General features: G+C 49.4%; 3 protein-coding genes across 3 annotated transcripts in view; all 3 read left to right on the top strand.

The window, feature by feature from the left end:
- Bpifb6 (BPI fold containing family B member 6) overlaps positions 1–4,560 on the top strand; it is an 11,083-nt gene extending 6,523 nt beyond the window's left edge. Inside the window, exons 9-15 of the mRNA XM_057781862.1 lie at positions 46–96; positions 442–615; positions 1,095–1,162; positions 2,701–2,746; positions 3,454–3,517; positions 3,859–3,935; positions 4,528–4,560. Of these exons, the coding sequence (XP_057637845.1) occupies positions 46–96; positions 442–615; positions 1,095–1,162; positions 2,701–2,746; positions 3,454–3,517; positions 3,859–3,935; positions 4,528–4,560 (513 nt within the window). The remainder of the gene's footprint in view (positions 1–45; positions 97–441; positions 616–1,094; positions 1,163–2,700; positions 2,747–3,453; positions 3,518–3,858; positions 3,936–4,527) is intronic.
- Positions 4,561–11,741: 7,181 nt separating this feature from the next.
- Positions 11,742–26,737, top strand: Bpifb3 (BPI fold containing family B member 3). The gene is made up of 15 exons (XM_057781890.1): positions 11,742–11,853; positions 12,616–12,772; positions 14,286–14,390; positions 14,706–14,846; positions 15,968–16,031; positions 17,750–17,810; positions 18,653–18,744; positions 18,868–19,047; positions 21,417–21,470; positions 22,857–23,027; positions 23,518–23,585; positions 24,701–24,743; positions 25,512–25,575; positions 25,949–26,025; positions 26,708–26,737. The coding sequence occupies exons 1-15, from the start codon at positions 11,742–11,744 to the stop codon at positions 26,735–26,737; spliced, it is 1,419 nt and encodes a 472-aa protein (XP_057637873.1).
- A 12,636-nt stretch (positions 26,738–39,373) lies between these two features.
- On the top strand, positions 39,374–64,949 carry Bpifb4 (BPI fold containing family B member 4). Its single transcript, XM_057781813.1, has 16 exons — positions 39,374–39,479; positions 40,189–40,251; positions 40,795–41,308; positions 42,200–42,304; positions 42,956–43,099; positions 45,356–45,419; positions 45,764–45,824; positions 46,652–46,743; positions 48,230–48,433; positions 50,286–50,339; positions 52,596–52,766; positions 54,509–54,576; positions 56,357–56,399; positions 58,291–58,354; positions 62,324–62,400; positions 64,926–64,949. The coding sequence occupies exons 1-16, from the start codon at positions 39,374–39,376 to the stop codon at positions 64,947–64,949; spliced, it is 1,854 nt and encodes a 617-aa protein (XP_057637796.1).
- Positions 64,950–69,072: the final 4,123 nt, after the last annotated feature.

The following is a 69,072-nucleotide window of genomic DNA, read 5'->3' as shown; positions in this document are numbered from 1 at the left end:
CGGATAATGACTTTACACAGTGCCCACTTTGACTTTGATTTGTAGGTTGGTAAGCTGTCACACACCACTAGGACACTGGCTGGCTTCATCCCGAAGGTGAGTATCCCAGTTACCTGTGACCATTGCTCTCGTTTTGTCCTCCAGGCAAAGGAGACTGGCTTGGGAGGCAGCCGCTCAATGTGCCTGCCCTTTGCCCAATGTGGAGACATCCCAACCTTTCCACAGAGCACTCTCTGGGCTCAGCCACAGACAGCTCAGCTCTTGTGAGTCCTGTGTTCATCATGGAAATAGTTAAAATGTCATGTTTTGCCTCTTTCCTTTCCTAAGAGGCACAGCCAGGCCTTTTCATACTGAGCTTCCAGCAGAAACCAGCTACTTCCTGAGACACCCTTGGGCTGAAGTCCAAGGGCTGGCTTTGAGAATATGCCTTGGACTTTGCAGGTGGCCAAGACCTATCACAAACCAAAGCCCTTGCTGATCAAAGTCAAGATAAACAAAGCCCCCAAGGTCACCATGAAGGCTGGAAAGAGCCTGATGCACCTTCATGGCAGCCTGGAGATGTTTGTAGCACGGCGACATGGCAAGCACCCGAAATCCCTCTTTCTCCTGGAGACTGTAAGTGGGGCCCTCTCACCTTGGGGAAGCTCCCAGGCTGAGGGGTGCTTGGATTTTAGTTAAGAGTCAAGGCACAGATGGACTGACCTGATCTTAGGCATTACAGCAAGCTATATGGTGGTTTAGTGTCTCCTCTCTCCCTCCAACGCTCCTCAACCCCCAAGGATAGTAAAGCCTGCTCCAGAACTGTGGAAGACTAAAGAAACCCCACACCCAGTGCTTGCTGAGAGATGTTTGAAGGGTTGAGCAGGAGCTATGCAGGGGAGCGGATGATGTTGAGAAGCATCTGTTACTACCATGTGCAGACATTAGCCATGGGTCAGGTGCTTAAGAACGTTCATGCTGATCCAGGATAAGGAGAGATAAGGATCCCGGGAGAGGGGTGTGGAGAGGCTTCTGGGTTCAGTTCCAGGACAGGACAGGAAGCAGAGGTGCCAATGGAGGACCCATTGCCTTCTCTGCTCCCTCCCCCATGCCAGCACCTTGGTCTGGAAACGCACTACTCAGTGCGTGAGAACCAGCTGCAGATGGCCACCTCTCTGGACAGGTAGGAGCTCTGGTACCATGGTGACATCCCTGTAGGAGCCCTGGCTCTATTCCCCACCTCACTCCCTTCTATCTCACCATCACCATTACCACCACAGACTGGGGCACAAGTGCATCGCTGTGCCACTGTCACCACATGCTTCTGGCCATTGTCTACTCTTGCTCTTGTCCATTGGCTTTCAACTCCAGGTTCTCCCCCACTCACCCAGACCCATCCACCATAACCCACACTACCAGGATACTCTAGTCATTCAGCCTGCTTTAGAACCCTCGCTAAGCTCCGCACTGCCTATGTGGTCTTATCTTAAATCTTAGCTCGCCACTCCAAGGCTTTCTAAAATCTCCTTCCGCCCTTATTCATCCACTTTGCTCTTCCGTAGTGAGTTTGGATTTGGTCTTTAGCCCCCTTCATTCATAGGCCTTTGCCATTTCTTCCAAATGAACCAGGGCCTCAACTGCTACTTCCCCCAGGGCATCTTTAGCTCTGTGCTTTCCTCTAGTGAAGCACGGGCCACACACCCTACTTCCACTATCTTGCTTGATTCTTACACTCTCAGGGAAAGGATCCTTACACCAGGGTTTACACTCAGCCACTCACTGACTCCTCTGCTCGCCGCAGCAGTTCATCTGAATTGAATTGTGTCAGGACTCTTTCAGTCAGAGTCCAGCTGGAGCTGCTTTGCGGCCTGATAGGGAATCTTTTGACTCATGTGTCATTGGGATCCAGGCACTCAAAGTTCTCAAGAATCTGGCTCCCTCTTTCCCATCCTCTGCTGAGCTCTTTGTTGCCTAAATTCTCAGGCAGCCTCTCCCCACCAGCAGGTAGTAAAGGGACCCCAACAGAAAGAGGTGACCCCAACAGAAAGAGGTGACCCCAACAGAAAGAGGTGACCCCAACAGAAAGAGGTGACCCCAACAGAAAGAGGTGACCCCAACAGAAAGAGGTGCCCTGGTCTAGTACTACTCTTCTCATAGTCACCAAGGCCTGGGGTCTTGTTTGGGTCACATGGGCAAGGCTAGACCAATCATAGTTACCAAGAGATGGAGTGCTCGTGGGTGGCCTGGTCCCAGGCTGCGTCTCGGCTGCGGATTGTTTGCCCACACGGTTGGCTGTAGAGATGTAGGGTATTTTGCTAAGATGGGGCATGGCCAGGCAGAATCCAGATGCCTACCCAGTGTCCTGTCCTGATGCTGGTATGTTTTAGTGTCTCCTGGGAGCTATGCTGGGGAGGGGAAAGGAAGGACTTCCCTTGTGTCCTTCAAGGATCTGGGTCTGGCCTGCTGGATTGTAAATGGAGCTGCATACATGATCAAGGACCCAGAGTTTGGAAGAGCAGGGTTCATGAGAGGCCATTCAGGAGGGCTGGGAGCCATGAGGACAGAATGGGAGGGGACGAGTGGTGGTCACCCTCCCATCACGGATCACATGCAAGCAGGTGGCAGAGAGAACACCTGTAGGGGGCTGTGACACTGAAGAGCCCCTCTCTCAGTGAGTCGCTCTGACCATGCTTTCTCCATATCCTTCCCTCTGCTTTGTAGTTTACTGAGCCTGTCCCGAGTGTCTTCTTCAATTGGCAACTTCAATGTAAGTGTCCCACGTGCTTTCGCCTGGCCATCTGAAGGAAGCATGAGTTTACAGGGGATAGGCCCTACCATGGAATCAGAGTAAAGAGAGCAAGGCCACTCACATTCTTTGGGGCTCCTGACACTATCTGACCTTGATGAAGGCCCATAACCCTTCTGAGTCCTTGTTCCCTTTCCCATATAGAACTTGGACAACGCTATGGATTCATCCATTCTAAAAGCATTACCATGGTAGTGGCTTTGACTGGCCTTCATTGGCCAGGCTGTTATTTCAACTAGTCTCTAGCCACAGGGCTGCTTGCACAGCACCCAATCAAGTAGGCACTAATATGACATCAGCCACTATCCTTGTGGACATGTGAGCCTTCCTGGGAACCAGGGAGTAGGCATGGCCATAACTCACACTCATTGGCCCAAGGAGCTGGTGGACACATGGCCAATATGAGCTCTGAATTTTCTGTTAGATCAGGAGTGCAGGCCATGAACCCCTCCTTCCTCCTGAGTGTCCCCATTCCTGCACCGAGACCCATCGCCCCACACATCACCTTAACAGGGATTAGGAGCAGAGCAGGGCTTAGCCCCCAGGCCTGAGGCTGCTTAGACAAGCTGTTTGCTGTCTCTAATGTCCTCTTTTGTGTTTCCCAGTGAGGGCAGGCTGAGGAGGGATGCTGAGCTGCCTTGGGGGGTTTCCCTGTCTTTCCCTTCCAGGAGACGAAGTTAACTGACTTCCTCACTGATTATCTCCAGAAGGCCTACATCCCTGTGGTGAACGGTGAGGCTTCTCCGAGAATCAGAATGCATGCCACCAAAGGGAGCTTTCACCTGTGTGGTCTCAAAGTTTTGGGAGTAAATGACCAATGCCCAAACATTGAGGTCAAAGTAGGCTTATTGGCACCTTCTGGAGGCAAAAGCCCACTTCACAATTTCGGCTCTGACCTTTGACCTCCTATCATGAATGTGATTTTGGCCTGTGATATAAAGGCAAGGCAGATAGGTGCTCTCTGCCCGTGTGGCCAGCAGACCTCAGGAACCCATCATGACACTAACCCTGCCATGCAGCTCCAGGCAGTGTCTTATTAATTGCCAAGCATTTTTCCTGTGTTTGTTTCTCAGATGTCCTCCATGTTGGGCTTCCACTCCCAGACCTTCTGGCTATCAATTACAACCTGGCTGAGTTGGACATAGTAGAGGTGAGGGAAGGGCTGGGGGAGACCATGCCAATGAACACTTTGGCCAATGGGAGATCAGTAAGAGCTAGCCTCTGTAGGGGCAGAGTGGGGGAAGGGGAAGGCCATCGATGTAATCTCTCCAGTTCCAGAACAAGGGCCTTGGCCAGGGCTGCACAGAAGGATTCTCCATCTTACCACTCTCTTGCTCTGTCATCTCAATCTCTCTATGTCCCTCCCCATTTCTGGGTTGAAATGTGGACATCAACCTCAGAGAGCTGTCCTGATTTTCTAAGACAATGAACCTGAAGGCCCATAGTAAATGCTCAATAAATACAAGCTTCTCATTGCATGTTGGGCTTTGAGCCTTGAGTGTTAAGTGGACATTTCTCTCATGCTGTCTCTCTACTCTAGGAGGTAACAAGGTATATTCCTATTTGACAGTTGAAAAAGTGAAGGCTCAGAGGGGCAAAGGTACCTTCCAGGTCACAAGGCCTTTGCTTATAAGTGTTGCTTTTCATCTCCTGGCCATGGCTGGTTCCATCTGTTCCTGAGCCTGGGTGTCTCTTTTCATCACTCCCAATCCCCTTGTCACTCAGCTCTTTTCTCCCACCAGGGTGCCCTGGTGTTGGACTTGAAGATGGAATGACCATGGCAAGACTCTGACAACTGCCTTCAACCGCCATGGTTCTGCACCAGCAAAGGAACCCAAATGGGAGCCAGATGTGCCTGGCCCCGACACCACTGGTTACTTCCTGTGACAGGAGAAAGTTAGAGGCCTGGTGGGCCTCGGAAATAAACAGGAAGAAGACTCTCACACAATTCAGTGTTTCTGTCTCTTTTTGTAGCCAACAAACATGTGTGGTTTTTTTGTTTTTGTTTTTGTTTTTGTCCCCTTTGATGGGTTTAGGGTCTAAAACCAGCCTGGGATCTGAAGGAAAGCTGTCCCAGATTTCAGGTGGGTTAGTTATGTGTCAAGCATCTGCTAATAGTTACTCTTCATTCTTTCCCTGCCTCTGATTATCCAGAACTCACGGGAAAGACAAGTGGGGTCACCCCTATTCACTGAGTAGATGGTGGAAGCCCGGAGTGGCTCACTCTCTGTCCAGGGTCTTCCTGCTTCAACTCTGTGCCCCAAGTCTTGGTAATCTGAAGATGTCTCTGTTCACATGGAGTCATGTGGCTGAGGAGGTGATTGTCAACATTTCCCAGACAGGAAAGTTGAAGCTCAGAGTGGCCTGACTGGCACCTAGGGCACATCAGGGCACATAGGGGCACATCAGGGCACATAGAGCACATCAGGGCACAGGGCTGGGATTGGAACTTGGGCTCTGCAGCTAGCCAGCCTTGGCTTAACTCAACCCTGCCTCTTTCTCTGCTGTGTGTTTTGGGTGAATTATGGTACTAATGGGAGCCTCATTTTTCCTTACCTGTACCAGTGCCAATCCCAGCAGGGCTGTGTAAAGTTTATACGACTGGCATCGTAGGTAGTGCTCAGACAGAGACGGGGTTCTGAGGCCTCAAGTGAGCAGGTGTCTCTGAGCCAGGGTGTGGCTGAGCACCACGGAGTGTATGAGCATCTGGCCATGTATAGCAGGTTTGGGATCTGGGGCCACCATAAGCACTAGAAGGTCATGTGTAAGAGAGGTCTGAGTGTCTGCAGTATTTGCCTGTGTCTGAACATGCCCCTCCATTTACACATAACCTGGCCAGAATGCTCCTGTGCCTCCCATCTGCCTCTGCCCTTTTCTTGGGATTCCTAATATATATATATATATATATATATATATATACACACACACACACACACACATTCTTAATATATATTACATATATATTACATATATATTAAGAATATATATATTCCAGCTAGGGCTGGAACCCAGGACCTCACCTAAGCTGGGCAAGTGTTCTACCATTGAACAAATTCCTAGTTTCATGGTTTTTAAATTGACTCTCTTTTTTTTTTTTTTTGAGACAGGGTTTCTGTGTTACAGTCTTAGCTATCCTGGAGCTAGCTCTTATAGACTAGGTTGGCCTCTAACTCACAGAAATCTGTGTGCCTCTGCCTCCTGAGTGCTGGGATTAAAGGCATGAGCCACCACTGCCCGGCTTTAAATTGACTCTTTTTAATCTACATGTACATTTACACCTAGCGAAGTTAAATGTGTATGTTTTAAGTCAATGCTGAAAATGAGTATGACCTGCTAGAATGTAAAATTCATACAAAACCAGCCATGTGTATTGGACTCTTCCTGTGATCAGCCCTGGAGAGCACCAGGGTGGTGGCTGAGCGCCTGTGCATCCATACTCGGGTGTGTATGTGTGTCACAACACTGTGTCTGCATGTGGCAAGACTCTGGTGTAGGAGTTGGGACTGATGTGAATGCGAGGAGTCTAAGTCTGGCACCTGCCCAGAGACTGGCTAGGATACCAGTGTTCCTCAAGCCCGTGGAGCCTGGCAGCTGGCTCTCTTCCAACCTGGCATAGATCCATACCACAGAGGAGGAAGGTCCGGATGCCAGGGCCATGCCCTTGTCCCTCACTGTCACCTAATCCCATCAGCCATCATCCCCTGGACTGTGGAACAATAGCAACCTTGAAGCAGTACTGGCAGGTCCCGATGTCTAGTTAATCTATGGGCGGTGACACTTGACACGGTGTTAGAGATTTCTCTGTCCCTGCGTGTTCAGGAACATACTCACGGCCGCTTACCAACTTATAGTCACCTTCCCAGGTCCAGTGTGCAGCTGGGAAACCAAAGCACAGCATGTTAGAGGGAAGTCCTGGGTCTACTGGGACCCCAGGCACAGCGTAGCTTCTCACACATGGCAGCTCCTGCCCAAGTCTCTGTTTCTTTGGGCAAGGTTTGTATGCTTGCTGTGTGTTCAGACCCTTTCAGATTGGCTCTGGGAAGGACAAGACCAGGCAAGGGAGCTTGGTGCCCTCACTTGGCTCCATAACTGATGTCCTCTGCCCCTGGACTCTCTCACCTTTCAAGACTCTGCCAACTCCAACAGATGAAAGCGAGGCTCAGAGGAATGAGGAAACTTCCCTGATGGCCCACACATGTATATGAGGCTGGCCTTGAACTCATCTGCCCTGAGTCCCAGCCAGTCTCCTTCCCGCTCCTTTCTGAGCACTGAGCACTGTATAGATCACGTAAAGAAGCTGAGATGCAAGGCCCCAGAGCAGGCAGGGAGCTGAGCTAGGTCTTCAGTGCAGATCCACGACTACCAGTCCCCAGAGACACGCCGGGGTAGCCTACCTGGAAAGGACATGGTGATGCTCCTCAAAGCAGTGTCCCCCGTACCCTGCTTCTCCATCCTCTGTCCACTGTTTGCTCAGGTACCTCCCAGGATGTTACCATCATCAGAGCCTCTCTAGCACCCTTGTCCCCCATTCTCAATGTCCTTGTTGGGCGTCATTCTGCAGTAGGAGCAATCACAGGAGATGAGCCCATTGCAGATGTGAAAATGGCTCTACAAGGCCTAGGACCTAGGACTGCAGAGGGTGTCTTTTGCCTCCTCTGCCCTGATCCCTTCCATGGTTCCTATACCCACCACCAGGCCTGCATACCACCTTCTTAAACATGCAGGCTACAGCCCTCTGCCCTTAGTCTGGTGGGTGGGGTCTGTGAAAAGTAGGACCCCGGGATAGCAAGATAGCATTTTCCTGAGTCTCCTCCACCGACAGAATCCACTCCTTGATTCTACATGAGGTGGCGGGGGATGCCTGGGCTGCAAGTAGGGATGTAGACCTTGGGAGGGGGATGTAGACCTGGAGGAAAAAGAGAAAGCAAGCAAGGAACCAGTAGCATTCCTGCCTTCCAAGAGGCTGAGCCAGGCAGGTGAGCAGGGTCAGTGTGGAGTGAGAGAACTCGAGTGTGTTGCTATTGTTTCCTCCCAGGATTTTTGTTTGTTTGTTTGTTTTTGAGACAAGGTCTCTCTAGACAGCCTAGGTTGGCCTCAGGTTCACAGCAATTATTGTGACATGGTGAATGAGGGCCCTACAAGGCAATAGTACCTGCATCCTTCTCCGAGGCTGCCTGGACCCTCACATCCCCTGTTGTCTATGTAGTTCATCGAGTGGCCAATAACTTGGAGGCTGAGGCTGCATTGTGATGGCCTTGGGCCAGCTGCTTCCCTTCAGCCTGCCCAGGGCTCCTGGGGGCGTAGGAGATGATATAGAATGAAGGTCCCTGGGCCAGGATGGCACCAGACGCAGTTACACATGCAGAGGCAGTGTGCACAGTCAACACTGAGTAGACGAGGGAGGTGCCGTTCCTTCTTCCTCCTCCAGAGTGTCTTCAATGCATTGTGGCTACCTGGTGCTGGTGGGCATGGAGCGGCAGCAATGGTGGCACCCACACGCCTGGCTGGAAGTGAGGGACCTCTTAGCATAACCACTCAGGAGAGGCCTAGCTGGTGCAGGCATGCCAAGTGGTCCCTCGCTCCCACCGCTTGTGAGTGGACTTGTGGACTCTGCTCCTGACTGTTCACCCAAGAAATGGAAACTATAAGTACATGTCCACAAAAAGATGTGACAAAAATGTACAGTGTCGCTTCATTCATAATAGCCAACAGCCAGAAGGCCACAATGCTTCTAGATGGAAGATGGCAAAAGCAACTGAACCATGGAGCATCTGTGTGTGGAGTAGCCCTCAGATGGAGAAACACTGCGCCTCTCATGACCACGTGAAACAGTTATGTGGACATGGAGTGTCAGAAGGAGGGAGCTCACAGGACACAGACACCATTGTATGCTATCCCTATCCACTGTGTCAGGACAGTGGTCAGCTTTGGTGGGCCGTGATTTGGAGGGCCACCAGGGGACTTTGGGAGCGCCCAGTTTAAAAGTTCAACAAGCTACACACTTGAAACCCAGGGTCCCTTTCTGCTTGGGTTCCATATTTCAAGATGCTTGCTGTTCAGAGAACTGTGGTGGAGAAATGGACCAGGCCTGCATCAGGAAGAAGGTGGGTCCCGGCTTCAGCATTGCTGTGGGCAGCCAGGTTAGGGCTGTTGCTCTTGCTCATCTCCCTGGAGGGCCCTCAAGAAGACACCACAGACACATGGTGGTCACCTGGGCTGTCACAAGCTCTCAGGAAGATCTGGGGGACAGAGCTGGACTCAGAGGTGGTGCCTCTTTCAGTATAGAGTTCCAGAATACTTCTTGGAGGAGGTGATGTTAGGACAGACCCCTGCAGAACTAAGTCCCTAGTGTCCCCTCCAAATCATGGCCCACCAAAGTTTTATTTCTGTCCGTGGTTGTTGACTGGTATGTGTGTGTGTGTTCCCTTCAGAACTGTGTGCCCACAGACTGCCTGCCATTGCTTAAAAAGGAGGAAAAGCTGTTCATCCCAGTGTTCTGAGAACACATTAAATGGGAACATGCTGGCTATCTGTGTGTGGTTAAATGAATCATACTATGAAGATTAATTTTATCAACCTCTGTCATTTTTAATTCATGACTGCTGAAATGCCAAAGGGTGTGGCAGCCCTGGGGATCAAGGCTGCTCTTCTGTTCACAGGGATACCCCACATCAGGTAAACAGTAGGCACCCTACAATGGACCTGCTGTAGAAGGACTGACTGACTGACTGACTAACTGAATGTCTCTGCACCATTTTCTTGAAACTGCCTGCTCTGGAGTCCTGGACACCCCAAGCCTTGGGGATGGTTGAAGTTGGCAACCCTTTCCCCAAGTAGCCCCAGTCCCTTTCCCAAGGCCTGGATTTCTCCATGCTAGGCCTGCAGCTGGATTACAGGTCAAGAGGGTTCACTAGCTGGGGAGAGGGGCTCAGCCTAGCTGGGGAGAGGGGCTCAGCCTAGCTGGGGGGAGGGGTTCACCCCAGCTGGGGGGAGGGGCTGGCCCTAGCTGGGGAGAGGGGCTGGCCCCTGTGGCTTCTATACATTTCTTCCTGCCCCTGGGCGCTGACCCTGGCTTTCTCTACAGAAGGAAGGCTTAGTTCAGGCCCTCGGGGAAAACCGCAATTTGCTCCTGACATGACATATTGACGGGTTTCTGGCGGCTGTGTCCCCTTTGTGTCCCCGAGCTGCTGTGGATATATAAGGGCTGCACCTGGGCTCAAGAGTGGAGGAGTTGACAGGAGGCTGGAAACCCACCTGCAGAGCAGGAGGAACAGGCTGGTAAGGCGGCCTCAGGTGGCCTGGCCCCATCCTAATCCCCTCCACAGACCCAGTGACTCTTGCTGTTCCATCTGAATAATGGGTATAGAATGAATCTCTCTCAGAGGGAAGAGGGACCTGGGAGCACCTGGAGGGCAGCAGGAGGGAACCCCCCAACTTACAGGTCTGGGGTCCTTGCTATATAAGGCCATGGCAGGGCTGAATGGACGAGGGCCTAAGTCGCCCATGTATAGAGTTCCAGGCTAGCCTTTCTTTCTCTAAATGGTGGGACCCAACTGGTCTCCTACAATCCTGGTGTTCCCTCCACGAGAGACCCTAGGGTGACAAGGCCACTCACTGAGGACCACGTCTTAGTATACAAGGTGTACAGTCAAGTTTGTTGTTGGGTCACACGGTGCCCATGGGACACCTTTGTGCCAGGGAGAAGGTGCCTGTGCTGGGTTGACTCAGTCTGTACTAGAGACTGCAGCTTGGTGAGTGACTAGCTACTGGATCCTGCCCTCACCCCATGACAGGCGCCCTTCCTGTGCACAGGCCAGCTACATTGAGGCACAAGACAGTCCCCTCCTGCCTGTAGCTTACAGAGCTGGCCAGCCAGGATATGGACACATTTGAATAAATGCAACTTGTGAGAATTTCCTCAAAATAAATATCCCAGTGATGGGTAGGATTCTCGAGACAAGGCAAGGGGAGGGGCCTCTCTCAAAAGGCGGCTAACAGGATGGACTAGGAATCGCTACAGAGACTTCCTAAGCGACTGGAATAACATGTGCAAAGGCCCTGGGGTGGGACCGGATTTAGTATATTTAAAACTAAGGTGGTAAAAGAGATTTGTGGGTAATGGTGAGGTGTCCTGGGCCTCACTCAGCCTTGGGTAGTAGGAGTCACTGAGGGTATCCAGAGGGAGGAATAGAAGGAGGTGTGCCTAAAGAAAAGTCAGCTCTGTGGATTTATAGTTACAACCAGATATTTTTTCTCTGCCTTCAGCCCATTTCCCATATCAGTGACAATCGGAATAGAGGTGGAGAGGAGGGATAGGTGAGGCGGAGTGCTGCGTGTCTCTGACCAGCCACTCCTGACATGGGATTGGCAGCCAGCAAGGAAGCAACCTGGAGCCACGGAGGATCTCACTGAAGCGTGTACCCTAGACCTTGCCAGGCTTACATCGTCACATGACAACTTTTTTTTGTTTTGTTTTTGTTTTCGAGACAGGGTTTCTCTGTAGCTTTGGAGCCAGTTCTGGAACTAGCTCCTGTAGACCAGGCTGGCCTCGAACTTGCAGAGATCTGCCTGCCTCTGCCTCTCCCAAGCACTGGGATTAAAGGTGTGCGCCACCACCGCCCGGCTCACATGATACCTTCTAAGCCACATGGATTCAGACTGGAATGTTGGACCTGTTGGTGGTTAGCTCTTGATTGAGTTCCCTCTAATTTCTGGGCCTCAATTTCCCCCCACCCCTGCAAAAAGGGATCCAATGCAGGCCTCAGAAGCTGTGCTGGGCAGTGCAATGCTTGCTCTATGTGCTGGCTGGATAGGGCAGGAATAAGGCCACACCTGGGTGTCTAGGAAGGAAAGAGGGCCACAGAGCAGCTGTGACAGTGATGTAGAGCAAGAGGGGACAAACTGGGTGTACGGAACTGGTCAAGTCTTTCTCCCCAATCCAGGAGTGCAGCTGACAATGCTGGGCGTGTCCACCCTGCTTCTGCTCTGGGGCCTGGCCACTCCGAGCCTGGGCTTGCTTGAGACAGTCGGCACACTTGCTCGGATTGACAAAGATGAACTGGGCAAAGGTGAGTCAGGGGCAGGTGGGCAGACTGGGAGGGACCCCTCTGCAATTGTCTACATCAGAGGCAGACATTGGAGCCGAGGCTCTCGGTGCTCAGCTGGCACTTTCTGCTATATTCTGTGGGGGCCCCGGAGGAGCCAGCAGCACACACTCTGACGTGGACTTGTTCTCCGGCTCCTCCAGTGGCCACTGTCGCCCTTTTCTCTGAGCAGAGAACTGGACTGTGTGGAGTTGCCTGGAGCTGGGGACAGGCATGGAGAAGGGCCTGACTGGGTCATCTCTCCACCTCGTGTCTTTGGGATGACCATCTCAGGGACGATGCAGGGTCACCCACGGTGGGGCTTTTCCATCCTTCCCTCCCATAGTCGCAGAGACAGGCTGTGGACCTCAAGGCTGGGTCCGCTCTCCAGTCCGGTCCCAGGGTAGCCCTGGGTCCACTCTCCAGTCCGGTTCCAGGGTAGCCCTGGGATCTGGAGCCGAGTTTAACTCAAGGCCCTCACATCGCATTTGCTCTGACACTGGGCAAGTGTCTGCTCCTTTTGGCCTTTTGTCTGTCTCAGATGAATGGATTGTCAGGGGGTGTGGTCATTTATTCCTGGCACTCCCTGGGTACCATAAGCAGGGCCAGTGGGAGGAGTTCCTACCCCTTGAAAGTGACATGTCACCTAGTGGAAACAGCTAAAAGGAAAAGGCAGCGGCCTCGGTCTTGGTCCTCAGTGTGGAAGAGGGGTTTATTGAATCTTCCTCCTTCCCTCCCTCTCTGCAGCCATCCAGAACTCGCTGGTTGGGGGCCCTATTCTACAAAACGTGCTGGGAACCGTGACATCAGTGAACCAGGGCCTCCTGGGCGCAGGCGGATTGCTTGGAGGAGGCGGTCTGCTGAGCTATGGGGGCATCTTCAGTCTTGTAGAGGAACTCTCGGGGTGAGGCGGCCGGGCTCTGCGGGGGTTCTGCAGGAAGGCTTGCCCCCGCTTGCTGCTGGGAGGAACTATGGTCGTTGGTGGGCAGTGAGGGTGGTGCAGGAAGGGGAATAATGACTGTGAGCCTGGCAGGGCACGGACAGCCTCTTGCCATTGGCACTCAGGGGCTGGAGACAATTGTAGTCACTTGCTGTGTGACCCCGGGAAGGTGGCTTGATTTCTCTGGGCTAAGCCAGGTGTCTGTCTGGCTCCTTCCCTCATCTCTTTTGGGAGTCTGCTCAGAAGACCCTGGGCGTGCTGAGCTCCTCCTCATCCCCTGTACACCTCAGGGTCTCTTGAGGACTCTCATTCTGTACACACCACACATTTTGTTGGTTTGTCTTTGTCACCATGGCAGATTATAAAACCAAGGAGGGGAAGAATTCTCCTCTGGGCTGTTCATTGGAATGCCCTCACCGTATAAACAGGGTGTCGTGATAATTTTAGGATGAAAGAAATGGCAGGTGGCTAATACATTTAGTAGGATAGTCACCAGCAGGGGTTTCTAGGTGACCCTAAGGACTGCCGGTAAGTTGGTCTACTAAATGCAGAGATGGGACAAGTGTCAACTCCCTCCACAGGTGAGCAGGTGGAAGCCCCACAGGGCAGGAAGGTCCTTGCTGTGCTCACTCAGGGATAGAGAGGACTCTGTGTGTGACTGCAGCCCACACTGCTTACCCATGGCTGGAGTGAGTCAGGGCAGCCAGTCAGTTGAAGAGCACGGGCTGTGACGGCAGAGGAGACGGGGGCCTGGTCCCCATGTAGCACCCACATCTACTAAGGGGACTGGTGATGGCTGATAGCGTTGAGCTTCATCGAATAACTCTGAGATAGACCTTGTCAATGCCCAGGTTTTACACACGCAGACACTGACCCACAATAGCAGAATGAAACTTCTGTACACAGGTAGCCACAGAGCACGGGTGTGAAGCGTTGGTTGGATACCATGATGTTAGGACAGCATTAATATGTATGCAACAGGCCAAATAGAACCATGTATTCAGTGAGCACTCAATAAATGCTATCACTATTATTAGGTTCCACATCTCTGCGGAGAATGAGTCTCACATTGTCCTTGCTTAAAGGAGCCGTAGAATGTGCCAAAGCCTGAAATGGCAGAGCTATAAGCCGCAGGCTGAGAACTAGGAAGGAGGACTTCCTAGAGGAAGGGATGTCTGACTGAAATCAGGAAACCCAGGAGGACTCAGCTGGAAGAGGATGCTAAGTTAAAGAGAGTCAGGAATGAGGGCTCCAGATAGGAATAGTGAGAATGAGCTGGAAGGATAATAAGAAATCCCATGTAGGGTGTTCTCTGTATGGGACCCCATGTCACAGGCTGTCAGATAGGATCCGGCCTCCAACTGTGATGCTGGGGTTACACTGCTGAGCATGAACCACACTTGGAATCTTCTGGTCAGGTTCTCCCTGGCCTGGTGGCATATGTAGGAGTGAGCAGCCCACTCCACCTCTTCTCCAGGCTGAAGATAGAGGAAATTACTCTGCCCAAAGTGTCACTCAAGCTGCTGCCGGGGTTTGGGGTGCAGCTGAGCCTGCACACCAAGGTTAGCCTGCATGGCTCTGGGTGAGTGTGCTTCTGGGAGCCCCTATCCACTACACCCCCCCCCATTTCCTCTACCTTACTTCCTCCCCAAGGGACTCCCACTCTGTTTCTCTTGGGCCCCACTCTATTCCCTTCCCCCAGAGAACCCCACCTCATTGATGATCCTCAGGCTTCCATGGCATTTCCCAGGCCCTCTTCCACTGCCTGAGGTGGGGCAAGGGGAGTGCTGATGTTTGGGTACCAGGCCCCTTGCCATTCAGACCCAAGGATGGAGCGGGCAGGGTGGGATGGGGAAGGTCTGGGTGGCAGGCCATATTCATTTTGGGAGCTTTGCAGTCCCCTGGTGGGCCTCCTGCAGCTGGCTGCAGAGGTGAATGTGTCCTCGAAGGTGGCACTGGGTATGAGCCCACGGGGGACACCCATCCTGGTCCTTAAGCGCTGCAACACTCTCCTGGGCCGCATCAGTCTGATGTCAGGGTGAGTCTTTGGCTTGTACGTATTCAGCATGGGATGCCTGTCTCCCAGCTCTGCCTGAGAATGTCATACTGCCCTGCAGTCCCGGGGTTTGTCCCAGACATGAGAACCAAGTTATAGCTCACAACACACCTAGTCCAGAGTGGTGTCCTCCTGTTTCTAGGGTCCCGCTCAGGGCTCCCTGTCCCCAAGAATCATCTCTGCTCACAGCATGTAAGAGCCTCAGCTGTGACTCTGACTTGTGTGATTCTGGATCTATTGCTCCATGTCAGGGTCTCAGTGTCTTCTGTGTGCCTCTGTAAACACCTTCATAGTTACCACTTTCTGTGGACACCCACTCACCTGCCTATACTCATGACCAGCCTCACTCCAGGGAGAGAGCAGAGCCCACATAGGGCAAGGGGCCTGCCCAAGCTCTCACGCACAGATGAGACAAACATGGAAGGTGGTCTCTGACCACTACACTGCCCTCCTCTGGCCCACTCCTCCTCTGCCTTCCGGGCACTGTCTTCATCCTAGGCCAAGTCCCAGCTTCCTGACCTTGCTGGCTTAGTTTTAGCTCCAACAAAGGATGGGGTTCCTCTGTAAAGGCTTTAACAAGGGTGGGGGCTTTGGACTCCTTAAATTCTAGCATGTGTTCTGATGCACTGGAGGTGGTAAGCCCAGGGTACTGCTGCTATCTTGGAATGTGTCTTTGTGGAGATATGACCCTGTACCTCCATAACCTCCAGACAGGCCTGAATCCAACCAGTATCACTTATTCTCAGGCCATCTCCCTGTCATTCATTCATTCATTCATTCATTCATTCATTCATGTTTATTGAGCCCCATGCTAAGCCAGACATTGCTGCCCATGCAAATGACCCTTGCCTACACCTGTTGGATGAAACCTGGGGTCAGACACTTCCAGAGCACTTGTGAGGGATCCTCAGAGTGGCATAGGATAGGGTGGGGCTGTCTAGCCAGGGAAGCTAAAGCCTTGGATGGACCACGGTAAGGCAGGGCCAAGGCTTAAACACAGGTCTCCAAAGCCCCAGCCAACCTCACAAAAGGAAGAGACAGGAGAAAGGCAGAGGCCCTGGTCCACCTGCCCTGACGCCCACCTTCATGTCTCCTCCATCCAGGCTGCTGCCCACACCGATCTTTGGACTCGTAGAACAGACACTCTGCAAAGTGCTGCCTGGCCTGGTGAGTGTGCTCCACCCCCTGCCCAGGATACCAAGAGCAGTTAGCTGGCATCTCTAAGATGCTTGAGGAGAACTGTGTAGGTGGGGTGGATAGATAGTCTACCCTGGACCGAAGGAAGCCGTGTATCCATGGGAGGGGAGAAGACATCTCGGGGGGACTCAAGGGTTCACCCTGGGCTCTGGGGCTGAGCATGGGCTCCTGGTGCTGTGTTCTGGCAACACTTTCTTTCTTTCTTTCTTTCTTTCTTTCTTTCTTTCTTTCTTTCTTTCTTTCTTTCTTTCTTCCTTCCTTCCTTCCTTCCTTCCTTCCTTCCTTCCTTTCTCTTTCTTTCTTTCTTTCTTTCTTTCTTTCTTTCTTTCCTTATTTCTCTTTCTTTCTTTCTTTCTTTCTTTCTTTCTTTCTTTTCTTTCTTCCTTTCTTTCTTCCTTTCTTTGTAACACATTTCAATTGTTTTTATTGAAATATATATTTTTATATTTATAAATAAATATATAATTATATATAATTTCTCTGAGCCCCTCCTTTCCTTCCTTTCCCCCTTCTACGCTCTCCCATGATCCCCACACTCCCAGTTTACTCAGAAGATCTTTTCCTAATTCCCATGTAGATTAGATCCATGCACGTCTCTCTTAGGGTCCTCTTTGTTGTCTAGGTTCTCTGGGGTTGTGGATTGTAGGCTGGTTATTCTTTGTTTTATGTCTAAAAGCCACTTATGTGTGAGTAGATGTTATATTTGTCTCTCTGGATCTGGGTTACCTCACTCAATATGATGTTTTCTAGATCAATCTTTTTGCCCGCAAATTTCAAGGTGTCGTTTTCCCTGCTGTCTAGTACTCCATTGTGTAAATGCACCACATTTTCCTTATCCATTCTTCGGTCAAGGGGCATTTAGGTTGTTTCTAGGTTCTGGCTATGACAAACAATGCTGCTATGAACATAATTGAACACATGTCCTTGTGATATGATTGAACATCCTTTGGGTATCTGACAGCCAGAGTCCTTGGTTGTTATTCTGGGTGGGATTGTGCTTTGAGGTCAGTGCTGCGAGGTCAGTGCTGCGAGGTCAGTGCTGCGCTATGGCTTCTCTGTCTCGTCCTCCTGGCTGCCCAGGGCTGCAAGTTACACCAACTGGCTGCCTGCAGCCATTCTCTTTCCAGTGCTGACCTGGAGCTAGTGCACCAATCTTGCCTCAACCCCATCTTAGGTGTCTGCCAGTAACTGTGACCTTGGCAGGCAGCTCTTTGTCTCTGACCCCAGCTGTAGACTGAGGTGCTGGGCTGGAGTCTCACGTGGATGTAAAGTGCCTGCTCAGTGCACTCACAGTACAGGACTCAGTGAGTGGAGAGCAGGGTGTGATGGGTTTTGTGGATGACAGAGAAGATGAGGTACCCTGGGACTTCTGACCACAGGCCTTCTCTCTCTGCACTGGGATGGCAGGATGGAGCTGCAATAGTAGAGGGAGCAGTAGCCACTGTGACATTGCTTCAATGGCCCCTGTAATCTCTACTGCACCCCCAGTAATCTTTAGCACTTTCTAATTGGGTTCATGTAACAAAGATGTGAGGCTGTGTGCCCATATGTCCCCTCCCCATCCCCTTCCTGTCTTCATACCCTGCTTTGCTTTGAGACTCAGCACCAGTTGGAGAAAGGCAGCTATCTCTTGCCCCAAGCAGGGTGCACCCTTATCTCTGTAATAACTTCTGTCTCCTCCTATACAGCTCTGCCCTGTGGTAGACAGCGTGCTAAGTGTGGTGAACGAACTCTTGGGGGCTACGCTGAGTAAGTTGGGGCCCTGCCCCGCCTCTGTGATTCTTTCTCTTGTCTGCCTTCCCTTATCATCGAACAGGTAACCATGGAGGGAAGTGGGGTAGAGGGGACACTTTCTCTTCAGACTGCCCACTCCACTTTGGGGAGATCTCTGGAGAAGGCTTAGGGTGGAGACTTAAGGAAGGGGTGCTAGTGAGGATGTCTAGGGAGAAGCCCAGATGCCACAGGGTGCAAAGCCTCATAGCAGCCACTTCTGAGAGCTCTGTATGCCAGATGCAGACAGACAGACAGACAGACAGACAGACAGACAGACACTCACTGAGCACCCAGGGTCTTCAGACAAACAGACACTCACTGAGCACCCAGAGTCTGCCACAGACAGGCACTCACTGAGCACCCAGAGTCTGCCACAGACAGGCACTCACTGAGCACTTGGGACTGAAACAGGTGGCAAAAGTTCTCTGGGGAGAAGGAAGCCTCAGCTCCAGAGGGCTTCAGCAAGGCATCCTCGGCCATGCAGTCCAGTGACTCTGTCCTCTTCTGTGGAGTCCTCTGTACTCGGGGAAGTATGAGAAAGAACAGGGCAGTATGGCGCTCTGGCCACACCTCCATCAGGGAGCCTGGGAAAGAGGCAGGACAGGCATACATCAGTCACAGTAGGCCTAAAAACAGGAACACAGGCTTTGTCACTTTGTGTGGTCTCGGGCTGTGGATATCCACCAGCTAGGTGGGGTGACAGCAGCACCCAAATGAGTTCCGGATTAAAGCTAAGTATGCCCAGGTGCTCAGTAGATGAAGGGGGACTGTTCCTGGTGGCTGGGTTGAGGTCGTACTGTCTGCCCTCTTTCCTGCAGGCCTGGTACCCCTTGGGCCTTTGGGGTCTGTGGAGTTCACCCTGGCTACGCTGCCCCTCATCTCCAACCAGTACATCGAACTGGATGTGAATGTGAGTGTCCGAGACCAAGGCAGCGGGGTCCATGAGGGAGCCCCCGAGGTGGATGGGGATCATGGGCCAGGCCAGGAGGCTGAGCAGTCACCCATCTTCCTGTCCCCATCTCCTGTCCCATAGCCCATCGTGAAGAGCATAGCTGGTGATGTCATTGATTTTCCCAAGCCACGCCTCCCAGTCAAGGTGCCTCCCAAGGAGGACCATACCTCCCAAGTGACTGTCCCACTCTACCTCTTCAGCACCGTGTTTGGGCTCCTGCAGACCAACGGTGCCCTTGACCTAGACATCACCGCCGCGATGGTGAGTGGGATATGGAGATGTTGGGTAGGGACACCTGCAGTCAGACAAACGCTAGAGTCATTGGTCAAGCATCTTTATTCATCAACCAATAAAAGCAACACACACAGAAGGGACCTCCCACATCAGACACCTGCTCCCCGGCCTTGGAAGAGCTGGTGTTGGGTTTTCCTGTGGTCACTCACAGCCTTGCTTAGCCTGTTCTCTGTAAGTGAGGGTTGGGCATGTTTAGAACATACACACTGTCGTCCATGCTATCCCAGAGGAGAATGTCAATCCTCCATGGCACGTCTGAAACCTTCTAAACTCAGCCCTCCAGAAAGCCACCCCCAGCAGCCTGAACTGGCACAGAGTCAACCTTCCTTCCAGCCTTGGGTCAGATGAACCTTTCCTGAGTGTCAGCTATTTTACGCTGAAGCAGGAATGGCTGGATCTCATCTGCTTTCTTAAGAGTAGGTTTGAGCTGGAGGAAAACAAACAGCTAGGGTTTGACTTTGCCGAAGGCCACTTGCACTTTTGTCCCGGAGCTTCTGGGACCTCCTTGATTTTATGCTGGCTCCATTGTCCCAGTGGCTTAGAAGGTCCAGCCTCTAGAAGCCCTGCCAGAGGATTTTTCTTGGTCTCAGCTCTACCTGGAGCCCTGAGCTCTGAGCTATGTGAAGGCCTCACATGGAGCTTACGTTTGAGGTAAGAGGTTTGGCCTCTTACTTCATACAGGGTAGGGAGGGGTCTTCAGGGGACAGAGATAGGGATCTTCAACTGGGGATAAGGCAGAGTATGAAGGAGGGAAATGTGTCTGTTGTGGAATATTTGTTCAGATTGTAAAGATGTGTCTTTGCCAAGGTGCCTTCTGATTGGTTTAATAGAGAGCCGAATGGCTAAGAGCTAGGCAGGAGGTATAGGTGGGACTTCCGGGAGGAGGGAGAGAGGAAGAGTAATTGAGAAGGCGCCAGGAGACACAAAACAAGTCGGAGGTACAGAATGAAAGAAAGGTAAAAAACCATGTGGTAGAATGTAGATTAAAAAATATGGTGCACACCTTTAATCCCCACACTCAGGAGGCAGAGGCAGGAGGATCTCTGTGAGTTCAAGTCCAGTCTGGTCTATAGAGAGAGTTCCAGGACATCCAGGGTTGTTACACAGAAAAACTCTGTCTCGAAAAACAAAACAAAACACAAAAGGGGTTAATTTAAGATAAGAACTCGTTAGAAACAAGTCTAAGCTATAGGCTGAGCTTTCACATTTAATAATAAGTCTCTGTGTCCTTATTTGGGGGGTGGCAGAATAAAGACAGACACTGGACACCATATGTAGCAAGTCTTTCTCTGTGCTGCCAGCTTCCAAATAGGGACACAGAGACTTATTATTAATTATGAAAACTTGGCCTTAGCTTAGGCTTGTTGCATTAGCTTTGATAACTTAAACTAAGACATTTATTTTAAGCTGCATTCTCTCACGTGGCTTGTTACCTCCGTTCACTGTACTGCTTGAGTTGCTTTCTCTGTGTCTGGCTGATAACCCTGCCTGTCTTCCTCTCTGAGTCCTCTGTGTCCCCGGAGTCCTGCCTAACCTCTTCCTGCCTTGCTGTTGGCCATTCAGCTCTTAAAAACCCATCACAGTGACACATCTTCACACGATGCAAAGGAATATTCTACAACATGTCAGTGAGCGACACAGCTGGGGCCATGAGCATTGTCATGAGAGGTCCTCCCAGAGCACGTCTTATGTTATCACCATCATGGTGTGTTGACTGAGCCTGAGAGTGCGTCGGGAGCCCTGGGGACAGAGTGTGGACAGATCTATTCTGATAGGTGGTTCATGTGGGGGTCACTGTTGCTTAGCAACCTATTGCTTAGTGGACCATGATTACCACTGCTTCCTAGCTACCTCAAGGGGAAGAGGCATGGGCCCAGTATGCTCACATTCCTAACATTTCCGCTAGAGCCGGTAAGCTTATGTTATGAAATGAAATGGCCATCTCATGAGTGATTGCTGGGGTGATGGACAAGAGCGCCTGGGGCCTAGCCTCTACTTTCTGATATTGTCTGGGAGCAACGAGAGGGGTCTGATAACAGTTGCACAACTTGGGCTGCTGTTAGTCAAGGATAGACCTTGGGCAGAGCTTTAGTATCCCTTGCATAAAATGAGGGCAGTCTTAGCTCAGCTGCGGGGCTGTTGTGTCGGTTGCGCAAGGGAAGCTGGGAGGAACTCTCTGCACGCATCTGGTGCCTGGTACAGGGTCAGGCTCAGTCATTGCTGAATAGGTGCGAGTGTCTGTAGTGAGCAGAGGTGGGGGGACGCACTCCCTGTCTTGCCCGTGTGCCCAGGGATCCCTTCCTTCTCCACTAACCTCTTGCTGCTCTCGTGTTCAGGTTCCCAGAAATATCCCGCTGACGACTACCGACCTGGCGGCTTTGGCCCCTGAGGTGAGTGGCCCTCCTAGGAGTTCCCTTAGCGTAACTCTTTCCCCATGAACCTGAATGGACTCCAAATCTTTCCCAGGGCATCTCTCTAGAAACCCAAGATTAATACTGAGTCCAAGTTTCTACTAAAGTGTGGAGTGCTAATGGCCATATTCTTTCCTGATAGCACAGCTGGCGTAGAAAGGGAAGGATCAGAGTGTCCCAGAGCCACCCGAGTTCACTGGCCACAGCTGTTCCAGCAGGCATAGAACAGGAGAGTCTCCCCAGGCCCCTAATTGCTGTGGTCCTTCCAGCTACTTCCTTCCAGTTACTCAGTGGATACCGAGCAGAAGGAAGCACACCATTAGAGTGTTCTGTGTGTCCCAACGTCACCTCTGCCTTTGAGAAGTGATGGAAATCAGGACAAGAGCAGTTTAGAACAGAGGCATACTGCCTCCCCACCCACCGCAGACACCAACATGCTGGAATCTGAAGGCCAGTGTCCCCAGCCCAGATTCCTGAGTTACTTAATTATCGGCACAGGGAATCATAAGGTCCACCCTCAAGGGTCCCCCAGACCTGAAGAGTGGGTCCCCCGCTCTTGCTTTTTGCTGTCCTGGAGAGACAAAGGAGAAGGGGCATGGAGGTGGAGATAGGGAACATTAGTACGTGATATTAGGGCCCAACTTCCCTGTTCCCTCCACACACAACTCAGTTGGGCCTGGGCCCACCGCTCTCCAGCCGGGGGAATCAGAATCATCCCGGTGTTGACAGGACTACCATCACTTTAGGGATCTTAGAGCAGCAGCAGAGTCCGAGGGGGTCAGACAGAGGGACAGAGGATGTGGTGGCTGCTGGGTTGGGTGTGGAGGACAAGGTCTGTGAGTCCATGGAGGGGATGGCTCCAGGAAATCTCAGGGAGCAAGGGGGGGACTTCACCCCTCAGAGTCTCAGGGCTGAAAGATAGAGGAGGCTTAGGGGCTTGAGGTTGGACACTCATGGGAACTTCTTGAGGGCAGGAGGAAGGGGACTAGGGATTTGTGGCAGAGACAACTGAAGGGGCCCTTGGGTTGTGTTGTTTTATTTTCGATCCTTGAGCTTGTTATTTAGCCAAGGTTAGCTTTAATTCTTGATCCTTTTGCTTCTGTCTCCCAAGTGCTGGGATTTTAGATGTGTGCCACCATGCCCAGCTTGTCTGTGCATGCAGTCTGATTCAGTGGCCCCATGGATTAGAGTCTTGCCACCTTGATGGGGCCAGGTGCCTGCTCTCCTAGGTCATGCTGTGACCTTAATGCCAAGCACGATGCTTCTTGCCTGGTGGATGGTCAATGTGCTTGCCTGACCAACTGTTTCCGATATTGGTTATCTAAGCTGCCTGGGTGCCCTCTGCCCTTTCCTTGTCTCTCCCAGGCCCTGGGGAAGCTGCCCCCTGGCCAGCCCCTCCTGCTCTCGCTGCGGGTGACAAAAGCACCCATGGTCGCGCTGCAGAGCAAGAAGGCCACGGTCTCCATCCCAGTGACCATCCGTGTGCTGTCTTCTGTCCCTCAAGGAAGTCCTGTAGCCCTCTTCCAGATGAATGGGGTAAGTGGTTGAGTGGAGAGTGGGGAGCCCCATGTGTCAAACAAGACCCCCCATGCCACCTCTGAACTGAACCTAACTGTTTAGCCAGCTTCCCACCTATCCCTAACCCTTCTCTGACCCAGCGGATCCATGCTGTTTCCTTGAGTCCTGGGAGTTGTTCCCTAATGACCTAACTTAGCTCAGCTGTCTCCTGGGGAATCTGCCGCCTGCTTCAGCCTGCTGGTCCCAGCATGCTTTGTGCTCTACCTGCCCCGCCTGTCTCCTCTGCTATCTTCCTAGGTTTGCTCAAGTGTGCTGGGGAACCTCTAGCTCTCCCATGGGTTAAACATTGGGTCTCCAAGGTCTGCGGCCCAGAATGCCTGCAGTTTCTGCCACCCAGTAGGACCAGAGTAACCTGTGGCAGGAATGGTCAGAGGTTCTCCTGGCATTCAGGTGACTGTCCCTATGCCTTGCAGAGTCAGGGAAAATAAATGCCCTCTCTTCTTCTCAGGTTATGACTCTAAATGCCCAGCTGGCTCCATCCACTACCAAGTTGCACATATCCCTGTCCCTGGAACGGTAATGTGGGGGTCTTAGGGTGACCTTATCCCCTCTAGACACAGGAATCAGGGACTGGCTAAAATAGGGGCCACCTGGTGTCAGTGGGCATCACTGAGCTGGGTGTTTAGTGGGTTTGTCTCGCCTCCTACAGGGAGGGGACTGGCGATCACTTCAGATCGAGCAGGTAGGGCTCAGAGTAGGTGGCCCTGACTGGCCCCTCCACTGCTCCCTATGTTCAGAGACTGCCCTGGTAGCGAGCCTGCACCAGGATACAGAGGCTGCACCCTGTGCCACCAGTCTGATGCTGATCACAGGGACAGGAGCCCCACACGGCTGGCAGAAGCTTCTGCTTCCTATAGACTCCTTCCTCGGATTCCTCCTCTCCTGCCCTGTGTCAACTGGGTATCCAGAGCATCCAAGTAGCCAAGATGAAGGCTAGACCATTCTCCTCACACTTTCATACACTTCCCAGCACAGTACTTTACAGTTTGTAAAGTGCGCTCTGGCTTGAGAAATAGACCTGTGTTCCGGGCCTCCCTCTCCTCCTGGCGCACTGGCTATGATGAAGTCGGTCTGGCCCCTGTCCCAGTAGTAATTTCCCAGATGTCTTTGAGATTCGCCTGTCCTGAGTCACAGCACCCAGTATGACATCTCTGCCTTTTGGCCTCTACAGCTTCCCTGTGGTCCCCATTGCAGTCTCCCTTAACCAGGCCTGCTGTCTGCTCCTCTCTGCCCCCTGGTGGCAGTTCATACCACAGCACTCCAGAGGTGAAGACCGAGGTCTAGGCTGATCCTGAACAGCACTAGGGTCACTGGTATACATGACCATTAGTGAGCACCTGCTGGATGGGGACTGGTCCATGTGCAGTATCATACACACAGACATCTGGGAGGCCCCTCGGAGGGGTTTGAAGCGCAGTCTCAAGAGGGAAGTGAGGGCCTCTCAGTCCATTTCACAGTGAGGAAAACAGAGACCCTGGGTCAAGGCTGGAGAGAGATGAACTAGGCCTGAGTCTTGTTTCCTGTCCCTGGAAGGCCATGATTGGGGTGGGCCAGGGTAAGCTAGGTGAACAGCCCTCAGTAGGAAGTGAGGAGAAGATAGGACCTCTCATCCTTTCTCTTCTCTCTGCCAGGTTGAGTGTCCAGCTGGCCTCCTCCTTTTCCCAACCTTTTGATGTAAGTACCTGGGAAGAAGGAACTTGGCTCAAGGTGGATCTTTTGGGTGGGGAGTGGTGGCTGAGGCAAGGTCAGGAATGCTTCTGTGTGGGCTCAGCTCCCTCTGGTCAGAGCAGAAAAAGAGATAAAGTGTGCTAGTGTTCATGCTTGTGTTTGCCTGTGCACCTGCATTTGTGTGTGCATGCATATGCATATGTGTGTGTTTATGTGTGTGTGTGTGTGCAAAGTGGCACTGATTACCCTAAGAAAACCAATCCATGTTCTTCCAAGATCTTGGATCGTCATACTTGTAAATATTCAAAGGCTCACAAGTTCCGAAGATCTGGGATGTCACACAAAGTTCTGAACCCAGAAAGTTCTAGCACTTCAGAGCCCCAAAGAGTCCCAAGGCTCTTTCCTGCTTCTTATAGATTTCTGAGGCTCTGAAATCTCAGGGACAGCCTCAAATTCTAGAATGTTCTGAGGGCTCAAAAACTGTCTAAATTCTAAGGTCAGACTTCACACAGTTCTACTGGATCTGGTCACATTCCCTTCTCCCTTTCTCAGGCGCACGCACCCTAACCCACAGAATCTTCTAGAATGGAATGTCTTCTAAGATCCCAAGCTAAGGGTGAAACCTGCATTAACCCGAGTCTCTTTTGGTGCTATTGGGTAGACAACCCAGTCCAGGGGACCCATTACCTGCCAGGAACTGTTTCTTTAGGCTTGCTGGAGGCTTCCAGGACTCTGGTGTCCCATGAAGTCCCTCCCATACACCCTGTGTTGCAGGCATCCCATCTAGAAGAATGGCTAAGCGATGTGGTCCGGGCAGCATACATGCAGAGGCTCAACGGTATGACTGAACTGAAGACTGATTTGCTCCTCACTCCCTTGCTTTGAGAATACTGAGGCCAGGGAGATGCCAGTGTTTCCCTTCATGCAGCAATAACCAGTACCACCTTGCTCTACTCTGGGCCTCCACAGTTATCCTCCCTAGGGCCCTGCTTAAATGCCCATATCAGCCAGAGATGACCCCTCTGGAGGTGTGGCTGAAGGGGGACCACATGTGATATAGAAAACACAGGTTTTGTCTTGTTTTGTTTGGGTTTTTTGGGGTAAGTAGGAGTTTGCCAATAAGAAGCTGAGTTCCCACAGGGAGAAATGTCTGCCCATCATCAGTGTCTTGGGACACCCTATCTTTGTCTTCACCCATTTTCTCTTCACAGAACACCTGGAGGTTGGGATACCCCTGCCTAAGATTCTCAATGTCAACTTTGCCAATTCAGCAGTAGAAATCATTGAGGTGAGCTTCTCTGTGGCTGTGTTCAGATGACTCCATCTTAGGCCCAGAGGGACATGCTTGACACCTCTGAGAGGCATGTTCTGCCTCACCTTCTGACCTGCCTCTGTATCATTTCTATATAGCCCAGAGAAATACAAACCATGTCTAAGAGAAATAGCTAATAAATAGCTCACGTATTTCTACCTTTGCCTTCCTTGCCCATGGCAGACATGTCAATCAATCACAGAATTCTGTTGAATTATGACATGTCTGGCCTGAAGAAGGCACCTCAGATAAACTCACAGAATCACAGTTCTTTGGTTCATGAATAGCAAATACTTGTGCTGGCCTTCCCTCATCTTATGCCCATGGCAGGCATGACTAATAGATTGTGACATCCACCAACACACTTTCTTTGGGCTACAAACCTGTTCAAGTCAGCACACTTCTGAGTCTTGGGACAGTTCCAGGAAGTGAGCAGAACAGGGGTTTCTCTACCAGTTTTTAAGCTGAGGATGAAGGCCGAGGGGTGTCAAGGTTATTCAGTATGTCTGAGCCAGAAATCTGAGTCACACCAGACACGTTCGGCTGCTTACCCCTGGTTTAATGATGGGTCTCAGAGCAGGAGGCAGGCACACAGTGAGGCAGATAGATGCACAGGCCTGGGGCTTGGAGACCTAACTGAGAATTCCTGTTCTTTCAGAATGCTGTTGTGCTGACCGTGGCACCGTGAGGCAGTGTGGCCACTGCTCTTCCTGTTCACTTCAGAGTCCTGTCTGTCTGCACTCAGTTTCCCTCCCAGTCTCTAGCCTGCATTGGTGACAGTATACGTGCCCCCGTCCACCCGGGCCCACCCTGCCCTCTGTCCCTGTGTTCTGCTTGTTTGGGGGTGGGGAACAGCTGCACAGCCCCAGGTCTGCTTCAGAAAGCACACAGCACCTTGGTTCAGTCCCAGCTTCAATAAACTGATCCTTGGTCTTGTGCCTGCCTGCTGGTTCATTCCCTGATGATGCAGAGGAGTGGTGTTGGCCTTGGCCTCCAATGACCTTTCTCTTTCTAAGCAGGAACCATTGAGAGATGCGGGAACCTGGAGTGTTGTGTCCCAGCCCACCTGGCTGGCCTGTGCAGCCTCTGGTCCTTGTCATGCCTCCCCGACTTTCCTCTCCCTTTGATCCATTCCCCACTCTCCCTCCTTCAGAACCTGCATCTCTGAGTTTTGGGCACTTCTCAGAAGGGTGTATGAGCTGAATTTTGAGGGGTGAATAGGAGTTTTCCAAGGAGAAAAGGAGCTGGAACTCCATGCAGCCAGGCTGAGACGCCCACTGACCAAGGAGAAGACAGGGATGCCCCTTGAACAAGAGAGCACTGCCAAATGCTCTTGACGCATGGCACGGTCAGCTTCACGCACCAGTGTGACAACTCTACAGGAGATACAGTTTAAAGGATTTTTTGGGCTCGTGGTTTTGGAGGTTTCAGTCTGTGGCAGGCTAGCTTCATTTCTATGGACAGTAGCTGGGGCAGACATCACGGTGCTGGGAGTGTGTCAGGAATTCCTTCCTCTTCCTTTCTGTCCTATTCCCTAGACCTCAAGCCTATGGAAGGTTGGCACTGCTCACATCTGGCGTGGGGCTCCTCTAGGGTTCATCACTCAAACAGATCCATCACTAAACAAACAAACAAACAAACAAACGATTAGTAAAGTAAGCTTTACTAATCTTCCAGGCATCACCAATGCACATGGTAGGAAGTCATCCAAGCTCCTACTCAGAGGTCCAGGCAGCCTCCTACTGTAACTAAAGGGGCTCGGATGCCTGACCTTGGGCTCTGTCTCAGTCCCATATCCCCATATGTGCTGATGGACGGCAACAGGATGTCTAAGACTGGCTGGTTTACGATGAGTAACAATTTACCAGCTCATTGCTCTAGAGGATAAGACATCCAAGATGGAGGAACTGATGTCTGCTGGACTTCTTCTTGATGTGCCATCCCATAATGCCAGACAGAAAGGCCCAAGATAGGAAAGAGATGAAGAAGGGAGATTGAGGGGGAAAGGGAGAGGAACACACACACATACACACACACACACACACACACACACACACACACAGAGAGAGAGAGAGAGAGAGAGAGAGAGAGAGAGAGAGAAAGAGAGAGAGAGAGAGAGAATCCTTTCTTTAGGAACCATTCACACACCGTGGAATTTACCTCTTGCCTACTTGAATGGTACCCATCTGTGCACGAGGCTGGAGTCCCCACAAGCTTAACACCTCCCACTGGCCCCATCATACAGGGAACACATCCAGGCCACAGCATGTGCTGTGACATGGGGAAGTCATGGTTCTCTCCCAGTTCCTCCGAGGGCTAAAGTCAGCCCTTGTCAGGTGCTGGGAAGAGAGCCTGGCATGTGTGAGTGAGCAGCAACCTCACCAGACCTTCACATGGCTGCTTTTTCTTGGCGCTTCTTCCCGAGTCAGACCGGAAGCCTGACTTTTCCCTGCACTGGGGTGCTAAATGTTCACATTAAGACACTTTGCCTGACTGAGAGTTCCCCAAAGACGGGACAGAGTCTGTTTGCCATCCTGCTGAGCACTGAATCCCACAGTGCCTAGATTGGATGGGGGGGGGGTTCCATGCTGCTATGGTTCAACTATGAAGTGTCTCCACAAGACTCTTAGGTTAGAGCTTGATCTGTGTGGCACTATGGTGGCATGGGGTGAGAAGCTTTCCTCTATGTCCTTCTGTATGGTGCTCCACCATCCCACAGTTCTGAGAGCAATGGAGCCCGTTGACGGTAGACTGAGACCCCTGGGCTAAAAGGACGGCGGGCGTCTTCCTTCACATTGTTTCCCCAGGTCTTTTGTCATAGTAATGGGAAAACTGATGCTATACATCCTGGTTCTACAATGGAGAAACCAAGGCCCCCGAGAAGTGGTATCAGACAGCTCCTAAGTGGCAGAAGCGGGAAGTCTGCAACTCAAGCAGATCCTGCTGATCCTGATTCCGAAGCAGGGACGTTCACTGTGACACTGTGGTGCTGTTGCCATGCATTCACAAAGGGCTAGGCACAGTCCAACATGCCTTTTGCATTCTCATGTTCAACGTCTTAGCCCTGCTTTCTAGTAATTGTACAGGAAACTGAGGCACAGGGAATTTAAGTGACAAGCCAAGGCTACCCAGATCAGGATTTGAACTCAGTGTCTCTCCTCCATGACTCTGAACTTCCACCCTTAGGATAGGGGATAAGACACAGTGTGAAGAGTTGTGGTGTTATCCTGTTTGTCTCTAACAAATAAAGCTTGCCTAGAGATCAGAGGGTGAGCTAGCCACTAGGTAACCATAGAGACCAGAGGTCTGTATATACAGGAAGTGAAATGGCTGAGCAGAGAGAGGAATATAAGGCAGGAGGACACAGGAGCTCAGCCCTTTTTTGGATGAGGAATTAGCAAGGTGAGAGTTGGCTGTGGCTTGCTCCTTTCTCTCTCTGATCTTTCTGCATTTACCCCAATATCTGGCTCCTGGTTTTTATTATTAAGACCAATTAGAACTCGTGCAACAATTAGTTTCCAACTTTATGGCACGAATTCATGGAAAAGCCGGAGTCACCACCCCACTTGCTAGGTTTTCTTTTCTTTGTTCCTCAAGCCTCTGAACAAATTTGGGATTTTCCTGTTACAGTCTCTCTACAACAGTCTCCAGCTGCCACCCACACTCCAGAAGCACCTGGGCTCCAAACGCCGCAGGACTTACCTGCCCTAGACCTGCTGGCTCTGGTTTCAGGCAGTTCCCTCTGTGTGCTTCTGCACAACCCCGTGTGGGTTTTTCCCTGGACCTCTTCTTCAGGCTACTGCCACCCTAGGTCGCTGCCTTGACACCTGCTCAGGCTTCTACTGCTGTTGCTATGCCACACGCGCTCAGCTCACAGCTACACTGTTGCAGCCACGGCTGTCCTCAGCCAGCTGTTCACCGCCTGTGTTCTCCGATCATACATGCTCCGTTTCAAATTTCACTGACATTGTCGAGACAATTGGAAATTCTTAAAGAGAGGAATTAGTTAAAAAAAAAAAGAGGAGTTTTCCCCCCACATTAAAAAAATGGGAGACACTATTAATATGGCTTAAAGTTGGAACAATTAAATGAAGGGACAATCAGTTTAGCCAAGATTGACATAATGTTAGTTATCATTTTGATAATCTTTATTATCAGCTTGATAATTTTTGGTTTATCCCTAAGAAATTTGGTTGATATGAGTGCCAAGATACAGGCCTTAGAAAAACTTATTATAACAGATCATAGAGATATTTAGATCCAGACAGAGGAATTTAATGGAGAATCAATTTTAGGGTTGTATTATAAGGTTAGAGAGGAACAGTCTAAGGTTTTCAAACAACGAACTTTAATTTATCCAGTTACCTTATAGGAACAAATGCCAAATGATAGATAGCCCCAAGCATTGCAAGAGTTAAATGGACTCCTATGGCAATGTTAGATTTAAGGAGATTCAAGGAAGCAATAGTCTCATATGGCGTGTACTCCCCCTTTGTGAAGCAGAAGTTAAACTCATGATCAACTTGTCAGAATTATTCATCAAGACTGGAGAGACTTGGTTACAGCAATTTTAGAGTTTGGTCCTCAGTTACAGTGGAGGACCTTGTAGTGGCATTTCATTTGTATTTTAATCAATAAAGCTTACCTGAAGATCAAAAATGTAAAATAGCCACACTGGCCAGCCTTACAGACCAGGCAGCAATAACACACACCTTTAATCTCAATAGCCACACTAGCTTGCCATAGAACAGGTAGTAGTGGTGCACATCCTTAATCCCAGAACTAGAGAGGATTGTAAAACAGGAGGAGACAGCTCTCAGTCTCAGTCTCATTCTGAGATTCCTGGAAGCAGGGTCACCATTTTCAGACTGAAGTTGAGGTAAGAGCCAGTGGCTGGCTGCTTTGCTTTTCTGGTCTCCAGGCAAGCTTTATTTATTAAAATACAAATGAAATGCCACTACAGTACCTGGTGGAAAGATGAGGCTAAGACCATTGCACAACAAAGTAGGGCTAGAGATATGGAAATTTCCCAGCACCAACTTCTTGGAGAGGGAGATGATGCTGATGTACAAAGGCAATATCTATATTATGGCCACACCATGGATTTATACTGTGCAGCAGCTTTGAGTGCTTGGGACAGAATTGAAGAAGTAGGAAAGAAAATTAAAACATTTACTAAAGTTATGCAAGGCCAAAAGGAAACCTTCACAGATTTCTTACAAAGACTGACTTCAGCAGTAAATAGAATATAAAATTAAAAATCTAGACAAATAATAATAGAATCTCTGGCATTTGAAAATGCTAACACACAATGTAAAAGGTTAATTAGGCCATTAAAGACAAGAACAGCAAACTTAGAGGAATGGATCTGAGCTACAATCAATATTGAATCTTATGATCATGATGATGCATGGATAGGAGAGGTGATTTTCAGAGGTTTGAAGAAAAATCAAAATGTCAAATGTTTCAGTTGCCACAAACACAGTTGCCTAAAAAGGGATTGTAAATAGGGCACTCTTAGAAAAATGCTTTTTCTAAGCATAATCCAAACAAAATGCCTATCCCAGAAGGTATGGCAAGGTCAGGCATTGGGATAATGAATGTAGATCAACAAGGGACAGTCAAGGTAACCCTTTGCTATTGGGAAACACCTTTAGGGGCCTCTTGTAGGCCCCCATGCCAAATTTGGTTTAGTTGTTTCCTGTCATCGTGGAAGAAACTCCTAACCAGAGCAATTAAAGAACCTAATGCCTATTGTATTGTAAGAAACCACACTGCTCTGGGTGATAGAACAGCTATAGAAGAGAGAACAGGAATTTCAGGAGAAACCATAAATCAAAATTGATAAAGTTTCAATTTGAACAAGTGAGACCTCTTAATTAGAAGAGGTGATAAATAGTTCATCAACCAGTGTTCAATTTAAACTAACTTCTACAACTCTCACAGTTTTTGGAAGACACTTGCTTACACTTCCTGCTTACTCAGGTAATATTATTTCCTTCTTGGGTTTCTGATGGAGTTGAAGACTTTACAGTTATAGTTTTTCTTGTTACCAGATTCAGAAAAGAAATTCTCCAAAGAAGTGTAAGTGTACAAGGTTGAGAGACATTTAAAGACTGTTTTGGCAATGCAAATTAGAATAGAAAGTGAATTAGGTACAACCTTTTGGACTCATCAAGACAGGATAGATATGGAGTAGTTTCTTTGAACTTGTCAACTGCTAATCAACTAGACATTGTTGATGTACTTATTGAATGCATATATTGTATATAATTATTGTACTTATTGTATATAGTTTTTCTTATATTATAACCTTCCTTTTTATTTTAGACAAAAGGGGAAATGTGGTGGTATCTTGTTTGTACTTTAAGAGATAAACTTCCTTTCTGTGGGATAATGCTCTTATATACTGTAAAGATTTGTCACTCATATTGGCTTAACAAAATGCTGATTGGTTAGTATCCAGACAGGAAAAATAGGTGGGGCAACCAGACTAGGAGAATTCTGGGAAGAGGAAAGACAGAGAGTTAGCTGCCTCCCAGACAGAGAAAAAGCAAGATGAGAATGGTTCACTGAGAAAAGGTACCAAGTCACATGGCTAAACATAGATAAGAGTTATGGGTAATTTAAGTTATAAGAGTTAGTTAATAATAAGTCTGAACTAAGAGGTCAAACAATTTATAATTAATATAAGCCTCTATATGTTTCTTTGGGACTGAAGGTCTTGAGGACTGAGTGGGACAGAAACTTCTGTCTACAAATGGCTCTCAAATGGTTGGCAAGAATTTCCATATAAAGCCCGAGAAAGCTTAAAAAAAGAATTTTAGGCAGACAAGAATAAAGTCAAGCACAGTTTCTTGGAAACCATCTATTTTCTGGTAGGCTCTGTTTGCTGGGAGCAAGCAGAGGGTGACTCCTTTAGGAAAGGCTTCCTGACTCAGCATTAGTAGCATAAACGTTATGGTGGCTCTGTTAAGAGGCTCTGCCACCAAACACTTAAATGGTGTTTATGAGCAGTCAGTGGTATGCTTTTAGGTGGTAGCATGGACCTAGAAACTCTTCAGAGTTGTGACAATGAGCATGGCTCCTGTAAATACTTCTGCCACAAAGGTAGACTCTCCGGAAGCCAAGGAATGGGCAGAGCCAGCTGCCAAAGCTTTAATCTTAGCCTTGCCACCTAAAGTCACAGATTAAAGTCTCATGTGGTCAGAAAAAAGCCAGAGATGTACAGTAAAGACAGATTCAGATTTAAATAAAACCTCTAAAAGGTTTACAGTGTTTAAAAAATATGTAGGATTGGGAAAGAAAAGAAAAAGGATAGAGAAAGTTCTTAAAAAATTAGAGCAGTCAGGTGTGTTGGCACATGCCTAATCCCAGCATTTGGAAAGCAGAAGCAGGCAGATCTCTGTGAGTTTGAGGCCAGTCTTGTCTGAAGGACAGCCAAAGATACACAGAAAAACCTTGTCTCAAAAAAAAACAAAAACAAAAACAAAAGTTAAAAATAAAAATAAAGGAAACAGAAAAGAAAAGCCACATAAGGATGGAAAATACACAGAGAACCTGAATACTGTATGTTATTGTGTTGTCTCTGAATTGCTTGACTGATAAAAGACATTTGATTACAAATGCTGCTGGATTAATCTGACCTATATATTTTGAAAATGTATTGACTTCAAAATTTAAATCAAAAGACATGTTACTTTGAAAAAGAGGTTTGCTTTTGTTTCCACAGGAAATGAGAGGCTGTGTGTTCATTCTGGGTTAGGAAAAATAAGGTTTGATCAAGGAAGACCCCCCTGAAAAATCTCCCATGGGAATGGATGGCCCAGATGATTCAATGTTTCAGAGCACCTCTGCTGCAGTTTCCTCTGAGTTCTACATCCAGAACAGCCTCAAGGCTGCTGGCTGAGATGATCCAGCCTAACAGGATACTCCAGTCAGGACTTGACCATAATCCTAAATTTTCTTTGGGTCCCCATAATATTATCAGTGCCCCAATCAGCAGGAAGCCTAGAAAACTATGCCATATTCCCCAAAAATGGATTATGAATGTTTATCTTTGTTTAGTGTGTTTGTTATAAGTTGTTATGGATAATGATCAGGAAAAAAGTTAAACAAAGCAGATTAGGTTCAGGGTTCTTGTTTTGAGAAGGAAAAAAAGAAGAAATGGTGTGGGATAATGCTCTTGTACACTGTAAAGATTTGTCACTCATATAAGTTTAATAAAAAGCTGATTGGCCAATATCCAGGCAGGAAGTATGAATAGCATAACCAGACCAGGAGAATTCTGGGAAGAGGAAAGGCAAAGAGTCAGTCATCACCATGATACAGAGGAAGCAAGGTAAGAAGGCTTTACTGAGAAAAGGTACCAAGCTACATGGCTAAACATAGATAAGAATTATGGGTTAATTTAAGTTTTAAGAGCTAGTTAATAATAAGCCTGAGCTAAGAGGCCAAAGAGTTTATAATTAATATAAGCCTCTGTGCGTCTTTGGGACTGAGTGACTTCAGGATCATGTGGGACAGAAACTTACATCTACACTTGCCTGAAGATCAGAGGATGGAGCTGGTCACTAGTTTACCATAGAGGTCTGTCTATCTGTACAGACAGACAGGAAGTGATATGGCTGGGTGGAGAGAGGAATATAAGGGGGGAGGACACAGAAGATCAGTTCTTAATTGGCTTATGAGTTAGCAAGGTAAGAGTTGACTGTGGCTCACTCCTTTCTCTCTCTGCTCTTTCAGCATTTACCCCAATATCTGACTCCTGTTTTTTTTTTTTTTTTCCAGTTATCCTGGTTTTTGTTATTAAGATAAATTGGAACCTGTGCCGCAAAGAGTACCCTGTGTGGGCATTCCTAGTGAACTGACCATTCATACAGCAGACAGTGATGAGGGGAGGAGGCCACAGTGGAGCCGGAACTGTTTTCTATCTCAACCGAGTGACTCAGCACACATGCACACACTTGCCTCCTTTTATAACTGGGTCACCTTCAGGGTCAGTCATCTCCTGGGAGATCTGGATGTCCTTCCACCATGCTCCCTTCATGGCACAGCTCTAGACAAAGGGCCTTTTGGACACTAAGCCCATGCGATCTCCCTGGCGCCGCTGCACTAATCCTTCTAAGATATCAAGGTGGCCCCATGAGACAGGTCAGTCTCAGAGCCACTGGGGCTGCTCTGGCCTCAGAACTGAAGGCAGTAAGAGAGCCTGGAGGGGGGACAATAATCACCCCCAGGCTGCAGCCATGCTTGGCCCTCAGCAGATCACATGGCCTTCCTTTTCCTTGGGTGAGGAAAAGCATATTTGGATTCTTGGATTTTACTTCAATATAAAAGGTGATAGATATGCTTGCTTATCCAGCATCTGGGGAACAACTCCTTGGTGCCATGCAGCAGAGAGTCAGATTTTACATGATGGAGGCCCAGCGACACACAAGGGACCATCAATTACAAATGTTACTCCTAAACTCTCCATGACACAGAGGTGCAGACCGAAGCGCAGGGAAGAGCAGGTGTGGTCCAAATTGGCGGTCAGAGCAAACGGGGTAGAACCCACTTTACACAGGGCTGTTGCTGTCACTCAGGGAGCCACGGGGGGCTGTGATCTTCTGGGGCTTCTGGCAGGATCTAGACATTTCCTACCCAGCCTTCTACACTCTTCATAATACAGAACCAGGCTGAGGCCAGAGAGGAGGAAGTCGTCCTGGTTGAGAGAGTAAACTCCAATCCCATAGCCCTCTGGCCCAAGTGGGATTTAGACAGCTCACCGTGGATTTCTTCTTCATGCCTCATGTGACCTTGTGAAGCCCGAAAGGACCCTAGATGTTGAAGCTGAGAAAGCTCTGTCCCTAGGAGCATTGCGTGCAAGTCCTATCTTTAGTTTCAGGCCAGGATTGATTCGATTATCAGTTTACTTTAAGCAGGCGGAATGATGGCAGCAGAACCCATTATCAGACTGTGCCCTTAGCAATTCCATCAATGCCCCTGCTGCAGACAGTGAAACTGAATTCTGAAAAGGAGTTGGATCAGGAAAACAGACAATGCTATGTTACACAAGCCAAACATGTCAGGACTTGAATCTATGACACCTGCCTTAGGGACCCTTTGCAGCTAGGGAGGGGTGGGAAGCATTGTATGGTGGGGGAAGCTGGCAATGTAGGCCTTAGTCTGGCCTTGACAGGAGAGAGAACACCCTGGCTTCTTACAGTAGTGGCTGGGAGGGTTGTAAGCTGGAGGAGGTGGCATCAAGTAGATGTGGAACAAGACCTGGGCTGAGTGTGGGAAGCAGGAGGCCTCAGTGAGTGCCCAGGCCAGTGGAGACTCAGTCATCATTTGTGTGTGACACCGGCAGCTGTGCTTGCACTGGGCTGAAAGATGGTCACACTCCTGGTTTTCCTGGAGAATTCATATCTAAGCTGGGGTCCAGGGATTGCTGAGTGGTCCAGAGGGGGAATAAAAGGCATGGTAGACAGCAGAGCTGGCAGGCGCAAAGGCCCAGAGGCAGGGAGAAACAGAGTAACAAGGACCATGGGGAGTATAAGGGGAAGACAGGTGTGGGAGACAGCAGTGAGAGACAGGAGTGGGGGGGCGGGGTGTCTTGGATGTCAAGGGGAATCTGGGCAGTAGAGTGGTCAATGGATGCCTCTCGGGAAGTAGGGAGTGACTGGGGAAAGGAAAGATGGGACTTTGGGGGAAGGAATGTTGTATAGTATGGTAAGATGCAGGCCACATGGATACGTAAAATCATCACAAGCTTGGCCCTTTCATTGTGTGGAAATGTATATAAAAAATTGTGGCCTGTGTGTGGAAGTGGGTAAAGTCACTTCCTGGTGTCTGTACCTCATGAACCACCTCCATTAAATGTTTTCATTAATAAGAAGTGCCGTGGTTAAGGTGTCTCTTCACAACAATAAAAACCTTAAGAAAAAAAAAAAAGAAGTGCATTTAAATAGGGCTGAGAACCGAGCTCAGGTGGGTGAGGGCTCACTAGCAGCAGAGAGTTGAAGCCACAGCATACACAGCTGTGGTGGTGACTGTAATCCTTGTGAGATGGACGAAGGAGGCTCAGCTGTCCGAGGTTATTCTCAGCTACATGGTGAATTAGAGACCAGCCTGGGATGCATGAGGCTTTGTCTAAAAGCACAAAAAGTGAAATACTCATGAGATAAAAAGGGGCTCTGTGGTTGGATAAAAACGTGACAGACCCGGTGCCACAGAATGCCAATGTTGGTGAGACTGGAGAGAGCTGGCAGGGGTGTGGTGCTCACTGGATGCTCTCTCAGCTTTTCTGTACATGAGTTCTTTTTTCTCATGGTGAAACTCGTGGGTGTGGGGATCCTTCTGTAGCTCTAAACCATCTGCCTATGAGCTGCCCCACACCTGAACATCTGGAACCCAGATGTGCTCACCTGAAGGCCTCTCTGGGATTTCCAGGAATGTACCCAGATCAGGATGATAAACCCCAGCTCGTGTGACACCATCCGGGGCTGAACACACTTCTTGGAATTAGCCACAAACCACAGACTCTTGTGGTTTTGGGACTCAATACTCGAGTTGTAGAGAAAATCTAATTCCGGTCTTATAATTCTAGTCTGTCATAATTACACAGCCCTTCCCTGTCCGGGTCCTTGTTTGGACTGTGGCCACTTTATAAGGCTGACCTGTGGCCAGACTCAGCCCACAGCAGAGGCCTGGGCATTAGATCTCTCAGGATTGACTGTACAACCCATCAGGGGTAAGTAGGAATCCCTTCCCTATCACAGGTCTAGGGCAGCAGAGGAGGCTGAGGCCTCGTGAGGGATGAGAAATCCCACACTGTAAGCCTGCAGGGAAGTCCTGCCAATGGCCAGAGCTGAAGAAAACAGCAAATAAACCCAAATCAGGCCATATGTATGTATGCAAAAGCTGTGCCCAGCTTTCCCATGAGTCTGAGCCAAATGGGACCTTTATTACCCTATAGAGCTTTTCATTCAGTTGCTTGCTGATGCTGGGAATGCCTCGACTGCTGTCTGTTTTTGTTTTTATGAAAGGATTTTTTTTATATATATGTAGAGTTATTTAGGCAAGGGGTCCTAATGAGGCAAGGAAACCAGGAAAGCATTCTTGGACATTCAAGTTTTTAATACTAGAAAGGAGTATCTCCCAAACTCCTGGGATCAGATGGGTATACGGAGCTCAGAAGTTTTGTGAAATTCAAGAGTGGTGGGAACAAGTTAAAGTGAGGAGAGTGTGTACATGGAAGGCGCTGATGTCAGCAAAGGGAGACTGTCGGGCACTGGTACTCCGAGGCAGACGAGTGAGCAACCTGGGAAGATGAAGTGGGCGAAGGAGGCAAGGGCACCGAGGCTGCCAAAGCTTCCTGGAAGCTGCCATCCGAGCTGAAGTCAGGCCTCACCCACCTCAGCACGCTCATCGCTTCCTGAGGGTCGGAGGAGACTGTTCTAAAACAACAACAACCACCCATTACTAAGCACCACCTGTGTGGCTTAGATGCCCCACCCTTGTGGTTAGGAATTAGAGGTCCAAAGGGGCAAAGTCTTTTGCCTAAGGGTCAGATCTACAGGGCTCTGATCCAAAGCCATGGTCCTATGCATATGGTGTGGATCCCACTGCTCTAAGGGAGGGAAGATTATGGATTAATGGATGAAAGAATTGCTCTTTGGATAATGGCTAGACTGGAGTGTGGATAGAAGGCTGGAAGGATGCCTGGATAGGAGAAGAACAGGTAAGTGAACATGTAGGTGGATGTGTAGATGGATAGATGCTGGAGACCTTCACAGAGCTGCTAGCTGCCAGAGTGCAATTTGGTTTGAAATTCCCATCCCTTCCCTTACAGCTCAATCATTCAATTCCACCTTGGGTGATAGATTTCCATGATTTGGGATAATTTGTTTAATGAGTGATCTTGTCACTAGATAAATTTTCCCTCGAACAATTTTAAAGTGATGTCAGGAATTCTGGGCTATGCCCTACTGTGTAATCTTGGTCAGTTTCCTGTCTCTGGGTCTTGGGATTCTCATGTGACTCCTAGGCCAAGGGTGCTTATCTTTGCCTGCTGACCAGAACTGAGTGGATAAAGACAAGGAGGACAGATGGATGATGGAGAAGAAAGGATGGATGTGTGAGTGGATGGGTAGATGGATGGATAAGAAATCAATGGATGGACGAATGGGTAGGATAGATGGGTGGGTGGGTGGGTAGGCAGATGGATTACTGGGTGGGTGGATGGACAGATGGATGAATGGGTGGGTGGATAAAGGGATGGATGGGAGGACAGTCACAGTGCTGACACACGCTGTTTCAGCAGGAGAGCATCATGAATATGTGGACCGCGTGGTGTGTGGCTGCTCTGGCTGTGGCAGCTGTGTGTGGCACACCTCAAGACACAAACACAGTCCTCAGAGTTACAAAAGATGTACTGAGCAAGGGTGAGTCCAATCCCAACGGGGGTCATGAGTGGATGGGAGGAGCAGGGGAGGCGAGCCAGCTCTCCAGTACCTGGGTACTCTCTCCACGCTAGCAGACTCCGTGGTTAGTGACTGGGTGGCCTCTTCCCTTTGGACTGGAGTTTCCCTTTTCTCTTGGATGCGACTTTCTGGGCACTAGCTCATCCTCTCAAGGCAGTAGAGAGCAGAGGTTAAGAACTTGGGCCCCAGAGCCAGCCTTCCTGGGTTTCAAACCCTGTTTATACAACCCGAGTCTCGGTTTCCTCATCTGGAAAGTGGGTGGAACTATCCTCACCTCTGAGGACTGGTGTGTGGAGCGCTAATGGGATGACTTCTGGAGACCTGTGTAGTCCCCAGGGCACAGAAATTCAGGTACAGGTGCCTCCGAATCTCAAATCCTTACTCTGTGCCCTGAGAAATGAGGACCTGCTATGGCCCAGTCTCTGCCCAGGGCCCCAGTGAGGATACAAGGTTTGGCCTAATGATGTGGGAACCTAGTTAGAGGGACAGCGGTAAGACAGGACATGAGCTCACTAGGTGCTGCTCTGTCTTCTTGATCTGTTGCTGCTTTTTTTTTTTTAACGGGGGGGGGGGGAGGATGGATGAGACCCCACAATAGAATGATGCTCTGAGGTGGTGTTTGGGGACTGGGAAGAGGAGTCCCGGGGCTGACCCCTGTGTTTCTCCACAGCCATCTCAGGCACAATACAGACGAGCGATGCCTTCCGCTCCGCCCTGAGGGAGGTGCCCTTGGGTAAAGCCCGTGGTGATGGTGGTGGGCCCTTCCTGGGTGGGCTGCTTGGTGGAAGTGGAGGGAGCAGTGGTGGGGGAGGAGGTCTCTTGGGGGGCCTGCTTGGTGGTGGGAGTGGAGGAGGTGGTGGTGACCTCTTGGGTGGAGGCCTATTAGGTGGCAGTAGTAGCAGTGGTGGGGGGCTGCTGGGTGGTAGTGGGGGGCTTCTGGGTGGTGGTAGCAGTGGTGGGGGGCTGCTGGGTGGTGGTAGTAGCCATGGTGGGGGGCTGCTGGGTGGTGGTGGAGGGTTGTTGGGTGGTGGTAGTAGCCATGGTGGGGGACTGCTAGGTGGTGGTAGTGGTAGCCATGGTGGGGGGCTGCTAGGTGGTGGTGGAGGGTTGTTGGGTGGTGGTGGTGGTAGCCATGGTGGGGGGCTGCTAGGTGGTGGCGGAGGGCTGTTGGGCGGTGGAGGGAGCAGAGGTGGGGGTTTGCTGGGGGGCAGTGGTGGCCTTTTGGGTGGTGGTCGGCACCACTATGATGACTACAGACGAGCTGAATTTCCCCGAGGTGTTGGTGGTGTCCCCTACAACGACTTCCATGTTCGAGAGCCCCCCCCCATATACACCAATGGCAGACAGCTTGGTGGTAATTACAAATATGGGCACATTGAGAAGAACGACAACACCGCTCAGTTGGGGGGCAAATACCGCTATGGGGAGATCCTGGAGCCTGATGGGAACCTCAGGGACCTGCGCCATGAGGACTACCGCCATGCAGACTATGCCTACCACCGGAACTCTGGGCGGTACAGGTCTGCAGCAGACACATCCGTGGTGGGCCGGCTCCACCGGCGCGAGCTGCGACCTGGAGAGATCCCAGCCGGGGTGGCCACTGGGGCACTTGGTCCTGGAGGCCTGCTGGGCAGCGGAGGCTTCCTGGCGAATGAAGGCATTCTGGCAGGCCAAGGTGGCTTGCTTGGAGGAGGTGGTCTCCTTGGAGACGGAGGACTTCTCGGAGGAGGCGGTGTGCTTGGTGTGCTGGGTGAAGGAGGCATCTTGAGCACTGTTCAAGGCATCACTGGGTAAGGAAGGGAGCTCTGCCTACTGACTGCTAGCCACAAACAGTGACCATGCACTGAGGCTATCGGAGGAGATCTTGGCAGGTCCCAGTTACAGTTTGCAGGGTCCACATGAAAGAGGCTAGAAGCCTAGACCCGGCAATTTCTCTTTTATTTGTGTGTGACATTAGGTCATTCTTTTCACCTTTCTGATTCACAATTTACTGGTCTGTAGAATGGTCAAATAACTCAATTTATAAAGAAAAGAAAAAGCCAAGGACTTAAAACGGTGTGACATATATAGTACACCATATGCTCTAATCTCATAATGAAGTACATTAGAGTTCTTGCTTATAATTATGTCTTATGATTCCAGCCATGGCCAGTTTCCCTGCCATAGATGTTTAACTCAACAAATAGACTGAGCTCTTAGGATGTGAGGGACACTTTGACCTGAAAACAGGCACAAAGTCCCAGGGAGCTTGCTGTCCAGGGAGGTGTGTGGGCTTGAAGAAAGGCCCTTCACACAGTTGCAAGGGCTGGCAGGAGCTGCTGGGGAGGAAGAGTGTGCAGAATGAGGGACTCACTAGCTTGGGGCTCAGGGCAGGTGGCTTCATGCCTGTGGACCCTGGCTGGAGTCTGGGGAGTGTGCAGGAAGGATCTGGCAGGGAGCAGTGTCTTCACAAAAGATTCTAAGGAAGTGAAAGGCACAGATGTGCAAGCAGATGCCCCTGGGAGTGGGATGTTGGGCCATGGCGTTTCCTGCTTTGAACTTCTTTATATTCTGCCCATGGATCTCAGGCATCCCTGTGGTAGGAGGACCGAGTATGGGGAGCAGAGGAGGAGCAGTGAGGGAGGGTGCTCTGAGGCAGTGGATGGCAACAGTCGCTAGCTCACCTCTTTGATTGCCCGCAGGCTACGAATTGTGGAGCTTACCCTTCCCCGGGTGTCTGTGCGGCTCCTGCCTGGTGTGGGTGTCTACCTGAGCTTGTATACCCGCGTGGCCATCAACGGAAAGAGGTGCGTGCTCCTGGCTCAGAAGGGGTCCCTGACACGGGACCCGGGGCAAGCTGCCTCTTCTCATCATCATGTATGGTGGGAGGGACAGGGAGGGAGGACACAAGTGACTGATCTCCAAGTCGGCCTTCAGTCCCTTCAGCAGGAAAGGCAGTCCAGGGTGGTGTTTAGGGTCTTGGAGGCTGGAGGTAGGGAATAGCTTGGGTTCCAAAACTTAGACAATCCTCCTAATGTCATTGAGTCTTCTTAAGTTCACTTGCCCAGGGATCAAAACCACTCCTTTTCTGGTTGTCTGCAGTCAGAGTGCCTTCCTAGACACCTACTATACAGACCTTGGAGGGTGGACCTTAGCATAGCGTCATTTCCTCATGGGGTGAGGTCCCGTCTACAAAGTCAGGATGGTTACCTTACAAACCAGAGTTTGTACCAAGTCCTATTCCCAGACTTTAAAATTCTCATTGGCTGAGGTCAAGGGAGATTTATCACACTGCCTTGAGGTGGTAGGGTAGCACTTGTCTGGGTCTCTTAGACACAATTTCAGAAAGAAACAGTGCTAAAACCTGAGGTGACAGGTTCCTGACAGGCCTGCAGAATGCCAAGACTCCTAGTGGCAAGAGTGGCTCATGGCCTCTTTGGTCCCTTGGTCTCTTCCAGCCTCATTGGCTTCCTGGATATTGCGGTGGAGGTAAACATCACAGCCAAAGTTCGGCTGACCATGGACCGCACAGGCTACCCGCGGCTGGTCATTGAGCGCTGCGACACCCTCCTGGGGGGCATCAAAGTCAAACTGCTTCGGGGGTGAGTGTGATGGAGAGGCACAGGGCAGGGGTGCAGGGCACTACAGTCACCCATACCAGGAAATATGGTGGCCCCACACAGAGGTCACTCCTACTGAGCCATTTACACTGGCTGGCACCTGCTCAGTGGCAATTCAAGGGCTGTGCTTTGAAGCCCAGGAGAGACCTGCTCAGATTCAAATCTCAGTTCCATTGCTGCTGTGTGACCCTGAACAGCTCTGCTGGTCCTGAGCTCTGGATTCTCAGTCTGTGAAATGGGGTAAACTCTGTCTTCGGGAACTGAGATAATGAGTATAAGCAGGTGGTAAAGAATCTGACTTGTCAGTTTAGGAAAGTATCCAAGAGGGTTTATGTTTCCTTGAGTGCCCCAACCCCTGGAGAAAATGCTCATCAGGTTATAGTCAATGTACTCCAGATCGAGGGCATATGTGAGATATTTTTTCATCTTCTCTACAAAGTGACCAAACCCCTCTCCTGTCTAGAGAGCTGTCAGGCATCTTGCGTTGGTCAGCACGTTGTCCCCAGACCTAAGAGACCTTGGATGAGGGCACACTCCTGATAGTTTAGAGCAGAATGACTCTCTGTTTACACCCTCGGTCCTTAGTGTCCCTATTCCCTGTTTTCTCTCTTGTTCACTAATCCTTGGGTTCCTTGCCCCAGGCCTCATCTCCTGTGGACTCTAGGAGTGAAAGACTCACTGAACAATCAGAATTGCAAACCGCTGATCATGTAGCTTTTCCCCTCGTGCTTTAGGATGGATGGGCACAGGACAAACAAGGCTCCAGGGTTCACAGTACAGATCTTCTCAGATGTTACATCCACATCATTCAGAATGCTAAATGACAGAAGTGCAGTTAGAGCTGGCACGGCCACTCATTGAGTGCCCCCCAGCTTCCTTGAGTTACCTCAGGCAGACACCAGTGTGGCTCTCCCCCACTTCTCCATGCAAGAAGGTGCCTGCTCTAAAACCCGTTGCTCTTCACGCCTTCCCTTTATTCACCTGGGTGACTTTGCTGCGCTCAAACACTAAAGCGCCCTTGTCTGACGTCTTAGGCTGCCTGCTGCTCCGAGATGAGCTGTCATTCATTTGCCCATTCCCTATTTTGTCCATCTGTTTCTGTGACATGAAATGCTGTCTATAGATGTTGTTTTACGGGAGGCCAAATATAGCTCATCACTTCTCATAATGGGATAGGTATCTCTATATATCTATGTCTATCTGTCTGTCTGCCTGTCTGTTTATCGCTATATCAGTGACACACTGTCTCCAACACACCAGTACGTGTGCACCTGTGTGTGCCCCTGTGTATATTTCTAGTGACCTCAGGAAAGCCAGGTGAATCCATCTACAACGAGGACCAAGGTGCACAGCAAGCCTTGGGGAGGAGTCTAAGCTGGTGTTTCCCTAGGATGTTTCTCCACCGCCTAGCAGAGAAGTGGCAGTTGGTTCTTTGTTGGGGAGGGGCCCAGGGTCAGTGTGAGGACTGAACAGGAATGATGTTAAGGAGCAAGTCCACCTGTGTCTGCCTGACTACCGTGCACCATCTATGTGTGTAACCCGTCTGTCCTTCACCAGCTGGGATTCAGGAGTGTTGAGAACCCACTCTGGTCAGTTCTCTGACCTCCTTCCTGATCCATTAAATGGCTCTCACCACCCAACCTTTTCAGCTCCACTTACCTGTCTTTGAGTGTGTGATTATTTTTATTGCTAGGGTTCTGTCCCATCCACAAATGTTTTTTGAGCACATGGAATGTCCTAGATGCCATGCTGTGAGCTTAGATAAAGTAGTAAATTCATTTGTCCCCTGGGAAGATGACAAGCCTTTAGCTCTACAGAAGACCACAGGAGTTAGAGGGAAGGTCTAGGCAGCTAGGGATCTGGGATGTTCCAGACTCTCTGTCAAGACAGAACCCTGGCATCTTGGTTTGTGGAAGGAAGGAAGGAATGAGATAAGGAAGGAAGGAAAAGGGAGAGAAGGAAGAAGGGAGGGAAGGAATGAGGAGAAATAGAAGAGAGGTTAAAGAAGAGAGAGTGGAAGGGGTGGAGAAAGAGAGAAAGGAAAGGGGAGGCAGAGAAGGAAGTAAGTTTGCTGTTGGCCTATGTGGGCAGGCCTAGGGAGAGCCCTCTGTCCAGTGCCTCTGTCCAGGGTCCAGGGACTCTCAGTGCTCAGAGATGGAGTTAGACACTGGTGTGGATGGACAGCCCAGAACCCTCCATGCCTATGAGTTTGTCCTCATCCTGCCTCTCCCTCTGTAGGCTTCTCCCCAACCTGGTGGACAACTTAGTAAACCGAGTGCTGGCCAACGTCCTCCCTGACCTGGTAAGAGAGGGCTTGTGTCTCTAGGGTCAGACAGGTGGCCCAGTGGGATGGAATGGCTCATCTATGTGGGTTGGGACAGTTGTGTGATGAGATGGGAGGTTCAGTCTGAGCACCCATGGCTCTGGACCCCAGCTGGGGTGCTGTCTTGTTGTGTGACAGAGCTCAACACCTCCCTAAATTTGTTTCCCATCTTAAAGATGGGAATAAAGAGAGATCCCTCTACCCTGGGCTGTGGTGAGGACAGGGCCCACAGACAACAGTCAATCTGTCTCTACCACCATGCTGGGGCAAATGTTCCTCCCCAGCTTCGTACCTCCTGAGCTCCCTTATGTCTCTCTCCATAGCTTTGTCCCATCGTAGACGTGGTCCTGGGTCTTGTCAATGACCAACTGGGTCTTGTAGATTGTAAGTATTCCCTCTTTGTGGGCAGTCCCTGTAAGCCCCAGCAGTTTCAAAAGGCCTTCCATGCTGGCTGTTGTTGTTGCCATGCGCTGCTTAGGATCTGGATAGAAGCCTGGCCCTGTCCTGACAGCTATGGCATTGGAAAGATTCCTCATTCTCTCAAAGTCATCAATACGGACACTGAACCCGTCCCGAGGACCAGGTTTCAATGCTACCTCTAGTCCTGAATTTCCTGGAGATCGTTCCTGAAAGCAAGCCAGTCCTGTATGGCTGTGCACACAGGAAGTGCATAATCCACACGGCAGCACCCACAATGCTTCAGTGCTGAATTCCCGCAGTCACACAGTGGAGCCCTCTCTGCTGGGGAGCCCATGTCCCCTGGACCCCAGGCAGTTTGAGGATGATTTTCTGAGATGAGGAAAGGAAGCACAGGAGACAAAAGGTTTATTGCTAGCAGTCAGGGAATGGGGATCCGACCAAGCAGCACACTGTAGTCGTAGGCGTGCCCTGGTTCACTGCATTTCACAGCTCACAGGGCTCATCCACACTGGGATTTCTCCCCCAACCCTGCCACAAATCTAAAAGGTGACCTTGAACACACTTTACAAAGGAGAGAGTAAGTTCCAGAGAAGAGCAGTGACCTGCCTGAGGTCACACAGTAAGGAAGAGTCAGAGCTGGGCTTGGAACAGAGCTGGTTCTGCCTTGAAGCACGGGGCTTTGTTTGGTCCATACCCCATCCCCATACCACATCCATAGGTGTGGGGGCATTGGAGGTGTGACTGTCTGGTGGAGAGGAGGACCAAAACCTGACCTTCTCCTTTGCCCGCAGCTCTGGTGCCTCTGGGGATACTTGGAAGTGTGCAATACACCTTCTCCAGCCTCCCGCTGGTGACCGGGGAATTCCTTGAGTTGGATCTCAATGTAAGTGATGGGCTGCAAACTTTCTCCCTGAAGTTGAGTGTGGCTTACTATGGGCTGGATGGGGACACACACAGACACACAGACACACACACACACAGACACACACGAGGCATTTATGCATGCTGTAAGCAACATCTGAGCAGGATCCTTTGTGGACTAGAGACCTAGGGCAGAGGTGGGAAGCATCCTCACACACTCTTCAGTATTTCCTGGGAGTCAGGCACATCCCAGTGAGCACTTCCTGCTGATGAGCTCAGTCTCATAGGAACCACAGTGCGAGACTTGTTTACTGGCACAGAGAGGTGGCTCCACTTGCCCAATGTCACACAGTAGTGACTGCATGCCTGGGTTCTGAACCTAGGCACCCAGCTGCTGGTGTCTGCAGCTGCTGGAATCTGGGTCTGCTGGATAAACAACTGGCCATTAGCATGATAGTATGTAGCTAACATTCTGCTCCTAATGATTTTTCAAAAGTTCTGGTTGGCAGCGTTTGCTGTTTTCTGTATATAGAACAAACACTCCCATGGTGGTCAGTGACGACTTGGGGAACCTGACTTCACTGAAAGTGAATTTGGGAGATTGGATCTTTGAGCAACTCCTCCAGCACTGCATGGGTCTGTTACTCACTGTGCATGGGTCCCTTTGTAGGCAGGCCAAGCCTGGATCATGTGGACATGATGCTCCCCTGAGCCTTCAGCACAGAGATGCAAACCATGTCACGTGGTTGCATTGCATCATGTACACAGACACACAGGCCCATTGGAGAGGCATGCTGCCAGGCCTGGGTCCTGTGTTGAAGGCACAGCAGGGACTAGGACAGAGCCTCTCTTTAAAGAATTTCTGGTCTATGTAGGAGAAGCCATGAGAATCCTTTAAGCAAGCTGGCAATTACAGGCCCAGCACCATGACAGTGCCTAAAACAGAGACTAGGATGCGTTAGCAAGGTCAGTGAGGGCTTCTAAGAGGAGGCCGCCCTTGAGCTAAATCCTGCTGGGTGGCAAGAAATGAGTGGGGAAAGGTGGGGGTGGCAAAGAGGTGGGAGGGTGGCTGGCCCAGTGCTGGCCCTGGTGGCTGAGGTGCAGAAGGAAGGTGAGGGCAGAGTAGCTGGCTCTGAGTCCAGAGAAGACCTGGAACACTGCACAGGGCATCATCTTTGGGGATGGGTGGGCCAGTGTGGATGGCGCAGGTACAGATGCATGCACATATTGACTTACTGTGATGGACCGAGACACGGGTTCTGTCCCACAGTGTGTGTGTGCGTTCATGTGTGCCCATGCATGTGGGTGTGTGCATGACTGTCTGTAATAACTGTAGAAGTAACTGATCATAAAGCAAGAGCTGCCATGACCCCCTTCCCTTTTAAGCAGACGAAGGGCTGTCCATAAGAGTAGCTCAGAATCATGGGTGCAGTCGGGAAGAACCTGCCCAGAACCCTCTTCCAGACTGCAGCCTCCTCTTCTTCCCTCCCCCTTTCTGTGCTCCTCAGACTTTAGTTGGGGAGGCAGGAGGCGACCTCATTGACTACCCCCTGGGGAGACCAGCTGTGTTGCCCAGGTCACAGATGCCAGAACTTCCCCCCATGGGTGACAACACCAACTCCCAGCTGGCCATCTCGGCTAATTTCCTGGGCTCTGTGCTGACCATGCTGCAGAAGCAAGGCGCGCTGGACATTGACATCACTGATGGCATGGTGAGTCAACCCAGCAGGGCACTGAGTGGCTGGTTTGGGGTCCTTCCTAGCCTGTGGTCATTTACCCTGTACTCCAGGGTCTCCAAAGATGGTGATCCACCCACCCATCCATCTATCTACCCATCCATCCATCTATCCATCCATCCATCCATCCATCCATCCATCCATCCACCCCTCTATCCATCCACCCACCCACTCATCCATCCATCCACTTACCTATCCATCCACCCATCCATCCTTTATCTGCCCATCCACCCAGGCATTATCTGTCTACCAGAGCCTCTCTTGAGCCTCACAGGCACCACAGTAATATGCTTCTGGTTCCAGGAGGAGGCAGTAGCTCTCTGTTTGATGTGGTTTATTTCACTACTTTTTGAAAGGCAAAGAATATTCACATATGAGCACCTTAATATGAATACTTATAATTCTTTCAGTTGACCAACATGCATGCACCAGCAATCAAAAGAAGCATGAAAACAAAACACTAATACCCTGGAGTAGTGCTCAGGAGTCAATCCCCCAACCCCTTTAAGAGATTTCCCACCTCCAGAACGGCTGCAGAATAATGTAGTCATGCTCACATGTGCCTCACCTATTTCCTAGATCTTATTTTGTCAAATGCGATTCATATCCATCCCTCCAGATACCTTCTTCATGACCTTCCCATCCACTCACCACCCACTCATCTGTCCATCTACCCCTCCATTCACCATTTATCCATGTACTCGCCCTCCACCCATCCCGACATCTGTCCTTCAGCCAGTCCACCCATTCTCTATTATCCACCCAGGCACCCACCCATTGTCTCTCTGTCTATCCATTCATCCACCCATCCACCTACCCACCCATCTATGAATCCCCCATCCATTATCTATCTATTGATCTATCTATCTATCTATCTATCTATCTATCTATCTATCTATCTATCTATCCATTCATCCATCCATTATTCACCTAGCCACTTGTCTATTCCATCAAACACTATCCATTATCTATCTATCTATCTATCTATCTATCTATCTATCTATCTATCATCCATCTATCTTCTGTCTATCTATCTATCTATCTATCTATCTATCTATCTATCTATCTATCATCTATCTATCTTCCACCTAGACACCTATCCATTCTATCAATATATGCATCCATCCTGCTTCTCCTAAAAATGAGGTATTTTCCAAAAAAAAAAAAAAATACCCAAATCATGAAAATATGTAATTCTGCTGAAGAAAGTGCCCAGTTAGGTCCAGTGTAGGTAGCACTTGCAGTTTTAAGTGTTTAAGTGTGACTGGTACTCTGCCCAGACAGTGCCTCTCTCTCTCTCTCTCTCTCTCTCTCTCTCTCTCTCTCTCTCTCTCCCTCCCTCCCTCCCTCCCTCCCTCCCTCCCTCCCTCTCTCTCTCTCTCTCTCTCTGTCTCTGTCTCTCTGTCTGTCTCTGTCCGTCTCTGTCTGTCTGTCTGTCTCTCTCTCTGGAGGCACTGCATTTCATTGGCATCTGACTATGAAACGAGTAGACATGGAGGAGACAAGAAGGAAATAGCAGAGAGGTCAAGCAGACACTAGGTGGCGCACATGGACTTGGCCAAGATTTCCTAAAGCATTCCACCAGAGAAGAAAGATTTGGGCTTGCCTTGAACACATCAAGCCATATTTGTAGACAGAAAGCCTAAGTGGCTGCTCCCATCCATTTAGCCACACAACTGCGATGTGGGCTACACAATGGCTGGTCTGGAGTGTACTCTTGGGGGGTGCGGCTTCCTAGGGGATCTGTCTGTTTTATATGTACTGGAACCTAAGCACCTACCTGTCCCCATCACCTCAGGACTCACATGACCTTGTCCTTGTCCCACAGTTTGAAGACCTCCCTCCACTCACCACATCCACACTGGGGGCCTTGATTCCCAAGGTAAGTGAGCGATCCTAAGATGTCCTTTCTCTAGCTTGCCTTATGACCTTAGGGGAATGCCGCATGTCACTATATAGCATGTAGTTAGTGCTCTAAAGTTTTAAGTGGCACCCTTTGGGTAAGAGACAACAGAAGTCACGGCCAGAGCCCTCTGCAGACAGTGATGACCATGAAATGGGGGACAGCCTTGTCTCTGCATTCAGGCAGGGTTCTAACCTGGTTCCCTGGAGTTCGGGCGGGGTAGGTGTGGAAGCCAGATCCTGGTGAGGGGGTACAAGGAGGGTGAGGATGACAGATCCTGACCCCTGGTGGTGGACCAGCCTGCATAGTCTCCTGGCTTGGCCACTCCTTGGCTGGGTGACAATGTGAGATTGGAATTTGAACTCAGGGCCTTGCATATACCAGGCAAGTGATCTCCCTCTGTGTGACCTTGGACACAGTCTTAGCATTTGTCCAGGTTGTCTAGGGGGGAATCCAGTGAGGGCACACACAGGCACATGACAGCTGAAAAGGGAGTTGGCAGGTGTCTAGAGCTGGGCATGACTCAGCATGTCCCAGGTGGATCCCCACCACCATTGACCTCACCTGTCCAGGCCTCTGTTTTCTCATCTGGAAACAAAGGCCCAGAGTGGGCATTTGGCAGACAGATGTTAACAGCTGTTCTTGCTAATCCTTTACAGATTCTCTTTCAAGTGGCCATGTAAAGGCAGAACAAAAGTCTCTCGATTCCCAACCCTAGTTCTTGGCCTGTTCTCTGGCATCAAAGAACCCTAGGGGTAGGAAGTGCCACACAGGGCGGAGGGTACTCATTTACAGTCCTCTGTACTTTACCCCATCTCTTTCCATATGCCCCATTATAGCTCAGAGACAGATTGGGAACAAAGCTCAGCAAGTGATCGCTACCGCCCTCGTGTGGTTGGCATTTGAATAGCAGACACATCCTTCTTAGTCCACCAGGGACCTTGGATACTGGAACACTTCGTGTGCTCGCTGCTCTGGACAGCTCATGAGATTGTCCTGGAATCTCCTCTTTCACTGGGAGACAGACCCTGTTCTCAGATGCACAACAGGCACAGAGAGATCAGACCAAGGACACAGAGCTTTACATGGCTCAAGGTGGTCACCGAGTTGAGGCTAGACAAAGTGGCACATGGCTGGAGCCACAGAGAGAGCTTGACCCGGGCTCTGGTGGCCTCCTGGAGCCCTGTTTATCTGGAGACACAGTTCCAACTGCCTTGGGGTCTCTCTGAAGGAGGTATTGCTAATCTCTTAGAGACACTGCCTGTTTGGGGGCAATGATCCTGAAAATCTCTGTGAAAAGTCAGCTGGCCGAATGCCTGACTATTGATGCTCACCCCATTGAGGGTAAGTTCTCAGGGTGAGTTAAATAGCTGAACATACTGAATTTGTTCATTGACCAAGAGTTCCCACAGAAGAATATCGGCACACTTGTGTCAAGACCAAGACCTGTCTTCTTAGGCTGAATCACCCTCAATCCCAGCCATGGGCAATTTCTGTTTGAGAAACAATGCTCCCCACTCCCTCTGAAAGCCACCAAGGGTTTGAGTAGTGTCTGGTGCCTGATTTCCATATTTAGGAAAGAGTTTTACATGGAATTGATCAGGTGTTTAGTAACTGTGATAAACCCATCTTTTCAGCAGGTTAGTGCTGGGAATCTGAACTGCAGAAACAGGCCCAAGCACCCTCACCGGGGCACTCAGGGGACCCAGCCAGTTCTTCCTGGTGAACTCTGCCTTGAGATGGCCTGGGGCTCCCTTCCTGGAAGGGTGCAAAGGGTGCTGTGCCCCCCAGTTGGCCACAGACCATATGCTGTGTTCTCCTCTAGTCCAGAAGTAAAAAGTGCCCCAGAGTTTGAGTGATTGAATTAATGAAATTTTGACTGTCACTTTGTACCTGGCCCAAGGCTTCAGGAAACCCCACTTGACTCTAAGCCATTTCCCAAGCATCTCTATGTGTCTGGCATTGATCTGTCCATCTTGTCACATGTAGTTTGTATGGTGGTCACATGTAGTTTGTATGGTGGTCACATGTAGTTTGTATGGTGGTCACATGTGAGGGGATCAGAGAGGGCCGGCAGTCTCTTCCCCACTCCACAGTGGGTCTATGTCTTTTCCTGGAGTGTGTGGGCCTCCTGTGACGGGGAACCTGCCCTCACCCCTGCCCATTCTGTTTGAAAGTTGGCTGACAAAAACCCACTTCTGGTGACCCTGTGCACACATCTGGTGCCGCCCACAGGTGTTCCAGCAGTACCCTGAGTCCCGTCCACTCACCATCAGGATCCAGGTGCCCAATCCCCCGTCTGTGACGCTGCAGAAGGACAAGGCACTGGTGAAGGTGTTTGCCACCTCGGAGGTTGTAGTGTCCCAGCCCAACGATGTAGAGACCACCATCTGCCTCATCGATGTGGTATGTGCCTGAGGGTGAAGCTCTAAAGACAGAGCGACAAGGTCTCCTCAGGCCCTGTCTTCTTCACATCCTCACAGTCCCCACGAATGTCAGCCAAATTATGAGAAATTCTTGTGAACACGGTCACCTTGCACACTATAGAAGACTTCTCAAGGAGTCTTAAAAATGAAAAACACCCTTCTCCCCTGCTTCCCTCAGTCCTCTGAAGGAAAGCAATCTCCTAAAGTCCTGCAAGGTCTCCTCTTGGTCACATTTCAGCTCCTCAATGCCTTTCAGAAAAGTCAAGCACAGTTAACTACAGGGCCTTTGCTTGGCCTGTCCCTCGGTGTCTGCATGGCTCACACCCTTGCTTACAGTAGGTTTCTGTTCAATTACCATCTTCGCAGAGGTTCCTCTCACACTCCTCATCTAAAGCAAGACCCCCTGTTCCCATATCGCTCACCTGAAATACAACCCTCCCACACTGTGTCTCCCAGGCTTGAAGTCTTAACCTGATGTAGCAAAATCAACTTGAGAGTTTATTGCTGGGCAGAGACCGATCCCGTTCACTGTCAGATTCCCCAGAGCCTGACCCAGGCCCAGCACATAGTAACACTGAGGAAACATTTCCAAAGGGATGCACGCTAAGGACCACTCCCTCCGGAGGAGGGGGGCTTCAGGCAGACATTCAGGGCTCTGGTCCCATCTGCTGTGTCTTCACAGTGCCTGTCGCTCCCGGGGTTGGGGACCAATGAGATACTTCTAGGTTGGAAAATGGTTGCTTTAGCTGAAGTATGACAAGCCACTGTGGAAGGAGTGGGGATGGGGGATGTCCTATCTGGGCGCCACCCGATGAGAGGTGGAAGTGGGAGCGTGTGTGCTCCCTGCCACCATGTGAGCTGGCTAAGCACTTTGCCACAGTGACACACCAGTGAGATTGTAGCCCTGGCTTCCTGGGCTCACACAGTCTGGCCCAGTTCGGCCCAGATTATTCCACCTCAGCCTCAGAATCTTCTCACCTCCTTATTACCCTGTTTTCTCTTATATAATGCTTCCCTCTTTCCTGCCTCAGGGCCTTTGCTCTTGCCCTCCCTATAGCCCAAATGACTCTCGTACCCTTTTTCATCTGCTCAAATACTACACACCCTTCAGTCCTTGGCACAGACAGCGTTTCCTCAGGATGGCTTCCTGTGCCAGCTTAGACCCCTGCCTCTGTCACCGGGGCCCTAGCTGTCCTCCACCACTGTCTTAACAATTCTACTCCCTCAGTTTGTTGGAGGCAGACTTTAATTTTCATAAGCCTGTTTTATTTTGTTTATTGGAGGAAGGCTTCGGTGGGGCAATGAGAAGTTTTCCTATGACTGCTTTTTCTTGAAGAAGGGGAGGAGTCTGGACATTTCATGCCTCTCTTAAGGGGCCGGGCAGTTATGATTGGCATGGATGCTGCCCAATTGCGTCCTCTGTGGCTCACGCCCAGTAAGTTCCTTCGGCAGGGATGTTGGGGGCCTTTGTCAGCATAGTGCCAGTCTTGGGCATGTCTCTGAGAAATGTTCACTCTGCCAGTATAGAGATGTAAGTGGAAACAGTACTGGGTGTTGGTTGACTCCTGAATGCGAGCCATGGGTTTTGGGGTACACTTGGCAGAGGAGTGACGTACCATACTCAGGTGAATGGCATGCCCGTGGGCGCTGTACACTGTGAGCATCCAGCCTGCAGCAGTCTGCATGACCACAGTGGTGTTTGTTCTCCTCCTCTCCCTCCAGGACACAGACCTCCTGGCCTCATTTTCCGTGGAAGGGGACAAGCTCATGATTGATACGAAGCTGGACAAGTAAGAGGGTCTGCGTGCATGACTTCTGCTCCTCAGAGCATGTCTCCTGACAGAGACTGCTGGAAGTGGTTCACGCAGGGTCGCCAGGCAGGGGTGGAGTCTGCTGTGTGACTGTGAGGGCCTGCAGAGCTGACCACAGCCTGTCTGCTGAGACCGCTGAGGGTCAGTGCCAGGAACAGAGCCAGGGAACCTGCCGAGCCAAGAAGCGCATCAGGGCTCAGCGCAGTGCTGGGGACAATAAGGTGCTCTTGGTCCTTTATCCACATGTTGTCGCCTTCCTAAAGGCCCATGACATCAGGGCCATCATTCTCCTGTTTCAGAGGTGAGAAACTAAGGTTCAGAGAGGTGGATGTGCTAACTCAATGCCACACACAGTGGAGCTAGGAGCCAGTGCAGGTCCAGGTGCCCGCTGTCCTGAATGCTGAGCCCTGTGTCTAGAGTTCAGTAGTACCATTTAGATCCGGATGTGATCACTGACTGACTGTGTGATGTCAGCCAGATGACTTCTCTGAGCCTCAGTCTTCCCATCTGAAGATGGGGCAATAGTCTCTATTTCATAAGATTCATGACAAAAGACTGCCGTCCATTGGGTGCCTCTGGTGAAGGCGCTGAGGAAGGTTCTGGAAGTTTCTCTGTTTAACCTTGACCTAATTATGCAGAAATAAGGGTTCCTGTCACCGCCATTTCAAGAAGAATGAGTCCCTATTTTGGACTCTCAGTAGACACTTAGGTTAGGGAGAGTTTTCCTTCTGATGATCAGTGTTTATGTAGCCCAGCGATGGAGGACACTCACAGGTGGTGCTGTAGGCCACCCAGGATGGTCCAGGGGCTGACCAGCCAGATCTGGTGAGAAGAGCAATCATGGGGAGAGCAGGGACTTCTGGGGAAGAGAGCTGGGCTTCGCAGTGGGGAAGGTGACATGGACAGTGTGCAATGTCAGGACATTTGGGTGGTGCAGGGGAGGGGGGGCTGGGCATGAACTTAGGATGTCCAGCCAGGAGGCTACTGTGAGGCAGAGGTAGCCAGTGTCCACACAGGGCGCTGGCTACACATCCCCCTTTAGTCCTGCAGGATCCCCTTTACAGATGAGGAGACTGAGGCTCAGAGAGGGGAAGTTCCTAAGATTGCACAGCTGGTGTATGGCAAAGCTGTAGTTTCAGGCTTACCTCTGTTAGTCTGGGGTCTGAAAGATTCTTAGTGCTCAGTATAGGAAAGAGAATTCCTGTAATCCGTCCCACCAGGATGAGTCGTCTGTGGATGCTGCCAGAGGCTTCTGACTGTTGATTATGAGTCCTGGGCCATTATTGCTTTTAATGAGCACTTTCTTTTTTTTAAATTTAATTTAATTTTATTCTATTCATTTTGCATACCAACCAAAGTTCCCCTCCCTTCCCTCCTCCATCTCTTCTCCCTCTAACCCATCCCCATCCACTCCTCAGAAAGGGTAAGGCCCCTCACGGGGCATCAACAAAGCCTGGCACGTTCAGCTGAGGCAGGACCAAGCCTCCAAGCCTCCAAGCCACGGCGTCTCACCATACGGAATGGGCTTTAAAAAGCCAGCTCAAGCACTACAGATAGGTCCTGGTTCCACTGCCAGCGGCCCCACAGACCAGGTTACAAAACTGTCACCCACATGCAGAGGGCCTGGTTAGGTCCCACACAGGCTCCCCAGCTGTTGGTGTAGAGACCCTGAGCTCCCGCAAGTTTGGGTCAACTGTGTCTGTGGGTTTCCCAGTCGTGATATCGACCCCTCTTGATGAGTCACTTTCTCTTACTGCAGGACCAGCCTCAACCTCAGAACTTCAAACGTGGGCAACTTTGATGTAAGTGTTAGGGTTTAGGCATCAGAAGACTCTTCTGAGGGGACCATGCCTCCGAGCCTCGTGGAGCCCAGCATGGTTGTGAATCATGGGGGCCTGGCATTGCTGCTGTCACCCTTCTCATTGAGGATGGATGGAGCAAGGGGCGGGGTGTGAGCTCACAGATCCTGTTTGCTGCCAATGGCTCTGCACATTTTAGCTGACACCCTGGGCTGTACCCAAGTCATTTTTCTTCAGAACAAGGAGGACCCAGGGAAGCCAGGTGCTTGGGGGGCTTTCTCCTCTTGGAATTTGTGGGCCACTGACCCAGGTGCAACTGTGAGCATTGCCCACTTGTGCCGAGCCTCCATTTTCTCCTACAAAAAAAAAAGAAATAGGTTTAGATTTGTTTCTCTTCTAAATCTCGGGTCCTGGAGAGCTAGCTGCCTTTCAGGGTCCATGAGGGGGTTCAGAATCAGGACTGATTGCCACTGCTTTTGTTCACTCCTGGGTCCCCACATGAGGCTTCTTAAGGGAGTGCCCTCCTTCCCCCCTTCATCTCCGTTCCCCTCTTACAAATGAACTGGTTTGGTTAGGCTTGGGTGAGATTTCTGCACATGTTGAGAAAGGCAGATCTTTTCTCCTGTCACTTGCTTTTGAGCTTCTCCAACTGTCTCCAACACCAGTGACGTCAATGTTACCAGCTCAATTTTAGACTGAGAAACTCCCGCACTTCACAGCTCCAGCTAGAACAGACGTCTCCGGACTCCAGTGGGGAGGAGCACCACATCCCATGAGCACAGTAGAAATGCATGAGTCCCCAGGCACACCACACTGGCGGCTCAAATCAAGTTCCTGCTTTAATAGCTTTCCTCGTTTAGTCCTGGCCACATTCTTGTGACTTTGGCAGTTAGTAAACCCTGCTTTTCAAAGAAGGATTGCAAACTCAGTGACTTGTGTGACTTGTCACAGGTAGCAGAGCCATGCAGGAGTGGCTGCACACAGCCTGTGCAGAGCCCCGTGTTTGTATCCATCACTTGCTCTGGGTTTCAATGACGTAGTAGGGTTCAGCCACTCCTGTGTGCAGACAGGGAACCAAAGCCTAGAGCCGTCAAGGGCTGCTGTGTAGCTGCCCCTCAGCATCAGCATTAGCTCCAGGGTCCCCAGGATGCTCATGCCCTGTGAGTAAACAGTGTAGCGTTTTGTTTATATGTGGCCAGGCATTCCTTTCATGTATTTTCCATCTGTTCTAGATCATGTGACATGACTAATTATTATTTGCATTGCTCTGAGAATCATGATGAGGAGAAAGAACTCAAACACATCTAGTGCAGATTAAAACACTTTTTGTTGTTCTTGAGACAGTCTTATCTTGCTAGCCCAGGCTTACCTTGAACTCAGGCAATCTTCCTGCCTCAGAATAAATGGAATTCTGTTTTACAATATTCTGAAGCACATTGACTGAGTCCAGAAGCAAGGGTTCATGGACGCAGAGGCCTGACTTTGTGATTAAGGGCTGAAGGCCAGGCAGGTGACAGGATCCCTTCATAATCCCCGGGTCCTTGCAGGTGGAGCCCCTGCATAGCTGAGGAAGTTCAAGGTCAGAGAGGTACAAAGCCTTCCCCCTGGCCCCTGGAGGCTGAGCTGAAGTGTGCAGGCTAGCTATGGATCCTCAGCCTCCAAGGGGAGGAGCCACGCCTTCTTTGCCTCTTGCCTCTTAGCAGCCTTGATCCTCATCTTTTCTGTCTGTACTGTGAGCAGGTGGGCCAAGGGCTCTGAGGAACTGTCATTTATGGCTTCTGGGGTTCCCTCAAGCAGCAACTAGGCCTTCACGTTGGACTCTTGGTCCCCCAGGTCCTCTAGGGTCCATCAGAGCCGACTGCAGTCCTGCCTGAACTCAGCTCTTTTTCCACAGGTGTTCATCTTGGAAATGCTGGTTGAGAAGATCTTTGATCTAGCCTTTATGCCAGCGATGAATGGTAAGAGGGGGCATTCAAGCCTCTTGGGGTTACGTGGGTCAGGGACCTAGCGATTACTGGCTTACTAGATATATTGAGTGTACACTATACTGTACTGTGCCATTTCAAGGACTTTATTAAAACAGAGTGATTTAAGTCTCTGAAGGCAAATGCTCTTCAAGCTTGCAAGTTAATAAGAATTATTTTTAGATTTTTTTGAGACGGGATCTCACCCAAGCTGGCCTCAAATTTGTGATCCTCCTGCCTCAGCTGCTTACATGTTGGGATTACAGTCGTATGCCACCATACCCACTACAACATTTATCTTTACATAGCAAGCAACAAATGCCCACATTTCTGTTGACAGGAAACAGGATGGTTCCCCAGCTCCCACATCTGCTTCCTGTTTGGTTGTTGGCTTTATTTTTGTTGATCCTTATGAAAATTGTGTGTGTGTAAATTTTACGAATCACAGAATAACTTTTAGAAGGCCCTGCCCAGAGATGAGTCATCCGAACTTCCAAGTATTTCGTGTTTCCTTCTAAATTCTTTCTCTTCACTGTTACATCTTTAAGATCCCCCTTGAGTCCTTAAGTGCCCCAGAAATCTAGCAGGGAGAGAGGGAAGTATCAGGGCTGGGCAGAGCACAGCCAGAGACCTTTTACCTGGCTTGTTATCTGTCTTAGTTAGAATTTCTATTGCTGTGAAGAGATGCCATGAGCATGGCAACTCATAAAGATAAACAATTTACTGGGGCTGGCTTACAGTTCAGAGGTTCAGTCTATTATTGTCATGGTGGGACACGGCAGAGTGTAGCAGACACGGTGCTGAAGCGGCACTTGAGAGTCCTACATCTTGCAGGTAACAGGAAGTGCTCTAAAACACTGGGCAGTATCTGGAGCGTGTATGAGATCTCAAAACTAGCCTCCAGTGACGCACTGCCTCTAGCAAGGATAATAGCACCACTCCCTTTGGAGGTCATTTTATTTCAAACTACCACATTCCGCTCCCTGGCCTCCAAAAGCTTGTAACAATATCATAATGCAAAATGCATTTAGTTCAACTTCAAAAGCCCTGAAAGTCTATCATAGTCCTAACAAAGCTAAAAAGTTCAAAGTTCAAAGTCTTGTCTGAGATTCATATAATCTCTTAACTATGAAATCAAAATAAAAAAAACAGATCATATATTTTGAACATCAAATGGTACATGATATACATTGCTGTTGCAAAATGCAGGGAGCATAGTGAGGAAATACCAGACCAAAGCAAGACTGAAAACCAGCTGGGCAAACTCTGCATCTCTGTAACTGATGTCCTCAATTCCTTTCAGCTTTGTTGACTGCAACATACTTCTTTCTCTTTGGCTGGTTCCACTCCCTCTTAACAACTTAGCTTGGCAGGTATTCCACAGCTTCGGTGTTTCTAACCTCTTGGGGTCTCCAAGGCAATCCAGGCTTCAACTTTACAGCTTCACTCATTGGCCACTCTAGACCTCCATTCAGGGACACCCCTGACACAGGCCTGGCCTCAGTAACTTTCCTGAGTTGTGGAGGTGCATTCCATAGCCCCTTCCTTCTATCCTTCACTCTAGAGCCACATGAACGAAGTTACAAAGTTCTGCTGCTTGCTGGGACTGGGATCCGGCTTTCCCATTTAATTACGTCTTCATCAGTTTTTGGTTTTCCTTCACTGCCCAAGCTTGACTGTCCTTGAACTTGCACTGTAGACCAGGCTAGCCTCAAACTCAGAAATCTGCCAACCTCTTTCTGAGTGCTGGGATTAAAGGTGTGCTCCACCACATCTGGCTCTAGCTTGTCTTTAATTCCTTTTCACAAGTTCGAAATTTAGTTGGTAGGGTCTTGCCCTGAAGCCATGATTCCCTTTGTTCCATTTCTTAATCCTTTTATCTCCTTGAACACAGGATTTAGCTCTTTCCACTTCCTGGTGCCTCTTTTCTCAATCTGTCCATTTTGTATTTTTATTTGCCCAGTTTACTCCTTTTCATTATAAATCTTCATTAGAGTCGTCACTAATAGCCACACAACAGAGTCTATAATAGGCTGTTTTGAGATTTCCTCTGCCAACAGAATTAATCTAGATCTCTTTACTTTAGTCTCAGGCAGACTCTTAGGACAAGGGCAAAATGCAGTCTCATTCTTCACCAAAATATCACAAGAATGATCTCTATACCACATATTAATATTCTTCTCCTTTGAAACCTCTTGAATAAGGTTTCAACAGTTCAAATAACACTTATCACCTCTCTCTTCCATGCTCCTACTAGTATGGGTCATTAATCAGTGCTTAAAGCATTCCATCCTTTTCTAAGCCAAAGCACAAAGGTCCAAATTCTTCTAAACAAAAACATGGTCAAACCTATCACAATACTCTAGTCCCTGGTGCCAACTTCTGTCTTAGCTAGAGTTTCTATTGATGTGAAGAGACACTATGACCACAGCAACTTTTATAAAGGGAGATATTTAATTGGGGGTGACTTGATTACAGTTCAGAGGTTTAGTCCATTGTCATCAAGGTTGGGATATGGCAGAATGCAGGCAGACATGGTCCTGTAGCTGTAGCTGAGAGTCCTACATCTTGTAGACATTAGGAAGTGATCTATCTAAAAGATACATTGGGCTTATATGAGACCTCAAAGCCTAACTCCACAGTGACACTCTTTCTCCCATGAGACCACACTTTCTCTAACAAGGTCACACCTCCTAATACTGCCACTCCCTTTGGGGAGCATTTTCTTTCAAACTACCACATATCCTTGAAGAAAATCCTTTTGGCTTAGAAATTCCAAATGTAATCATCTATCCTCTTTAAAAGTGAGAGATTTGACTAGATTTATGATTCCCAAAGTACGGAGGCCCATGAAACGATAGCACCTTAAGAAAAGGGTTCTATGGCTAAGGGAGACTGGGAAACCGAATAGATAACCCTGTAGGGCAGGCCCCAAGCATCCCCAGCTCCAAATTTTATTGAGCTCAAGAAGGTCAATTTCAGTTAATCACAAACTCCACCTACCCTTTCTTTCACCTTCCTCTTTTCCTTTCTTCTTTTTAGTACATTAATTGACAAATCTATATAACCTCTGATTTTGTTTTTAAAGTTCCATTTATTATTATTATTATTATTATTATTATTATTATTATTATTTACACAATATATGTGGGGACGTATTGTGCAACAGTGCATGTACGGCGACAACTGTGTGGAGTTGGTTCTCTGCTTCCCTTATACGGGTTCTGGGAATTGAGCTCACATCAGCAGGTTTATGCAGCAAGCCCCTCTCCAGGCTGAGCCATCCCACGCTCTTCCTTCTTTTTTGCTTCTGACATCTTAAACCAAACAAAACCCCATGGCGACTCGCATGTTGGGGAACCACGTGCATCATTCTGATTCTCCACTCAGCAGCTAGTCCTCCTGTTCTCTGATTCTAGGGACACAGTCCCTAAGGCACTGACATGGGTAAGTGTGAAGTTCAGATAAGGAGAACGAATGTGCTCTAGTTTCTCTGGTGGCAGAAATTAGGAGTGGGGCAGAAACCGCAGCTGCCTAGTTGCTGGCCTAAGGTCAAGGAAGCACTGTATATAATAAGATGTGTGAATAGTCTCAGGGGAGGCCCAGAACTCATCATGGAGGGGACTGGGGACGTGACTCAGTTGGTAAAGTGCTTTCCTAGTATGCACGAAGTCCTGGGTTCAGTCCCCAGCACCGTAAACTGGCCATGGCTGTGCATGCCTATAATTCCAGCATTTGGAGACGGAGGCAGGAGGAGCAAGAGCTCAAGTCATCCTCCCCTTCACATAGCAAGCCTAAGGCCAGCCTGGGCTTCTTCTGGGCAGGAACCTCAAGGACAAAGCCTGAGAGGCCAAAAAGACAGCTGTGGTCTTGCAAATGCTGGTTGCTTTTGGCCAGGCTGCCACCTCTGGGCCACATGAACGACCCCTGACCTGACCTGACTCTCCCCCACCCCCTTTACAGCTGTCCTGGGTTCTGGAGTCCCTCTGCCCAAAATCCTCAACATTGACTTCAGCAATGCTGACATTGACGTATTGGAGGTAAGGAGAGAGGAAGGGCTTTCCCTTTCAGCTCCTGCCATCAACTTTGAGAGGAAGTGTGTGTGTGCATGTGTGCATGGGGGCATCTCGAGTTTTCCCTTTTGAAACCCAGTACCAGAGTGAGGGACCAAGGTACAAAGCGGAAAACTTGGTGCCTGCGGCTTCCCCTTTTCTTGCTGGGAAAGCCGAGGCTCTAAGCAGTGGCAGGTGTGCCAAACTGAAGCGTGGCAGAGTTCACTGAACACCTACTGTGGGCCCACACACTAGAGGAGGTGGGAAACAAGCGCCCACACACTAGAGGAGGCAGGAAACAAGTGCCCACAGTCCTAGTTCCAACCTGGCTACCCCAGCCTCGTAGAGAGCCACACTCAAGAAGTAATTGACTAACGGCACAGACAACAGGTTCCTGGAAGTTCAAATTCAGGGTCTTTGTTTCCATTATAAAAGACAGGTGTGTTCAGCAGGCCACCTGTGGGAAGTGTAGGCCAGGTTCAACCCGTGTACCACTCAGGTGGGCATTCAGAAGTCACCCCGCCAGATTCGTTCATTCTGAGCTTACTAGAATTTCTACCTCAGTCATGGCTCTGATCCAGAGGGCACTGGGCTCAAAGACTCAGGACCTCTGCCCACCTCTACCTGGGTGGCCTTTGGCAGGTTACGCAGCTTCTCTGACCTTCACGCTTCTACTCGGAGTCAGTAGCTATCAGGCTACTTTTAGAATAAAATTAGGATTTGCACAGCCCTCGGAATGTGGTAGGCCTTCTGGATCTGTCTGCCCCCAGTATCATGCTGCGGGAGGACTGATGCTATCTAAATCTGTCAATCAATGGGGAGCAGCAGTTCCCATCTCGCCGGTGTGTGAGGGAGAAATGGCATGACATCACATGAACAGTATGGCGTTTGTAAGCAAGGGGCTGGGACACAGGAACAGGACTGACATGGATTTGCTGAGCAGATGGCCCATGTACCATAGCATGGTTTCGGTAAAATCTCCAGCTGACGTTTGGACCTAGACAGTGGTGGCACTGGTAAAGGTGGGCAGACCACTTACTGCTGGGGTTTGCAGATAATAACATGTGGTGATCCCGCACACTGCCCCTCCGTGGGGCTGCCCCTACACCCAGGCCTTTTTGAAAGAGTAGGAATAAGTTTTTCCTGCCTAAACAATCACGCATGATAATTTCCATCAAAATACTTACTACTTTATATTAATAATGACTTGTGCTTTATTTCCCCTTCAAATCCCAGTAAGGGAATTGTGTTGATCTCTAAATCAAACTATATAATTTGAATTTATGCAGAGTAATTAGGAACTATCACAGTTCTGTAAGGAAGTGTAAACACGCATCTGGAAAGTTTGGAGATAAGGTTGGCTCTGGGCCTGGCCTTGCAGCCATTTTGCAGTGTTTTTTCTCATCATTTTTATATAAATCTAAGCATTTGTTTTTCTTTTTGTTTTGATAGCATTTCAGATTTACAGGAAAATTTAAAAAAAACAGCAAGACTAGATCATTCCAGTATGCTATTTCCCCAGCTTCCTCTTGTGTTAGCATCTTATATAACTCAAGCTTGCCAGCCAAAATCAAGCAGGGAGCACCAGTGCACGGCTCCATCAGCTCCCCTGCATGTCCTCTGTCCTGCTCAGGGTCTGCTCTGGGATGTCTCAAACTGTATTGTGTTGTCCTGTCTCCTTTGAGTCCTGCTATCTCACGGAGCCCCACACTTCCTTGGCTTCACGACTGTGACATTTTCTGTTTGTGGGGAGGGCCCCTCAGCTTAGACGGAGCTGACATGGCCTTGTGATGGGGCGGGGGTTTTCTCTCCCACTGTCACCTTCCAGGGCACCGTGTGTCCACTGAGCTTCTCCTAGACAGTCTCCCTGGTTGTTACTACCTGGTTCCTGCCAGGCTTCTCCAGTGTGAAGCCACCTTCTGACACTCTGGCAGGCACACACACCTTGTGGGGGAACTGTGACTCTCACACATTGTAGGGGAACTCACAGATGCCCACAAATCTGGCTTCCCATTGCACCCCCCCTTCACTTTGGCTCCTGTCAGCAATAGTTATCGCCATGGGTTTGCCAGTTTCAACTTTCTGCATTGTAATTCCCTTTATACTTATTAATCAGAATTCTTATGTAAGAAAGAGCTGTCCCTCAACTCTAATATTTATGTAGTAACTCAACTATTTGTATTATGGCAGACTCATATTGGACATTTTGTTAGGGTTCCAATCTATGCACTATTTATTTTGTTGTATAACATCCTTAAGTTATGTCTACTGCATTTGGGAAGGCTATAGACAGGCATTGGCCCACTTCTATGATTTGGTTGAAAAAGATGAGGGACAAAAAGAAGAGTCCCTCACCTTGCCCAAGATCCTCTGTTCAGGTCAAGATAATAATGGTCCAGAAAGGTTTTCCCCAGGCTGCTCGACTCTGTTCACCCCATAAAGTGGCAAGCGAGTGGTCAAAGCTGCAGCCAGTGCCACCTGCTCCTCACAGGGTTGTCTCTTCTGCCCCAAAGGACCTTCTGGTGCTGAGCACATGAGAGACAGAGGCAGATACTGCGAGAAGACTTCAGAACCAGCTCCAGAGAGGATTGGCTTGGACAGCATCCTGCTCCCAAGTCCCTTCAGTCTTCACCACGGGTCCCCTCCCTACTCTCCCACCTTGGTCCCCTCCTGCCCTCATCCCGGGAAAGGATCCAGCTGCTGCCCATTGGTCAACAATGCCCTGCTCAGGACAGCCTGGGCACTGAGATCTTGTGCTTTCAATAAAATATTTTACTTTCCCTGCAGTTGGGGTGTCTCCATGAAGGGGCCTTCTGGGGTCTAGAGCTTCCTTTCCTCCTTGAGTGTGCTTTGGATATCGGCAGTGGAGCTTTGTCTGCCTGGAAGACAACACACTGAGGACCCTGCAGAGGAGTGGGGCTGGGGTTGGGAGCGAGGATGGAGCCTTGGATTCAGCTTTTAGTGCCTTCTTTCTGCACTCACCGTGGCTCATTCCTTGTCTCAGCTTCCTCATTGCTGCTCATGGGTTAGGAGTGCATACTGCTTTTGCAGAGGACCTGAAGTCAGACTTCAGGGCCAATTCTGACTAGCTCATATCCACCTTGGACTCCAACTCCAAAAATATCTGACTCCTTCACCCTCTCTTGGCCCCCACGGGCAACTGCACATGTGTGCATATGCCCTGACACACATAAACACATATACATACTTTTCAATTAAAAATAGGGGCTAGAGAGTTATAACTCAGCAGCTAAGAGTATTGGCTGTCTTCCTGAGGATTTAGGCTCAGTTTCCAGCACCCATACAACAACTAATAACTGTCTGTGACTTCAGGCCCACAAGATTCAACACGTCTTCTGGCCTCTGTGGGCATTCACAGGTGGTTCAGTCATGGCTGCAACTAAATACCCATACATATAAAACAAAACATGAGAAGAATACTTTAAATAAAAAATAAAAGGTCCTTAGCTAAAAATGCATTATATAGACATATGAAAATAATTATACTCAAAGAATTAATAAAAATATTAATTAAAAAGAGGACTCCAATCATACCTCTGACACTTGGTAAAGTTCTCAGCCTTTCTGAAACTCAGTTTTCTCAAATGCATGATGGATGTGAGGATACTAAATAAAATTATGTTTTCTAAGGGGCTTAGTGCCGAGGCTGGCACATAGTAGGTACTCAATCTATATTCGCTCTGGTTAGAATCAGAGTTGGCACATTCATTTGAAGATTCCTTTGTTTTATGTGTGTGGCTGTTTTGCCTGCATGTATACCTGTGTACGTTTGTGCAGTACCTACAGAGGCCAGAAGAGGGCACTGGATTTCCTGGAACTGGAGTTACAGAGGGTTGTTCTTTGCTTTGTGGATGCAGGGAATCCAAACCAAATCCTCTGGCTTAACCACTGCCCACCTCACCCTAGAGCTGGTGAATCCTAAAGCAGGATTAGAAGCTATTAGAAGCTGAACTAACTGTATTAGGTGCTTCTCCCATTCCTGTAAGAGCACACCTAACAGAAATACCATAAGGGAGAAGGGATTTTCTTGGCTCAATTTCATTACCGAATGGTGGGAAGGCATAGTGCCTGGAGTCCGTGCTGGTGGGAACGTTGGCATGATGCAGAAAAGCAGAAGCTGATGCAGGAAGCAGAAGCTGGATCTGGCACCAGAGCTAGTCTAGACCTTTGGAGAGCTTATATCCAGTGTCCTGTTTCCACCAGCGAAGGCTTGCCTGCTAAAAGCTCCAGAGCGTCCCCAAGCAGCGCCACCACCTGGACATAACATAAGCATGTCGGGGAAGACATTTCAGATTAAAACTCCAGCAGTCTTCCTTTGGTTCCTGGAGGCTTATGACCATCTCAAAGAGAAAAATGCACTCGATCTAACTTCAAGAGCCCAGAGACCCATATCTTACCAAATACTCCTGAGAAACCCAGAGTGTCTTAGACAAAGTCTTAGTTACGGACTTCTGTTTAAACAAAGAAGTCACACAGTTCCGATATACAAACCACAGAGTAAACAATCCCATTCCAAAAGTGGGGAAAGAAAAGCAGCAGGAAAAGACAGAGCTAGAGCAAGACTCGCACTTAGGAGGAAGAGATACTAAACTCCAAAGCTCCCCTCCAGAATTTAGAGCACATGCTGGCATCAGCTGGGCTTCAGAAGGTCTTGGGGAGCCTAGCTCCTGTGGTCCTGCTGCCTATTGCAAACATGACCTCTCTCTTGGTTCTGCTCCCTGCAATGCTTTGAACTTTCTTTGGCAGAGTTTTCCATCCCTGGCATTTCATTGTCCTGTGGACTCAATTAGAACTTAAGATCCATTTTCACACCCAGTCCCTCCTGAGGGAGCTAAAGAAACCTCCTAGGGTCAATAAAAGATCTCTTTGAGAAACCCTGAACCCGGACGATTTCCCAAGCTCCCTCCCAGCTGTATAACAGGAGTAAACAGCTATTGGAGGAGGAGACTCTGGACCAAGGGAGCTACAGAAAGGAGAGTGTTGCAGACATTTGATTACACTGTGTGAAAATGTGTCGCTGTTTTATTCTGATTGGTTTAATAAAGAGATAATGGCCAATAGCTAGGAAGGAGAGAATAGGCAGGACTTCTGGGGAGAGAGGGACTCAAGGTTAGAATCTAGGCAAGTGAGAGATGCCAGGGAGGCATGGAGGGAATTGGACATGCAAAATAGAGGAGAGCTAAGGAGACACACAGAAAAGCATAGATTGGAAGAAGCAGGTTAATTTAAGTTACAGGAACTAGTTGGGAACAAGCCTAAGCTAAAGGCCAACCTTTCATAATTAATAATAGGTCTCTGTGTTATTATTTAGGGATTGGCAGTTTAAAAAAAAAAAAAAGTCCAACTGCATTTGGGACCCAATGCCCAACGCTTATATCTTCATAGAGTCTCAGAAGCTCCAAACACAAGCCCGATGTGACTGCCTGGTGGCCATGGTCTCTCAGGTTGGTTTGGTGTTCACAGAATACAGAGGCACAGCTCCTTTAAGAGTCCCTGCCATGCAGAAGAGCATTTGAATAGCAAGCTACCAGCGGGAGAGTAGTTAGAAACCACTGCTACAGTGTGGGCCTAGAAACTTCCCAGGGCTAGGGCGGTCAGACATGGCTCCAGACCTGCAGTTATGAACCTGCTAACCAGCTAGTCTGATGTCAATATTCTGTACAGCAATCCATTCCTTCCTCCAAAAAGGACCAAGATCCTCTCTCAGCCCCTTCTTACTACTTCCTGTCTCCTGTCTACAGTCCTCCTCCAAACCTCAATGATTAATTTTGGTCTTCTAGTGACTAGTTCCTCCCTCTGACTCCAAGTAAACTTTATTTGTCAGAACATAATCAAAATGTCACACAACAGGTCGAGCCAGAACCTAGCTGAGAGAAGTATAAGAAGGGAGGGACTTTGAATTTGGCAGTCACTTTTGGTTCAGAATGATGGAAATGGAGCTCTTTTTCTGAGACACTGGCAAAGGAGGAAAGTCAGCTAGTTCTTCCTTAACCTCCCTGGCTAGCATGTTTTCATTCCAGCCTCTCACCTCTGAATCTTTATTGGTAAAATTGTAAGATACAAATTTATACAAAATAACACCCTTCCCTGCTTCCTTGTGGTACAACAGATGCCCAGATAATTGATAGAATTCCAGATTTACTGACAAGGCCTGTTACTCAAAGGTTCGAAAAGAACCTGGGTGGCTTAAAAGGACCCCAAAAGTAAGGTGAGTCACACAAATGGCAGTGGACAAGATGTTTGAAAAGAATGCAAGCAGCTCAAAGCTGCCTCCCAATTGACAAGAAAAATGAAGGGCAAAGCTGCAGTAACCAGTAGGAACTTACTAAGAGTCAGACCAGAGCCAGGAGAATCCAAACACTTCATGTTTTCTTGGTTTACTGAATAAGGTAGAAGGCAGAAATAACAAATGAAGCTGAAAGATAAGAAATAGTCCTAGAAATAAAGTAATTGTAACAGCTTCGCCATATGGTCAGCTTTCCCCCTTTATCTGGGGTTGAGTTTCTGCAAGTGGCCTCAGACCTGAAAGGTGTCTGTCTCCTGTTGGCATGTCAAAACTGTTATCAGTGACATTAGGGTCAGAGTTTGTCTTTTATCCGTCCCAGCAAGCTAGACTCAGTCATTCACCTCCAATATGCC

This window comes from Chionomys nivalis, chromosome 9, assembly GCF_950005125.1.
Source record: "Chionomys nivalis chromosome 9, mChiNiv1.1, whole genome shotgun sequence".
Classification (NCBI taxonomy): domain Eukaryota; kingdom Metazoa; phylum Chordata; class Mammalia; order Rodentia; family Cricetidae; genus Chionomys; species Chionomys nivalis.
The sequence above is the reverse complement of the archived record's forward strand: the minus strand, read 5'-3'. Positions and strand labels throughout refer to the sequence as shown.

Excerpts from the sequence above, each read along its gene's own strand:
- Bpifb3 (XM_057781890.1), top strand. The coding sequence starts at position 11,742 with ATGCTGGGCGTGTCCACCCTGCTTCTGCTCTGGGGCCTGGCCACTCCG. Across the intron at positions 23,586-24,700 it reads ATATCCCTGTCCCTGGAACG|GTTGAGTGTCCAGCTGGCCT; the intron begins GTAATGTGGGGG and ends TCTCTCTGCCAG. Across the intron at positions 26,026-26,707 it reads CAGCAGTAGAAATCATTGAG|AATGCTGTTGTGCTGACCGT; the intron begins GTGAGCTTCTCT and ends CTGTTCTTTCAG.
- Bpifb4 (XM_057781813.1), top strand. The coding sequence starts at position 39,374 with ATGTGGACCGCGTGGTGTGTGGCTGCTCTGGCTGTGGCAGCTGTGTGT. Across the intron at positions 41,309-42,199 it reads ACTGTTCAAGGCATCACTGG|GCTACGAATTGTGGAGCTTA; the intron begins GTAAGGAAGGGA and ends GATTGCCCGCAG. Across the intron at positions 43,100-45,355 it reads AAAGTCAAACTGCTTCGGGG|GCTTCTCCCCAACCTGGTGG; the intron begins GTGAGTGTGATG and ends CTCCCTCTGTAG.